The sequence below is a fragment of the Dipodomys ordii genome, unplaced genomic scaffold (genome assembly GCF_000151885.1).
Source record: "Dipodomys ordii isolate 6190 unplaced genomic scaffold, Dord_2.0 Scaffold48, whole genome shotgun sequence".
NCBI lineage: Eukaryota > Metazoa > Chordata > Mammalia > Rodentia > Heteromyidae > Dipodomys > Dipodomys ordii.
Genome location: NW_012267264.1, coordinates 5,995,091 through 6,067,179, shown reverse-complemented (window position 1 = coordinate 6,067,179; position 72,089 = coordinate 5,995,091). Strand labels below are relative to the sequence as shown.

At 39.2% G+C, this 72,089-nt stretch overlaps 2 protein-coding genes across 3 annotated transcripts; one reads left to right on the top strand and one right to left on the bottom strand.

Moving 5' to 3' along the window:
• Positions 1 to 14,022: 14,022 nt before the first annotated feature.
• On the top strand, positions 14,023 to 23,608 carry Wnt16 (wingless-type MMTV integration site family, member 16). Its single transcript, XM_013019970.1, has 4 exons — positions 14,023 to 14,156; positions 14,327 to 14,577; positions 16,414 to 16,700; positions 22,958 to 23,608. Exons 1-4 carry the CDS (start codon positions 14,062 to 14,064, stop codon positions 23,420 to 23,422), a joined length of 1,098 nt encoding a protein of 365 aa, XP_012875424.1. The 5' UTR covers positions 14,023 to 14,061; the 3' UTR covers positions 23,423 to 23,608.
• A 6,086-nt stretch (positions 23,609 to 29,694) lies between these two features.
• Positions 29,695 to 69,249, bottom strand: Fam3c (family with sequence similarity 3, member C). Of its 2 annotated transcripts, none has more exons than XM_013020032.1 (10): positions 69,092 to 69,249; positions 58,229 to 58,283; positions 53,659 to 53,763; positions 48,434 to 48,463; positions 47,397 to 47,520; positions 41,704 to 41,762; positions 40,420 to 40,470; positions 37,988 to 38,072; positions 32,753 to 32,879; positions 29,695 to 32,151 (listed from the first exon to the last, which is right to left on the bottom strand). In XM_013020032.1, exons 2-10 carry the CDS (start codon positions 58,239 to 58,241, stop codon positions 32,062 to 32,064), a joined length of 684 nt encoding a protein of 227 aa, XP_012875486.1. In that variant the 5' UTR covers positions 58,242 to 58,283; positions 69,092 to 69,249; the 3' UTR covers positions 29,695 to 32,061. The 2 variants fall into 2 exon arrangements, with proteins under 2 accessions (XP_012875486.1, XP_012875487.1); XM_013020033.1 differs by lacking the exon at positions 69,092 to 69,249 and adding an exon at positions 65,009 to 65,074.
• Positions 69,250 to 72,089: the final 2,840 nt, after the last annotated feature.

Genomic DNA, 72,089 nt, shown 5'->3' with positions numbered 1-72,089 from the left:
AATGCAATCTGGAAGAGATGCCCATTCTCAATGAGTGTCTGCTCTGGCAAGCCTTATAAAGGTCCTGCATTAATTCTCATGGTCCTGTGCTTTTTTCAACTAGAAAAAGAATTATTCAAACAATTATAAAGTAACAGCTGTTCTTTTACAAATGCTAAACATACTATGATACGTTATTTATATGAGATCAAGCTTCTAAGACATGATGGTTAGGAAAAATACAATTTAAAAAAACCTGCTTGAGCTGGGCACTGTGGCTCATGCCTGTAATCCTGGCCGGAGACTGAGATCTGAGCATCACGGTTCAAAACCAGTCTGGGTTGGAAAGTTTGTGAGTCTCTTATCTCTAACAAACTACCAGAAAACCTCAAGTGGTGCTGTGGCTCAAGTGGTAGAGCACTAGCCATGAGCTGAAGAACTGAGGGACAGCATGCTGGCCCAGAGTTCGAGTCCCATGACTCACACACACACACATACACACACACACACACACACACACACACACACAAACACACACAAGAAAACAACTTGCTTGAAGCCACTGAAAAACTAGGAATGCTGAAGAATACAATGTACAATGTTGACTATTTTTAAAAGTACTCCTTAGAAAATTTTAATTAGATATTCCGATTGTCTCCATCTTCCTGAAAGATAAGGTACTCAGTAACCCTAGGAGAGACCCAAAAATGTTATGTACTGCCTCTTTCATGCTGATAAAAAGAAGGTAATGTAAATAAAGTTTGTCCACCTTTGCCATGTTTATTTCTACATTTCAGAGCATGATAACTATTGTCCACCTGTCTCTTAGAGAACAGAAAGGACCCCAACACTTGAAGCACCAATTCTTATGGGTCCAGAAGAATCTGGGGAGTGGGCTTTGTTATTGATATTGTTTTGTAATTTGTTTATTCTCCTAGAACCCCAGTTGAGATGATATGCCCTTTTTGTCCATCAGGCTATAAGAAAAACAAAAGGGGCAGAACAGGAGAGGCAAAGACTGAAGAAAGCGGGGGGGGGGAGAACAAAATGAATTAAAGGGAAAATGAAAAAGGGGTGTCAGAACTCTACAGAAATGATGGTTGATGTCTTTTTGTGTCATAATTACAAGTCAGCGTCAAGTCTTAAAGGTTATGCAGAAACAGGCAATAAAGAATCCCAGTCTTTAGTTGAAAACTAGAACTGATTAACCAGATGTGTCTTCGGTTTTAGCCATGAAGTAACTGCTCTGCTGACAGAATATAAAGATGGTCTTAATCAGCGATCGGATAATGGTAGTCACAAAAGGAAAATAAATGTCTTGTGTTGTACAAACTAATCTGATTAGTGGTACTTTGTAAACTGATTTTTTAGAGGACTAAATCTTTTCTTAGCTTTGTCTTCAGAATAATGAAGTTTCTTGAATCAGAAATAAGCTTCAGCTACTGCAACTCTTCTGTTCATTGTGCTTCTTACATCTCCCAGTAAGGAAGTAGTTCTTTATTCTGACTTGTGTTCCCAGTGTATTAATTTGTGCATGTAAGTCTATTTCAATGAATCTGTTCAATTGTTGTTCAAAACTGATCATGGTTTAACATTCTTCCTTGCATACTGTCCTAGATGCTTTACTCTAAATTATCTGCCTGGGACCCTAAATAATATCTAAAACTTAATTTCCAGGTTTTTGAATTTCTAATACACATTTCAAATGGTATCTTTGTACAGTAACTATGATTTGAAACATTGCCACTACCACAGGAATTATAGTTAACATCACAATGCACCAAATAATACAGGTAGCTACTAGAATTACTCTAATTAAACACATACAAAAGAGCAACAACTATGGAGGAGAATTTCAGTACTTAACTCCAAGACACTCTCAAGTCTTGCTTGGTTATGATCTCGTGCTCTTGCCAAGATTCCATGTTTTCTCTTACCATGCTTCCTTGTCCATTGTTCCTATCTCACCGTCATCCTGGTTTCAAGCTATCATTCTATAATAAGCGATGATGGCTTAAGTACTATACAGCCCATCTGCCCAGATGGAGTCAGAACAAATGAACACACTTCAGCTTTAGCAAAGTACAAAAGGGAGAACTGTGGATGGGTACTCATGAATCAGACTAGATGGTGTTCTAAGAACTTTAAACTAAGGAAGTCATTCTCTTACAAGGTTTAAGAAAGATACAGTGACATGTTGCTTACCAATTAAGGATACATGAGAGATGTGTTGTTATACCATTGTGTCAACTGTGCATACAAGTATATTTTTATAATCTTGGATGGTAATAGCTGCTACATACCAAGGCTACCTGGAAGCATCAATCATATATGTGGTTCACTGTTGATTTTAACCTAATTATACTATGCAAGACTATATAAAGTTGCCAAAGAAATATATACAATCAAACAAAAAAAGAGTTTCAGCTGCTAAATTCTTGCTGAAACTTACATAGACTTAGTAAAGAAATAAAAAGTTCAAAAATAGCTCTGGTCAAAGTATTACATCAAGTGTTTACAAAGAATTATAGCCATCTGTTCATATCTTCACAAATTAAATAGAATCCTCATTTTAATTAAATTAAATAAAAATGATCTTATTTTTATATATTAAATGAAAAGCTAGACTGCTAAAACTGTATGTGTGATATGCTATTTTGTGTAAAACATACACAAAACCAGAACAAAAAACAAAAGCACATAAGTAAATTGTCTGCCACCAAGAACTATACTGATTGTAGTATCATAGTGACTTTTTGCCTATCAGAATATTCTAAACTTTCTAAACTGAGTATGTACTCTTGTGATTAAATATTTTCAGAGAATAATCAAATTACTTTAAAACCTAGGAAACAAAGAAAGTTACTAAAAATGAAAACAATAAAAAGATAAAACATTACCAAAGAATTCCTGGCATTGAAAGAACCTAATGAACAACAGGATTTGTCTGAGAAATAAGTCTGTTCTAGAGTTTCTAGCTAAAGGTTATGGATTAACTATGAATATTTTCCTTTGTTCTTTTCTAAAAGTCCACTATAACTGCAGTAAATTAATGTTTAAATAGGTCAAACCTAAGGCTAAAGAATAAGAAAATTTATGAAATGTGAAAACTGTAAGTCACCAAGATGATTGAGCGAAGACTGAATTATCTGTCCCAAGTAAGTAGAATCACAAGCCATTAGAGAAGACCAGGAGCCAACCTGCTTGATACACAGAATTTGCAAAAAAAAAAAAAAAAAAATCTCAGGAGCTGGGAGTTGCATAATCTCTACAAATCAATTTGGAAGTGTGGTTTAACACAAAGGGATAGGCTGAAAGTCTAGGAAGCAGTTAGATCCCAAATTGTTTTCCACACAGCAGAAAACTTATCAAATGTCAGCTCTGGGGTATTTGGACTGAGGGATACCAAAAGTGAGCATATAGATGTTACAAAAATTTAGGATAATAGAAGGTATGACCTACTAAAGTCCTCTTCCCCTACTGGACTGAAGAACATTAACCAATATATACTCAAAATAGGAGTTAGAATTTTTTTTTCTCTGTAGCAACTGACCAGCCTGAAAAACAAGACATAAATATAATCTTACTGGAGCTTTGTCAATAAAATGACTCATCAAGTTGCCATAAACTAACAACCCAAGTCAATAAGAACCACCCACTTTTGGAACTGCTAATTAGCTAAGGACTCCACTTGTAATCATGAACAACTACTAAGGATTACCAGTCACTGGTAGTAAGCTTCTTAACTGGTAGATGGAGACAAAACCAACAGCAAAAACAAAACTTGGAGTTCAGGGAAGAAAACTTCACAATGACTCACTGATATATTATGTGTGAGAGAGTAATGGTCCCTCCCCAAGTAGGTGCACCTCTGTGTTGGCTTCTTCATAGGGCTGCTGAAACCAGAAGCAAAGTGGCTTAAATCAACAGAAATGTATTCTCCACAAGTGTGGAATCAGGATGCCACTGGAGCTATGCTCTCTTGGAAGCTCTAAAAGAAATTCCTCACCTTTTCCTGTTCCTTCTGGCTCCATAATTGCCTTGTGCCATTACTCCAAGCTCTGCTTCCTGCGCCTCCACCATCTTCACATGGCCATCTCCTAATCTGTGTCCCTTCTGTGCAGCCTCTTCTGTCCCTCATGAAAACACGTGTATCATAGTTAGGGAGCACCCAGATGATCTAGGATGAGCTCATAATAAAATTCATAATGTAATTCCATCTGCAAGATGCAGGTGTCTTTTTACTGGTTATTATTAACAGCCTAATCTCAGAAACCCACACAAATATAACTTCACATGCCAAAAAAATACTTTGCAAATGTGATTAAGTTGAAGATCTGGAGATGAGGACATTTTTTTCTGGATTGCCTATGTGATCCTAAGATGACAAGAGTAAGGATCCTTGCAAGGAGGAAACATGGTCAGAGAAGATGTGATAACAGAAGCAGAGGTCAGAGTAGTGTGGAGATGAAACCACAGGCCAAGAAGTACAGATGATCTCCAGAAGCTCAGCAAGGCCAGGAAACAGACTTCATCTCTACAGCCTCCGTGCAGGTAGGCATTACAGCATCTTTTGTCAACTCCTGACCTCCAGCAAGGAAAAATGGGAAATAGATATTGTTATAAGCCATTAAAATTGTGGGAAATTTTTAGAGAGCAAACGGAAACTAAGAAATACATGACAGGTAGACAGATGACGACCGCTAAAATCAGAACAAAATATTTCATTTTTAAAAAGAAGATGTACAGAACTAGAAAAGAGCTCTTAGAAGTCATACATATATTCATGTCTACAATATATATACACATTTCTACACATTTATATATATATGCATGAAAATGTGAAACTTACTAGAAACTAATAAAAAACATAATCAAGAAAATCTTCACAAGATTCGGAAAGTGAGATTTCTACACAAACACAAGGAAAACGTCATCACAGGGATGAAGATGAAGAGGATTCCTGCAAAGCTGCATACCGGGTTTAGATACTGCCAAGTCTGGTTGAAACAGGTCCGTGGGACATTGTGAGACACTTTCAAAAAGAAGCTTCTAGCACTTCCAATTCAGTTGAGAGAATGTAGAAAACTGATGAGTGTGGGGGTGGATTTGTGGATGCACATTGAAGCTAAGCAAATGGAAATTCATAGAGGCAGAGGAAACAGTGGATCTCAGAGGCTGGGGTGGAGAAACTGGAAGATGTTAGTGGAAGGGTACATAGCAGGAGGAATATGTTTTCTTCGGTTTACCGCCTAGCATAATAACCAGAATTAATACCGATTTATTGTCTACTTCAAAATTGCTGAGTAGATTTCCAATGTTCTCACACACAAAAAAAAATGATGAAGATTTGAGCTGATGACTCTGCTAATCAGCTTTATGCGCTGGTTCTACATTGTATACATATATCATTACATCACTTAGGATCCCATATATGTGGAATCTAAATTCTGTAATTAGAATATGTCTATTTATGAGAAAACTAAGTAAATGGGAAAAAACCAAGGAGAAAAAGTAAAACAATTAAAATACATGGCTTATCATTCAGCTAAACATAATTTTTAAAATCCATATTGGACTAGAAAGGATCATTTAAACAACATGTGTTTAGGGCAGGAGTAGGGAGGAAATTGTATGTAATGCCTAAATGTTAAAAAATAAAAAGTTAAAAAGTCTAAGTGTTATATTTAATAAATTGAAGAAAAATATCAAAATAATCTGTTGAAGGAAGCAAAAATTGTTACTTCTGTCTATGGAAGAGTACTTTTAAATAAGAAATTATTTTTCATTAAGTAAATGCTTACTCTATATGATTTTTTAAAAATCTATCATGTTGTAATTTTCACAATAGAATCATTTTTCTTGAATTGTTTTGGAAAATCTCTTTTTATTCTCTCTTAGATGCTTTGATTAGCCTACCAAATAACACAGTTACAATATAAGAAAAAAGAGTTGCATAGATAGAATCCAAGTTACTAAAAGTTACTGCATAAAAACTAAGCCAGAAAGACAAGCAGCATGGCTGGGTTTAATCTTACTACGTGCTTCTTCTGTTTTCTCCAGCTGTGAAATATATCTATGACTCACAACTCTTTTATTTCTTCACTTTTGAATTCCAAGCAAGACACACCTTAAAGCAAACAACTACCAAAAATAACCCTCCTTTGCAAGTATTTTCAAGTGACTTACATTATTTCCCCTAAAATGAAGCATTTTCTTCACACGCATCCAGTCTTCGGCAACGAAAACATGTTTTATCTAGTCTAAGATCTATCAACAATTGTGAAGATTAATATTTTCATGATCATCAACATATATTAACAGTATGTTTAACATAGTGATTCTTACGACCTTTGTTGATCATCTGTTTGGGGATTTAATCTCTTCCAATTTTCCAATTCCATGTTAATTAGTTTCCCCATGTTTTTCTGGGCCACTTGCCTAAAATGACAAAGTATAAGGAATCAGGAATTGATTATAAAGGAAACTTCAAACAGAAAAACAAACTAAAGGATTTGTTCTAAGATTTAAAAAGGCAGACGTTGATATTATATAGGATCATCATAAGCTTTGATGGAATCATCTTTCCTCTGAGTTAACCTGTGTAGCAGAGAATTATTGATCATCACAGCATCAATGGGTAGTGCCATACTGGTTCTCTCTGGGAAGTCAGTACATCTGCTGCCAATTTTTACCATGCAACTTGCCTTTGGGTTCTTAATCTGCCTGCATGTGTATTTTGAGCACTGGAATCACTATACTTTGTAGTGGGTTAATATCTCTCTGCCCAAGAAACTGAAGGCTTCCTTTACACTTCCATATTCTTCTTTCTTCATTCTAGTTGAGGAATCTGAACTCGAATCTACTACCTCCTTCCCTTGGAAAAACAGCGGCCAATCAAGTTGTTATTGTTGTTGTTAATCATGATTGAGTGTCTCCAAAGTAAGATGGCTGCATGCTCCCTCTTCCTAGACTTCCTTATCATCCAATAGAATGATCTCTGCTCTTCACTTACTGTGGCCCCTTCCTAGTTTCTTCCCTCAGAATTAGTGCTTGTTAGAGTAATGTTTGGTCAGGAATTTTCATGATGGTTCCATTGACTTAAAGCTTCTCAGACTGGGACAAGGGGAGGACATACTGGCTCAGCTTTGACTTTTCAGCTTGTAGTTTGCAGTCCAGCAAGAAAGAATAAGAAACTTCTTTTCACAAAGACTAGCACCACTAGGAAGCTTTGTCCTTGATAAAGCTGATACTTTGCCCAAACCAGTGCAGTTCTCTAAGTACATGCTTTATTCATCAGAACTCCTGGGGCAAAGCTCCTGGAGTATGAGGGTAAGATTCCAGCTCTACGCCCCACCCTCAACTGCCAGCAATTACTAGAAGATTAAGATATGCAGAGGACCAAATCAATTCCTGAAGGGAAACTCTTTCCAGTCCCAGTCAGCTGTAACTCAGTTAACCTATAAGGCAAATATCATCACTCCCCCAAACAGCATTAAAACATGGCTCCACTGTGTTTGTCTGGTGCTGGTTTCATAGTGTGCCCTGGGGATTTCAGACAATGCGCTGGTGCTAAAGTAGCAACTGGAATCTTTTACTCAGTCAGCTGGACTCTGACTCTGTTCTGGCATCTGGCCCAGTATATCAAAATTGTGGTTTTCCAGCCCATTTTGGAAGCTGTTTTACTAAGCCATGTGACAGCCCCAAAAGTTGGTCTGGCACCAGGAGTCTTCATCAGATTGTGAACTCCAAGAGTCTGGGCTGTTTTGGTTATTGATGCCTCCTTTCTGATCATGAACAGAAGGTGATGGGTCTGTGGCAGGGACACACCTCACACCTATTCTGCAGTTGTGCTTATGTCTCTAAGCCCTCATAAATCTCCTGGTATCTGTGTGCTTGCCCACTCCAGTGAAAGCTCTCTCTAGGGACAACCTCCAGGAAGAGTTGGAGTTGTTAGCCTCCCTTCTCAAACTTACCTGGAAGGAGCACCTGGCATGGCCACAGATGTAAAGGATTAAAAGACTATCATCATACTTACTGATCTGGACACACTAACAAAAAGTGAAGCTGTAGAGACTGCAGACATAGCCATCTGGTGGTCTCACTAGAACTTGCTGGAATCATGTGCACATACTACACACGCAATAGATACAAGACACGACAGATTTCCCTTTGAAAAGCGGCAATTAGTAAATTATGTCAATACCGACAACTCTGGATTTAATGCTTAGTTAATTCCATTGTTCTTGTGAGAGACCCCTTGTCGAAAAAAATCACAACCACACAACTGTTACTGAAATCCTGCCATGTAATTGGTCATGTGACAGGCAAATAAGGTGATGGGGGTGGGGGGCACTGTAAAAAGTTACTCATACTCCTTGATTTAATACGCTCATAATCTAATTGATTGCAAATTACCAAAGCATATTAGGCCAAAAAAAGCAAAAATAAAATTAGGTACAAATTTTGTGGCACCTAAGGTACTATAGGAATTGGGAGGAGAACATAAACATGGTGGTATCCTAATGCAGAAGGACCTAGAATTAGCAAGATTGGATAAGCAGACAAGAAAAAGATCTAAGGTTGGAATCAGTGTTTGTCAAAAAGTTGAGATCGAATTCTTAAGTCCTGTTTGTGGAAAAGGAAAAAAGAAGTTGGGATGCTTAGAAAGAATGAGTTACAAAGATATGGAGTGAACTTAGTAAAAAATTGACACTGTGGGTAAATTCTGATTGAAAAAGTTTAGACATCAAACCAAAGGGTTGAAAGTAATGTAGGAAAAACAAAAGCAACATTTCAGTCAGGAAAATGAAAATATCAAGGCCAAATTTCTGTGTTTCATATAGTAACCATGAAAAATATAGAGATTGAGGGATAACTAATACCATTTAACAAGGCCTACCTTCACTTGCTCCTACCTTAATGAGGATTTAATTTATGAACAACCTTGTATACCAAAGTAATAGCAGGCTGTGCTGATTTTTGACTGGCCTATTTGGATAAATCTACTCTGAAAGTATGAATAATCCATTTTTGAAGTAGGTTTCTTGATAACTTGGTAAAAAAAAAAACTAGTCATAAGTCATTAGCTGTTAGAGTTGCATTGCTTTATTTGGAAAAATTCAAACATAATTAAAGTCTCCAGACTGTCTATGTACCTCAGGGTTATGAGTTGTGCTTACTTGTACCCACCGTGACTTTCCCTGTTTCTCAGGAACTGTTGTCATTCAAAAAAACAAAACAAAAACAAAAAAACAAAAACAAGCAACTGCAGACATTGCTAGAAGTGAGACACTTTGTTGTCAGATTGGAAGAGCTTTTATACTTTGTTTAAGCAAGGTGGCTAGAAAGGATAGAAAAGGGGCAAGTCACTTTGTATTAACAGTTTATGAGGCTTCTTCAACCTTGAATTGTAAGACCAAAAAAAAAAACCACACAAAAATTTTTAACTTCTGAAGTTGTAAATATTAAAAAAAACAAACAAACAAGGTATCATGCCTTTCCAATTCTTGCTCCATCCTTCTGGGACTATCACTAGTGTTGCCTCTTCTCTCCTACAGAGAGACTCATTTATTCCTACAGGACTTTCAGGTCAGCAAAGGACAGCAGGACATCCAAAATGTTTTGTCAGCCCCTTCCTAAGTGCCAGCGGTCATAGACTGTGCTCTCTCCCACACTTGCAGCATCCAGGTGGAATTTAAAATAGAATGGATGGAGACCCAGTTATGTAAAAAAGTCACCTCTCATCTTGTGTTCTATCATGGGAGCTAAGACCAGCTGGGATGCTGCTGGTGTCAGTTTCCAGTGCATAAGTCTCTGTGATCTGCAACAGAAATTCTTACAACAGGGCCCTTAGAAGTCTTGTCCTCTGATGGGCTGCCAGAGCCAGAGTCCAAGGCATATCTGTGCAGGCAGAGTTTTTACTGAGCTTCCCAGGGACGGAGAGAAAACTACCAGAAGGAACAGGCTCCCTTGATTTCTCTAGCTAATAATCTACACGTGCTTGGGTGAGAGAGAGGTGGTGTTTATGGCCAGCCACCTATTTATCTGGTTTAGCTGTGTCACCTGGTCAGAGATGCTTGCAGTCTACCTTCAGGACCTTGTAAAAGCTCCTTTGAGTGAAATGAATGTGCTTGAAACCTACCTTTTCCTTTTCTAAATCCTCTTCCCACAGGATAGTGCAAAACACCTTCCTCTCTGTGAGGAAAGTAAGTTGAAATATATGTCCTCCTTGTGAGGTCTAGATATTACATATGTTGCCTGTTCTTGTCCATCAAGAGTTTGAATGAGTATCATAAGGCCAATAGAAAGCAAAATGGTTGTTAGCTACCTAATTTTGTGGACTTTTCCTTAAAGTATAATATATTAGAACTTTTTGGGGCCAATTAATGAATGAGACTTTTATGTTTAGTTTTATACTGCTTCTCTATTCATGTTGTAATTCTGTATCTTATAGGGAGCGGAAACAGGGAAGGGTTCTACTGTTGCGGGGGGGATTGTTTAAGAACATCTGTCAGACTTTATACTTGTTTGTTATAATAAAATTATTTTTAAAGTATCTTTTAATAAAAAAAGAAATTACAAACTCCTTGATTATTATTTTCACATGCTACTGTTCTTAATGACAGTGATCAAATGTTGGGTGCTGAGCTCAAATCATAAGATGACTCCCAGTTCTTCAACACCTAATGCCATGGACTTTAAAACTTATAGAAATAGGCACCTGAAGACTTGGTGTTCTGTATGTAATACCACCTACTCAGGAAGCAAAGATTGGGAGAGTCTCAGACTACCAAAACTAGGGTCCTGGGTTTAAACCCTAATATCACTAAAAATAAATAAATAAATCAAGTAAGAAATGGATACCTCAACCTTTGAAAGCTTATATAAAATGCAAGCATCAAACCATATTTAACCAGTTAATGCTTTGTCTGCTGTGCAAATTATAAAATCAGCAATATTAAATAGGAAATGAAGCTTCTGCTCTAGCAAAAGAAATTTTTTTCAACAAGTTCTTTTAAATTAACTCATCCCAGAGAGCCCCTCAAGAGATGTCCCTGTTGTGTATTTTGTTTACCTCAAAATAAGTCAAATTTTAAATGATAGCTATGAATTCTGATGTAAGGAACCTTTGAACATAGATGACAAATCCAGTTCTGAGACCTAGGAATATGAGATTTGGTCAGAAAACACATACATACACACATACATATATATACATACATACATACTCACATATATACACACACATACATACATACATGCAAGCCTTGAATTAAATTATGCAGCAATGTATTATGGTGAACACAACAAGTGCTCTAGGATAAATTCATTGTTGATTCTACTATGCATTAGCTGAGTGATCTTAATAATTTTCTAATCCCCCTAATTAATATTCTTATCTTATAAATAAGCAGTAATGGCTAGGGGAATAGAACTTTTATATGAAGAGAAAAAATGAGGGAGAGAAGGAGGAAGAGAGGGAGAGAGAGAGAAATGCTGAGAACCAGTGACAGAGATAAGGAGGTAGTGCAGGGACATAGAATAGAGCAGGCTCGCGGCATATGAAAGTTCACAATACGTCACACAAAATAGGTACTCATATGAATAAAATCTTCAGCTAGAGCAGCTCTTAAAAATACATCTTTTTTGCTTTCCAAGTATAAACAAAACAAATCCTAAAACCCCAGACCCTATGAAAGAGAGATGCAGAACCCCTAAAGTTCTAAAATTGTGTGTGGTATTTGAAACTTTTAGACCTATCTGATTAAAGTATAGTATTCACACGTGTGAAATACCAAGTTGAAATCCCTTTTAACTATTAACACAGGCTTTTAAAATATGAATGAAGAGAAGGTAAAACAGGTGCTGTCTAAGGTGTAGGAGAGAAGAGGGAGAAGAGAAAGGAGAAAGGAAAGTGACTGTGATCAAAATGGTTTATGGATGTATGTGTAAATGGAACAATGAAGCTTGCTGAAATTGGTTCTGGAAGAGGGGAAAGAGGACAGGGTGATGGGGGGGGGGGGTGTGAGTCAGATCAAAGTACCTGTCATGCATGATGGATATGTCAATATGAAACCTTCTCCAAGAACTAAATAAGTAAAGAAATAGATTCATTTTTTAACAGGGGAACAAGGAAAGAAAATGCTGGGTTCAATGTTCTTATACTTAAAGAATAGTACATTTTTCCAAAGGCTCTATTTGGATGCCTGCACAGTGCTGGACCCCTGCAATGCTAAGGAAAGAAACATTCAGGACTCTTCTCTCTGGACTCTTACACTGGCTTTTCTTTCTTGATGTCCCCCTGGCATCCATCCTTCCACCATTTAATGCATTGGACTGCAGTTACCTGCTCACTCTTCTGTCTTGTCAAGTAAACTGTGAACTCCACTACTATGTGACTTGGTGCCATTCTTTTTAACCTATGATTGAATCTCCTCAATATGTGTTTTTAATGGGAAAATAAATCAGTCAACTTCTTTCAAACATTTACTACGGTTGGCCCTAAAATCAGGTTAAGGGATCGGTGTTCTGCATACTACCCCTGCAATGCCAAGTGCACCACTCCCCTCCCAATCACTGTGTGGTTCTTCCTCTTGTTCCAGCATTTAGGCCTTTTCAGTATCGTCTCAAGATCTTCCTCATCAAGTTAATCTACTCAGTAAACTGTGCTGGAACAAAAGTAAAACAACAACAACAAAAATAAAACCCACCAGAATCTCAAGTAGTGGGTGTAAAGGTAGGTCAACAACGAGTTGCTCCATGGTTCCTCTTAGTGACACAGAATACAGTGAGTTTCGATGAAGGCTCCGATTTTCGGAGAGCCCACTAACCGTTAGCCAAAATATTTCTGGATCAGTAACTATACCCTATCATCAACTTGACTGTCTAAAAATTACAATGTGGCTTTAGGACCTGGTACACAGTGTACAAAGCAATAAATATTTGTTGGATGCGGGAGTGTATGGGATAGGATGGGAATTCAGGGAAGTTTCATTGCTTTAGTTTGATACTGGGGCGAAGCAGCAAATGTCATTGTTCTTGCTAGTAAGTCTGACTAGAGGCGTCCAGTGAGATCGGCCTGCTCCTGAAGTACATTTGGCCCAAAAGAGTATCCTTCTAGCCTCTTCATTACTGTTATTTCCAAAGTATTTTGTTTACACTAGTGTGCTTGGCTGGCTTGTACACTTGGGGAAAGGGATCCTCTCTTAGATTTGATGCCAGGATGGAATCTTCCCTTTGGGGCAAAATAAATGCACACATAAATGACACAGAATGGAAGCCTAGCCGCATCCACACACAGAGCGTCTTCCGTACGTGAGATTTCAAACAGAGGTTTGGAAAACCAACTTGTTTGGGACTAACCTTGACTCACGAAGATTGGGGGGTAAAGGAGAAGCAAAGGGGGAATGGGACAGACATACTGTTCAGTCACTCAGAGTGTAATACAGATGCGCCTTGGGTGAAAGCAACTCCTATCTCTCATCAGAACCATGTTTTCATCCAGGATTGTGAAGACAGAAACACGCCTTATCAGTTCTGACTTGGATCCCTGCTCAGCCAGCTGTAGCAGGAGGAAAGATCCTGACACCCCACCCTGGTCTAGTAGCAGTAGGCAGGCGGGGCAAGGGTCTCAATTCCCCCCTGCAGAGTTCTCTCAGCCAATGGGAGCCTGGGGTTTCAGGAGGATGAGTTGCGGGTCTACTGCTGGGCCAATCAAGAGCCAAGCGCGGTCAAAGGGGAGGAGATGGGAGGGGGAGCTGCCGCAGGCGATGGCGTTGCAGAGACATCCACAGAAGTTTCTCACCTTGGAGTGGGAAGGGCGCTCCCGCCTCTCCCGCCTATCTATAACCCTGAGCAGGAGGAGGCCCCTGACCTACTTCCTCCATCCCCACATACTGCTGGAGGGGAGGGGGGTTGCGAGGAAGAACCCCTATCATTGTTGGTCTTCTTTTCATGTGGTCCGCACAGAGAACACAGACTAGGGACAACTCAGAACTAGGGAAGTGACCTCCGACCCTGCAGGGGGCCCCGGGGAAGGAGGGTAGTAGTGGCCGGGGTTGGGGACTCCATGCGGGGGCCATGGACACAGCGGCACTCCTGGCTCTGCCCCGCCTGTGCGCGCTCTGGGCAGCGGTGCTGGCGCTCTTCCCCTGCGGAGGCCAAGGAAACTGGATGTAAGTATGGGGGCTGCAGAAGCACCGCGGGAAAGGGGGTGATCCGCCCCGCATCTGAGCCCGGGGAAGGAGGGGCGGAGACACGACTAACCCGAGAGACTGGAGAACGACCGCGGCTGGGAAAGGGAGCCCGGGCAGCGGCTGACGCTAGTGGCGGTCGTGTCTTACAGGTGGTTGGGAATCGCCTCCTTCGGGGTTCCGGAGAAGCTGGGCTGCGCCAACTTGCCGCTGAACAGCCGCCAGAAGGAGCTGTGCAAGAGGAAGCCGTACCTGCTCCCCAGTATCCGCGAGGGCGCCCGGCTGGGCATTCAGGAGTGCAAGAGCCAATTCAGACACGAGAGATGGAACTGCACGGTCGCCACCGCCACCACCCCGGCCCAGCTGGGCACCAGCCCGCTCTTCGGCTATGAGCTCAGCAGCGGTGAGTCCTAGGATCCTAACCAATAAACCGTGCTAACCACTCGACGGCCTTAAATGCTCACAGGGGTCTTTTAGTGCCGGGAATTGGGAACGACCGAGGCCAGATCCCAGGGTGCAGGTGAGAGCTTGGGAAAGGTGATTCCCCAAGTCCAGATCCGAACGCTCTGGGGAGAGGGTGGGTTTGCAACTCTTCTTCCTTCCTGGGATGCTAGACTCAAGTACAACTTTGGAGCCGCCACCCCCACCCCGCCGACCCCAGCGGACCCCGAAGCGCCCCCCTATGTGAGTGGCCAGCTGGAGAAACATGAAGTTGGCCTTAGGGAATTCTGCTGCCCCATCTGCTTTGATTTAACCAGCTTCGTGCGCAGCGAGTCCAGGACCAGAGGCTAATGCACCGAAGCGCCCCGTTTATTGACTCGTGAGATCGTAAGGTTTACAGAACATAGTCATTTTTTAAAGGCCCTCTCCACGACAGTCCAACCTGCAGTTAACCTGATGAGCACACCTCTCTCTCTCTCTCTCTCTCTCTCTCTCTCTCTCTCTCTCTCTCTCTCTCTCTCCTTCTCTCCTTCCCCTTTCTTCTGTTTCCCTTTTATATCCCTCACTTTCTTCTCCATGCGCTCTCCGCAAGCGCGCGAAGGAGCGCAAAAACAAAAGTTCTCTTTTGGAGCACGTAGTGACTCAGTGAGACTAAAGGTATCGGGAGTCTGGATGGTTCTAGAAATAACAACAGAGTCTACGAATTGTAGGGCTCGATTGCTGAAAGGCACTTGGTCGTTTTTTTGTTGTTTTTTTTTTTTTAAGTTCATTTCCGTTCTTTCTCTGCCTTTGACCCTTTCCCATTCTGTTCCTAAGGACCCTGAGCTTCTCGCTGCCCAAAGATAGCATTTCCCCAGTGCGTTTTGGCTCACACTTGGGACCCCACAGAGTGTGAAAGGTGAGGGTAAAGAAGAAAAAGAAACTTGCATTCTAAAGAGTGCAGACGAAAAAGACTGGTTGGAGAAAGGGAGTGACACCTGGTGAAGTGCGAATCCCTGGAAGCAATCCTGCTTGTCCCTTTTATTACCAGTTTGATGCAACATTACCTCCCAAAGATTTGTAGTTCAAACTCCCCTTCAAAGGCATCTATTTCAGTTTAAAATATTTTTGTACAACAAATTTATTGTTGCTAATGAAATTTCAGTTATATTACTTCCATTAATTATCTTCCAGGAGGTGCAGCCAGCCCTGTTTAAAATGTTAAGTGTTTCATAGTAAAGAGCATGATTGTTATTCATGGTATCTCTCCCTTTCGCTCACTTAAAAGACATTTAGTGTTCAATTTGAAAGTAAATGCTAACATTCATCCACTAGTTTTCTTGGTCTTAATTGGCATTCCAGCATGTATTATTTCTTCAAACAAAACTTTCACCTTGTACTTTTTGGGTGCAGCACTTTCAGATTTTAAAAGATAACTAATCTATTTTCAAAGTTATTTTTTAACCATTTAGAGTATCCATAGGAAGAATTTTGAATTCAGTGTGTATTATTGAGCTGTTACTCTCCATTCAGCACTAAGCTAGGTGAAGAAGTCTATTTTTAAGTTTAAAAAACAAATATGATCTTTAAGGTACAAGGATAGTGTGTAACAATAAATAACAACTCTGATGATTAATCTTTTAATACCTTTTTAAAAGGCTATTCTAGTGGAAAATCCTCCTTTCTAAATATGTGTTCACTAAAGTATCCATTGTAAACAGTTGAAAAACTGCCTGGTAAGGATGAGTAGCAGGCTTTGTTCTGAGCATAAACAAAAGAGACAGAGCTCCTTAATTAATCTATCCATGTTTTATTCTAGGCACCAAGGAGACAGCCTTTATCTATGCTGTGATGGCTGCAGGCCTTGTGCACTCTGTGACCAGGTCCTGTAGTGCAGGCAACATGACAGAGTGTTCTTGTGACACCACCTTGCAGAGTGGTGGTTCAGCCAGTGAGGGCTGGCACTGGGGTGGCTGCTCCGATGATGTCCAGTATGGCATGTGGTTCAGCAAAAAGTTCCTGGATCTCCCCATCAGAAATGCCACAGGAAAAGAAAGTAAAATACTGCAAGCCATGAATCTCCATAATAACGAAGCTGGGAGACAGGTATGTAGTAGAAATGGAACCCAGTCAGTAAGGAAATAAGACTAGGGTTGTACTTCTAGGTGAATTAGTACAAATGGCTTAAAAACTGGCCACTCACAGCCTAAGAAACATAGGTATATAAATATAATAAGAAATGTAGATTCAGTGTGAATATATCATCACCTTGGTTTGGTTTAGGTAATGCATCTAATATGGGTTGAAGCTTTTTACAGAATAAATCAGTGGTTGTACATTTTTATACCTACAGCATGAACTATAAAATAATAGTATGTTAGTGCCTGCTCTGTTATCTTCTACCCTCCTCCCCCTTAACTGGTTATGAGCCATTTCAGGAGAGGATTTATAGTGTCTATCTTTCCAATGAGATTAACTCAAATGTTACTTCATCAAATTTTGATTTTGGTTATAGTTTTTAAAAGCAACTTTTTAGTAGGCAGTGGCTCCTGAACATGCTAGCTCTGTACTTATTTTCTCTAGTTTTATACTTTGTTAAGGAATTCACAACCACTATCTAATGTTTTCTTGTGCAGCAAAACTTTTTGGGAAACAGTTATTTTTGTGAAGTAATGTTGGTTCATGTGAAAAGTTCATAAAGTACCAACGAATGTAAAGAAGTAATAGTTACATTAAGTGTAAAGGGATTTTCTAATGTAGATATAATGAAGGTAGGTTGGCGGGAGGTAAACTTGACGACCTATCGCCTAATTAAGTTCTTTTTATAAGTTCTGATTTTTTACATTGTTTTCTTAAAATGGAGTATGTGTGTAGCTTAATTTAATTTCATATATTTACAATACTGAATGTTGAAGCAATAAAGTTTGAATTTTATAACATACTTGGATTAGTTGGCAATTCCCAGTGCCTTTCCTAGAAGGCTGAAACTTTTACGAATTTATATTTTTCTGTATCATAATAAACTTTTCAGGATAAGAATATCAGCATCTATTATATATTGTTGTAAATATCTAATAACCTGTAAAGGTCCCAGAGCAGTCATTGTGATCTGCGACATTCTCCTGAAGTAAATTAAAACAAATTACAGCATCTCTTAGGAATATTAAAGTATACGTTACATTTGTTTTACTTTTTTGGCAAGTCACTAGCGGGGGTTCACACAGAAGAGCTGCAGCGTCAGCCAGTGTTCAGTGTTCTTTCCTTCACTGGCTTGATTTAAAGCACAGAAATCGAAACGCCAGGAAAGGGGTCATCATAACTCTCCAAAGTTCCAGATAAATTTTCAATTCAACTTGAATATCCAACTCAAAATAGCAAAATAGAAAATAATAGCTCTATAAACTTTCCATGTTTTTCTTTAGAAAACTTTAAATTGTTTTGTGTTATTAAAATAACTCTTGCTTAATACTCTAGCTATGCATATGTCTTCTTCCCCTAAAGTTTTACCTCAAAAAAATTAATGAACAAGGTATTGGATTGATTTAAATATTATCCAGTAAAAGAATAATTTTTTATCAAATTAGAGATTAAAGGTAAACAACGTATTTTCTTTAGTTTGTGAAAAACTATAAGCTATGGCAAATGAACATATTTCAAAAACAAGAAAACAACTAAATGAATATTTTGTATTGACATGGAACATGTCTTCTGTAGCCATTCTTTAACTAATTTGATGGTTTTAATCAAAAAGCCAAAATTCAGGAGCTTACGGTGTGGTTAAATTTTTTATGCAATACTGTCTCCAAATTTAGGGAAAGCACTAAAGTATTTTAAAATGTATTTTTATCAGTAACTTTAGGCAGTAACTTTCACTTTATCTTGTGTGTTTTCCTAAATTACATGGCCAATCTGTCTTTTTAACTGTTAATATAGATCTTAAGCTATTAATTTTAATCTGACTTTATTAAAATGTTTCAAAAATTAGCATCAGATATAATCCACTATTTGTTAATGAAACCCAATCTCCTCACATTGTGTTGATTTTTGCTATTTTTCTATCTAGGTAGAAAATATTTAAGCCTGCACACACACACACACACACACACACACACACACATTTTTGCTATTTTTCTATCTAGGTAGAAAATATTTAAGCCTGCACACACACACACACACACACACACACACACACACACACACACACACCACATTGCAAATTTCAAAATTTTCCCTATTGAATCCTTTTTGTTTTTATAGATACTGTTTGAATAGAGACTTGAAATATTACAAAATATTTACCTGGTTATTTTGAGTGAACTACACGGTGTTTTCATTGGTCTTTTCTCATGAGGTATTATAACTCAAAACATTTTTGTTTTCTTTTCCATTAGTGGCCAACACCCTGTCTCCCCCTCTACTCCCCCCACGCACAAGGGATGGAAAAAACCAAGTTTCCAAGTTATTATCTAACAAGGAAGCAATCTATTCAATTTTCAATATCGGCAATTAAGATTTTAATCTATCTGGCATATTGGTCTGAGTCATGCTCAAAGTCTGCATTCAATTGAGCTGTTTTTTAGTCTCCAAATCCCAAACTCAAAATGTAGGAAAGTGTTCAGAAAAATGTGGGTACTGGCGCTTAGTAGTGCTCTGAGCAGGATAGATGGTTTTCTTAACCGCTGACCTTAAATACTCTGATTCCAACTTGGTTTCTGACACCATTCCTAAAGTTATGACTCCAAGAATAATGTTGCTGGATGATGATTGGCCAGCAGGATGATGTGATGTCTTCCAGGGGCAGAACTTCTGGGAATAATGTGACTTGGAATATTTATGGGTATTGCTTTTGGTGTGCTTAAAATATTTCCATTCTTACCATGTCCACCTCATAAACTTTTAAGTTTCACTACCCCATAATTTGTTTTATGATGAGTAACTCAACAAAGTGGAAAGGGCCAACCCCAAATTTTCATTGACCTGCTTCAAGAATATTTATAAGTAGTTGAACAACACATACATGTTTTGCTTTTCAGCAGGTTCAAATATATTTTTGGAAAGAAAGGGACAAAATGAGTCAGAGGAATTGGAATCCTCTATCCATATATGCAACTGTATGTTGCAGTTTTCATAATTAAGATGGATCATCTGATAGTTGACAAAATGAAATGTTAGTCATGAAACACTCCAAAACAATTTTCTGCCCATTCCTGGTAAAGTTTGGGTAAAGTAATCGCGGGCAAATTGTCTCTACCCACTGCATTACCTCGGAGTCCAGTTTTGAGACCAATCCGTCCTTAAACCACTTCTAAAGCAGTTTTTATTTTCACATAAAGTATTGATGATATGCCTTTCCTATTTCACCTCATTAAAAATTGATCAAAGAAAAACTTACAGGAGAAGTCGGCTAGATTAAATGCCACCTTCCAAATTACTCTCCCATAGTTTAAGAATATCCCATCAAAATGTGCACATCTGTTTGTAATAGTTAACAAAACATTCCTCTGTTAATATCGTTATAAACCTTAACAACTCAACAACTAGAGAAAGGAATTTTCTCATAACCACACACAACTCATTCGGTTACTATTCTCTTAACTTTTCCTATTATCAGAAAGTGACAGAGCCATCACTACAGATCAGAATGACTATTTAATGTAAATTAAAAATCATAGGGGGAGAAAAATCCAGAATATGCTTTTCAATGAACGTTCGTGTGTTTTCTTTAAATATACTTCCATTTTCTACTTTCATTTTTCTCTGTTCTACTAACTTTATCTTGCTGCATATGAAGACCTTGTGTGATGTATCTCCAACTTACAAAACAGTGTCTTAATCACCCTGTTAATATTTCTGTGATTGAATCATAGTTCGGTATGTTTATTAACTGACTACAAGGTCCAAAGTATTTCTTCCCTAAAAACTGACAATAACTTATGAAAGTATTCAAGAAACACTGTATTCTATAGGTTAAGTGCTCTCTGTCTCTGCCCCCAATCCCCCCACCTCCGCTGCTCTTTAATTTCTGTTTGGCCAAGTTCCATTCTTGGGAGTTTAATCATTTAAAATTCAGGTCAAATTTCTGAGATTCTTCTCCTTGAAGTTCATTTATATATGCAGGTTCTAAAATAGTAAAAAGAATATTTGTGCAACATACACGATAAAAATGCTATCTTATCTTACTGCATCACAATTCACATTCAAGAGAATGATTTTTAAATGTGTATCACTGAAAATTTAGAAACTCCAAGTTTTTAAAGGGCTTTTTATCTGGGATAGGGAAATCCACCCAAACTCTGAGTACAAATTCAGCAGGTGGTGAAATGAATTTGAAAGTCTCTTTGTATCTTGCACCCTGTGAAGCAGTGTATCATTTAGTGGACTAGATTAAAGGGGATGGCTTGGAGGTGAGCCTGTGGGCTCAAGTTCTCCCAGCACCATGAGCAATGGGTCATTTCTTCATGAGAGTAATTTTTATTACTTGCAACATGCAAGTTACCCACTGAGAATAAGTTAAGATTGCTTGAGTGAGCAGAACTAATTATTTAATAAGTATTCGAAGGTATCTAATCTACCTTCTTGCTTTGCAAATTGACAACTTTACATAGTGTCTGACCTGGTTATTAAAGGGAAAGTTAGCTCCCTGCCATCATCCAAAACAAATGACAGTGACCATACAGAGTGATGATTGGGTTTGAGCACACACACACACATACACACACACACAACACACACACACACACACACAAATATATATGTTCCTTCATTTGGTGCTTTTCTTAGACAATTTATTTTATTACCTAGCTCTTTATCAGCTAAAACCAACTCTTTATTATTCTAATTCTTCAGCACTTAAAAATTTGAATAAAAGTAGGCAGATTGCATAACTTTCAACATTAATTTGCCCATAGACTTAAAGAATCAAGGGCTTTGGGAATATCATATGTCAAAAATAAACCAAATAAGCCTGTTCACCATGCATTATAAATTTCTCTTACATCACTGTAATGTATTTTCCCCCCTCTCTGGGTCACTAAGAAATGCATTCATTAGCATCTCTGTTTTCTGAATTTAAAAAGAGCAAATGTGTTATATTCTATAAAGCACTGGGCTCATTACATTGTTTATTATTCAAACACTAATAAAAAATGCCAAACATTGTGAAAACCAAAGCCACCTTCTCTCATTTAAGGTTACAAATAAATCTCCATTGCTAAATCTCTGTGTTGCTATTCAGTTTGGGGAATTTTGTTAAATTGTCAGAAAAGGTCATTTTGAAATCATGTCCAAAGTAAGTTTGGTACAAAGTTGCCAAATGTGGCCCCTTATTATTTCACAGTTTTGATAAGTGCTGTGAGCAGAATTTAAACTGTGTTTTTTTTCTCCTTTCTTTGGTAAGATTGCATACATAATTTTCCAGTCACTGAGTATACAGATCCATCTTTCATTTTGCCCAGCAGGTCAACTCTGCAGCTGGTCATAGTGGCTCACTAATCTTCTCTGCCCTCATCTGGAAGGAAGTGCTACTGGCTTATATGAGCCCTACAACTTTTGACCTGTATTGGGTTTGCAGCATTTTGACCATTGCAACATTTTATCTTAACTCTTACTGCAACTGTTTCTTTACAGAGGGAGTCATTTAGCTCTTGCCCTGCACAAAGCAGTGGGATTTTACAACTATACATAATCTAATAAATTCATATAAACTGAGCTCAATGCTTACAAACAAAAATTATAGAAACATCACCTTCTATTTTCTAGGCTGGAGGATAGTGCTGGTAATCCACTAAAAATAAGACATATATTTTAAATTGATTTTCAATAAAAGATGAAGAATCTGCTGGGAGCAGTCATACTCTACAGTCCTTTCTCCATTTGTACAAATTTAAATTGGTCATTCGGGGGTTCTCATGTGATGAAAAGGGGCTTTTCTGTGATGAGGAGATGATCCCAGGAATCAAAGTGACTTTTACAGTGATGGCACCAAAGAATGAGTAGCTGTCATCACTGACCATCTCATCCCCATCATTTAAACCAGAATCTCAAGGGTTTCAGCATTAATTACTAAAGTCCTGGGATGTTTCCATGCATTATGAGAGTTGAGGACAACCGCTCTCTCTCAGTTCTCAAATTTTAATGCACACATACTCTTCAAAGGCACTCATTAAAACTGCAGTTTTTGAAGGTCTAGAGTAGGGTCTGAGTGTCACAGTGTCACATGGACCAGTGTTGCTCTCCCTGAACCATACCATCCTTTCTACACAGGTGGGAAGGGATCCATTAGGTGAGTAGGCGAGCCGAGATTTTTGTGGTCAGATCCAAAACTTCACGAATAGACACTTAAACAGAATTCCTGTTGGTTTCAGGCTGTGGCCAAATTGCTGTCAGTCGACTGTCGCTGCCACGGAGTTTCTGGCTCCTGCGCCGTGAAAACATGTTGGAAAACTATGTCTTCTTTTGAGAAGATTGGTCATTTGTTAAAGGATAAATACGAAAACAGTATCCAAATATCAGACAGAACAAGGAGGAAAATGCGCAGGAGAGAAAAAGACCAGAGAAAAATCCCAATTCACGACGATGACCTGCTCTATGTTCACAAGTCTCCCAACTACTGTGTGGAGGATAAAAAACTGGGAATTCCAGGCACACAAGGCAGAGAATGCAATCGCACCTCGGAAGGGGCCGATGGCTGTAACCTCCTCTGCTGTGGCCGAGGCTACAACACCCACGTGGTCAGGCACGTGGAGAGGTGCGAGTGTAAGTTTATCTGGTGCTGCTATGTCCGCTGCCGGAAGTGTGAAAGCATGACTGATGTGCACACTTGCAAATGACCCTGCCTCCAGCCGCAAGAAGAGTCCTCAGCCACATCCTACAGGCTTGCAAGCAGGAGACTGACTGGATGGGCAAAGGGACCACCTGCCTGGGAAATTCTCAGAGCTTTGAGCCTCTCTAGGGTTTCTTTTACCTGATTGTCATCCAACCCATGGACTTGCAGATTTCTTGGGATTCTGAAGTTGAAAAGGTTTGCACTCATCTTTGGGTGGTTTGGGGGGTGGGGGAGATATATTTTGACATGCAAGGAAGAGGAATCTATTTCCTCAACTAGAAAGAAAGAGAAACAGAGCCCTGGAGATCTGGTCCTTTCTCAACCTAAGATTCTCCAGTAGAGAATGAAATCCCTGTCCCTGGGACTTAACCATGCTGGGGCAACATTAGTCATGTATTAAATAATGATACCTTATAGCAGTGAGGAACACTATGAATCACACTTATTCTTTCAGTATTTTAATGGAAGAAATGCTACTGTTTGTACATATAGAAAAGTCAAAAGGCTAATTAAGTGATGGGTGCTTATGTACCCAATCAAGCACTTCAAAAGATGGACACTTGGGAAGAATCTTCATTAAGTGTTAATGCGATCCCTAAATAGTATTGGTTAGAGATGTTTAATCACTGACAAAATATCAAAATGTAAAAAAAATAAAACATTTAATTGGAATTTAAGTGCCTCCATAAAGTGTAGAGCAATCTTTCATAGTTGGATTCATAACTCAATTATAGACAAAGCTAGACTCTGGGATACTCAAATTATGAAAATGTGGGGAAAGTAGAGATAAAAATATAAATGGTTCTCATACATTGTAAGAGAAAGCATTCTTTACAATGTGTAAAGACAGTATTTTTATAGTATTTGGCTAAAAAAAGTCTTATATTTTGTACATACAGTATTTAAGTTATATGATATGTATTCAGACTTATGATATTTATTGCCAAAGCCCAAGAGCTCAGGCAATGATAATATCTCAGAAATAAGACCTGGCTCTGTTTCTATTCAGACCTTTAACTCTGACTTTTCTTGAACATTGAAAAAAGAAAGTAAGTGAGCAAGTAGTGACATCGATGTGAATTTCTTGACAAAATAACAGCTTTATCTACTACAGAGTAAAATAGGTTGCAAAAGAATGAGAATTTCTTTTGTTAGTAGCCAGATTAAGTAAATTCTCTTTCTGCATAGTTATGCTTAATTTGTGAGTTTATAATAAATTATATAGGTGAAGTCTTAACTGGAAAAAAGAATCTAAACCAGAGTGAGGATCAATTTGGGGATTTGATATCCTGGCTATTTATTATATTGTATGTAGTGCTGCATTGGCATTTGAATGTTGAGTGGTCTTTCTTGTTTTAATATTCATGCATGTATATTTATCATGTTTTACAAAGTCCCTGATGAAAAAAATATCCCTGGATGGTATTTATAGTTGCATTTAATGAAAATACTTATATTTTTAGATGTTGTTAAAGATTTCAGTATTATGTAGAAAAAATCGATTTTTTTAAAAGTTCATAATATCCAAAGAAAGAATTCTTTTCCTTATTAAAAAGATAAAGAAATGATTCCCTGCCCCAAAGTCTCATTCTCTTTCCAATAAATTTTACCAATTCAAAGTAGTAACTTGTGAAAAAGAAAAAATAACATAGAGATTGTTTCAGTTCCAGTATTAAAATTAAGGCTCACTACCTATGATGCTTTATGCTATTATTTACTAAATGAAGGCTTCAGTAGAGAAACCTGAAAACTTCTTTTCATGTCCTTTTTATGAAGTAAATGTAATTTTATTGAAAATAAGCATCTTTCCTGAAAGAGGAAGATTGTTGTGTCTATTAATAACCAATGCTTCTATTAGCTAGGAAACTTTCCTGTATGAAAAGCAAGCAAGCAAACAAATGAAAACAGAACCTGCTGCTAACTCCAGTTCCCCTTTCTTGTATGCTATGTACCAGCACCTCCTGGTTCCTAAGATGTTTCTGTTGGTTCTTCTTGTCCTTCTTATCCAGTCACGAAAGCCACCCTTGAGATACTTGTCTACTGGTCTTACTGGCTGACAGTCAGGCATTAGGCCACGGTCTTCCTTGTCTCTGTAGGTATAGTACCAAGGTAATCCTAGTAACCCAGTTCTGAAGCCTAGGGGCGTAGGCAGTCTAGGCTATTTTGTCTGGATATGTGAGTGCTGTCTAAATTGCAAGTAGCAGAAAACTCTACCCAGATTGATTTAAAGATGAAAGCAAATGTATTGATTGGCTAAGTCATTGCAAAGTTAAAAACTGTAACTGGATCAGGTGAAGTTTGATCCATAAACTCCTACCATGTCCTTAGACCAAAGTCAAAGTCAAAGGCTGTTAACGGTAAAGATACCTGACTGTGGAGGAACACAACATTATGTGCCCTAGTGTGAACAGGGGAGATTATCAAGAGGGGTGATAGTGTCTGGCATCACATAGAAGTCACAGCTGGATGAGCAACCTCAAAGCACCATGGATTATACACATAGGTCAAAGTTGATTTGTTTAAATGCCCTTTATTGTATAAGAAAAGGAAGGGAGTTGCTCTAGTGTATTGCTTTCTCGTTTAGAATTCAACTTGCTTGAGGTGTGGTTTAATTTGTAGATCATAAGGGCCTAAGTTCATGAAATAATAAATAAACAATTCCATTTATCTGAAAATTTTAAACTACATAGTAGAGACCATGGTAGAGAAACTGGTGCACCACCAAGTATAACTAAGCAAAATATTAAGTGGCATTATGTGTAATTGGCTAAGTTCTCTGATAGCAGCATTTTACATAATATTAATAACAACTTAGTTGCTTGAAATATAAACAGCTGCACTATTTCCTTACTCTTAATGGCATGTTTTCAGGGACTCTGATAGCTAAGATGGGATAGAATAAGAAAGAATTTTTCATCATGTATGCTTAGCTTTCATCATGTATGTAACCTCATATGATTGGCAACCTTCAAATTATACACAGTGAATATTGAAATACATTTGAATATTCTGAAGTACTGTCAGTACTGTTTTCCCTTAGTTTAAAATGTGGAAGTAGAAAAGCTTCTTGTCAAATGTTGCTCTCTTGGCCACTGGTGAGTTGTGTGGATCCTTTCTGCATCACCTCTCAAAGGCTATCAGAGATTGAGACATTAATCCAACCACTTGGAGCCAGTTAGTTATACTATTATGAGTTACACTTGGTGGATGTGAGGGAAGGAGCAATCAGATCCTTTCTTCAGGAACCAGTCATACACACCAAGAAAAGTCCTTCCTAAGGAAAGTTGGCTAAGGAGCTTTGAGTCTTCCTTTTCTTTCCAGTTGTACTATAGACCAGGTGCGATGCATTATTTCTTGGAGGAGGTCAGCCTGTGGCAAGCATGAAAGGGGATTATAATGGCCACCAGGGAGGGACTCACTTCCTATGAAAGAAAGCAGAGCCCTAGCAAACACTATGAGCCGAGCAATGGTCTCAGGAAATTATATGTACATATTTAATCTCACAACAACCCCACCATAGTGGCCCTCATTTCATGAATGAGAGAACTAGACACAGTAACTGTAAACTCAATAAATAATCAGCTGAGATGACTCAGAATGGACCCAGTATGCAAATTGTCAGTAGACTGCTTTGACAGTACACAAGAGCTCAGAGAATTTGCTAATAAAAACTAGAGAACGTGTCTTCACATGTGGTTATATAAACTTGGTTAAGGAGCCGGGAGTGATGGGACAAACAAGAACAGAGATTTGCCATGAAATATAATTAAAATATGCTGCTTCTTGATTTCTAAGTTCTAAGTGATTTAAGCTGACTTGTAGTTTAGATTCCCAATGGACCTGAGGTTGGATTTGGGTTTAACGTGTTTTTTTTTTTTTTTCTCCAAAAGGAAATGACTCTGGGTAAAGATCATCATAATTTAGTTAGACATAAAATAAATACTTACATCCTTTTTATTATTGTGCTTACAGCCAGTTATTACATAAGGTATTTTCAATAGATGGATAAAAATTTACCATTTGTAATGGTTTATATTCACATTCAAAGAAAAACCACCAGAGGTTTGCCCGAGACTAAAATCTTTTGAAACAAATTTGCTGTAGAAAAAGCAAGCTTTCTCCATGTGGGGGCAAAGAGAAAAAGACATTAAAAAATGTAGACCAAGTCAACACAAGCAAGTTTCATATGTGACTTATTAACCGGCAGAGTAAGTGGGTAGGTATGGGGGATAAAGGTCTGCCTGTTCTCTGTCAAATGGCCATTCTGAGCCCTCAGGGTGGCTCACCTCTCCAAGAATTCAAGAAGTCTTCTTATGTACATTTTAGTAATAACCTAGCTCTCATAGTTTATAGCCACCACCGCCACCACCCCTAGCCTCCAAAAAGGAAACTCACTGTCCCTAGGCTATTTGATAAGACAATTTGGTTTTTTTCAGTGGTACTAAGTAGGGTTTGAACTTGGGGTCTTTCATTCTTACCACTGGAGCCCTCATCTGCTTTAGTTTAGGGTAGACTCTTGTGTTTCCCCCCCCCCCATTTTCCCAGGCTGGTCTCACATTGGGATCCTCCTACCTCTGCTTCTAGAATAACACTAGAGCCACTACACCTAGTCTGATCTTTAAAAACTCAGACCCTATGTCAATCCCCTGTCTCTACCTCTCAAATAGGTGAGGATTACAAGTGTGAACCCCCTTTCCCAGCATTAATTGCACATTTAACATTGCTGAACATACTGGCACAGGCCAATTAATCCCAGTGGCTCAGGAGACAGAGGCTGGACTGTGATTTTAAGTTAGTGAGACCCTGCTATATAGTTTTCAGAGCTGACACTGAAGGTGATTCAAAAGGATGTCAGTATAAGCATCTATAAATGATAAAATTTTTAAAAACTGACATGAGATCTGGGATGAGAGAACTTCTCAGGCTCACATTATTGCCATTAGTAAAGACCTGAGACCTTAGGGTCAGCCATATACCCTTCTGTGCTTGGAAGATACAACAGAAATAGCATTTCTGTTTAATGGATGACTCCCACATTGATCATTTGGTGGACCTGGGCAGGGATTCTCCAGTCCCAGGATGGAGTTGGTTCATCCCAACACACCATAGCCACCATAGCAGCAGCAGTACTGTTTGAATGCACACTGCCATCATGGACAACGAAGCCCAGATGTATGCACTTCAAATGGATTTACCAGCTTCGGCAATGTTTTGATTACAGAAAGAAAAAATAATGTTTCCAAATTCCTATTGAACATGTTTCTCCTGATGATGAGCAGGATCCTTCTAAGCAAGAGGCAAGCACTGTGTGAGGGTAGAACTGAGCTCCGGCATCGCTCCTACCCTGCCGGCTCTGCAGCACTGGGTGGAGAGTTGGGTTTTAGTAGTAAGAACCTAGGTCTGTGCTCTTCTGGGGAGCTCTTTGTATTTCCTCAAAAGCTAGGTCAGCAAGGGGAATTCTCACGTGACCGTGACCATCGGAAATGCTGACTCCCTGGGGAGACAAAAAAAACAAACTTTACATCTGTGTATGAAGGGGCTTTTGGTGTCTGCATGTCCTGAATGAAAAGGTGGATAGCATGGGCAAGTCAGAGGTCAAGGGCAGCAGCCTCAGGTGACAGCACCATCGTCTCCCAAGATCTTACTGCCCAACCCATGGAATGGTTGCCGTCTGATCTGGAGTCTTAAGGGATTGCAATCAGGAACAAGTGATAAGGAGGGAAGCAAGACCTGCTTAATTGAGGGAGTTTAACTATCAACCATCAAAACCAAGTGCGTGGCAGAAAAGTCATCCTGCCAAGATACAAGAAAAGAATCCTTCTTAGAAATGCTTTAGAAGAGGAAATCTCCTGGGCATGGTGGTACACACCTGAAGTCCCTGTTAGTATGCAGAAGTAGGAAGTTAGTTCAGTAACAACAACAAAAGATGGGAGAATTGTGTGAGAGATGTGGCTCAAGTGACAGCACAGCTGCCCAGCAAGCCAAGAGCCTGGAATTCAATCCCATCACAGAAGGTTCAACCAGTTCCTTTACTCTACAGCTGTTTGTAGGTAATCTTGCTAAGAGGCTAAGATAATTGAACGGTAGGTACCAAATTTTACCTGATCAACAAGCAAGTTTTCTCTTTCATATTCTACCCGTTTTAGCCTCTCTCACAGCACATTTCTCATCTTTAAAAAGGAATGAGGAGTAGGGATAAACCAAATAGAATGAAATTAAAACAGTTTTGGGTCAATTTGTGTAAACATTTGAAGTATAAAGTAAAATACAGGCAAAGGGATTTAACTTCCATTTAATGCATTCACTTACACATAAACACAGCATAAAAAATTGTTACGTTGCACTTTAAACAAATTGAAATCAGAAATACTAAGTCTGGATCAATTTTGCTTTAATTTCTCAAATATCATTTATTTTGTTTCATTTTGCAGTCAGAACATTTATATAACACACTTGCTTTAGGACAGCATCTGTAATTACAAACAAAAATGTGCATTCACAAGCCCTTAAAACACCACTTAAAACTAAATGTCAATGTCAAAGTTCTAACTTTAATAGTGAAACTTCTCAAACATTCAATGAGAATGATTTCACTTCTACGGCTGACTTTACGAAGATCTGAAAATAAAATATAGTAAAATTATTGCTTCTAGAGTTAAGTTGGCACAATCTGTACAAGACAGAATTCATATGAAAACAAGCTGTACCAAAGTAGTTACATAACCAATCTTTATCCCTAGTTTTCTGACATTTTATTCACCTGTAAAAGCTGAGTTTTAGTCTTTAAAACCAAAAGGATGGCCTTCAATGAAGATACTCAGATTTTATACATGTCGAGATATATACAGAGGATACTACTGTGTTTAACCACAGGAATGAATTTTTTTTTCACGTTAAGCAGTAAAATGTTTTTTGTAAAAAAAAAAAAAAGATCCTTAGTGTGAAGTTCCGTAGGAATATTACTTTCCTAGTAATAAAAAAATTCAAAATGTAAAACCAAGAGTATTTTCAATACTAAAAAAAAAAGCAACATTTATTTTACAATCCCTAGAACTGTAAAACAGGTATTTTGTGAGTTTACAGAATCAAGGGAAGTATTCTGAATGTCAAAATATACACAGTGAATGTGATTTAGTGTATAAGCACCAAAAATCTGAGGAGTTTACAAAAATGGGTGAAACATAGGTGGTGAATTTACTTATGAATTACATTCACTCAGAGGGAAGAAACAGTCCCCAACGTTCTTTAGTATTTAAGAAAGAGCTGAATAATTTCCAACTTACAGCCAAATAATGAACATTGCTTTTCATTTTTATTATACATACAAACCATCTAAAACGTAGGTTCAGAATTTAAGCACTGCCTTCTTCTGGAAAAGGTAGTTTAATCAGGTTGATCAGTCTATACTCTGGGATACTTCATAGACAAGAGCTGTGTAATACTCACACACAACAGGATGATTTAATGCCCCAAAGAAATTTATAAAGAAGTGGAAATGTAGTCTTGTAGTAAACTTGTAACAGGAAAAGTTAGATCTCCTTTTTTTTTTTAATATATATAGAATTAAGCATACAGCCATTTGGGAACAAATACAATTACTTTTTAAATATGACTCTACTTGAATTTTCTAAACATGACACTATCGCTTCAGTTAATAATAACAATTACATAGTCAGATGACATAAATACAGAATTTGTTGGTTGACAAATTAAAATTAATATGACACTAGAGAATGTCCCTGTTCAAACAACCTGGCCAGTGCTGGTAACAATGACATAAGGGAAATGAGCTTGTGGGGCTGAACATACATTCACTGCCTTCATTCTCCTGAATGGCCTCCTAGGGTTGAGGAGGGGATATGGTCTGGCTCCCGTGTTGCCATGTTGCAACATATCCCACCTGAAGCCTTGCTCTGTAAAGCTTATATGAAGCTACCATCACTGCTAACACAAAGTCCAGGGCTACCATCCTGAATGCCATCACCTTTATATATTGACTTTGACTGTGTGCATTAAAAAAAAAAATTGGTTGTGCTTCTCACAAATCTGATATAAGTCTTCATATCAAACATTTTATTTCTTGGTTCTTAAGAAAGAAAAATAAAAGAAAGACATCAGAAGTCAGATTGTAAGGTTGGTAAGGTAACAGTACATATACTACTAGTCAAATATCTTTAACTTAAAAGATATTATCATCACAAAACAGATATTTATATATATATTTATACAGACACATACACGCATGTGTGTATCTATATCTCCTCCCTAAAAGCCTATTGTTCCATGATAAGTTTTTCACAGCTATTAGTACATATATATATGCATACCTATGTATATATATATGTAGACACATAATTTTGACAATCTGCTCAGTAATCCACTGAGTGTATTATTACCATAACAATCTAAACATTGTACTTCTAGGGAAATGTGCTTAAAAATGGTTCAGTGATTTGTTCCAGATGAGGACTATTTACAAAGATAACTTTTTATGTCAGCAATAAATAATCCCAATATCAACAGAGACAATGCTCATGCACACACCAAGATGGCTGCATGCTATTAAAATATGTACATGTAGTTTCTTCTTTACAGCTCTCCCATTAACAGTGAAAGTGCATTTCTGTCAGTTTTCTCCAGTCTTCAGTCCTGCTTCTGCGGGATGCATCCTTCCATTTCTACAACTTCAGGCCACCCTTCATATTTATTTGTATCCTTGTTATTCTTAATATGCTATCGGAATACAATAACAGTGTATAGTTAAAAAAAAAAAACACCAACAACTTTCCAAGTTGCTCATTTGCCATAACATGACTCACTCTCACTTCAGTAACATTCATGTCAACAATGAGGTCATATAAATTATCGCTCAAGAAATCAAATGAGTGACGCTGGAGGCCTGGCACCTATGTGACAAACTTGCAAAAAAACAGGTGAGAAACAAAGCCCTGTAGATATTTTTAAATGCTTATTTATTAGTCAGAAAGTCAAGTTTATATTCTGTGAAGGCTGCAAGTATTTTCAAATGGATTCTAAAATCCAAAGCTTAACTGAAATCCTTAATAACCAGTATGTTCCCTTCAAGTCTTAAAAGGAACCCTATCTCAACACACTGGGGGGCGTGGGGACAAATGTGTAATTTAATTTTAAATTGTGAAGTTTGAGAAGTGTTCTGGTACTTTCAAATAAATGACTACCAAGCACTGATGAAAAGTAAATGAATATATTCAATATCTGCCTAACTTAATTTTCAAATAACCAGTGTGGGCGTATGTCCCACAGTTTCACACATTATTTTTGTCCGTGAGTTATCAAAGTGCTTCAGGACACTCACCTGTTCGAAAGGGCTTTTTGTTTTAATGCCCTTCCCACCACAGAAGACCCAGTTGTCCCTAAAACCAAGGTTAGTAATCGATGTGCTCCCCAGTTCTGCAATTAGCTTTCGTGCCTCTTCATTGAGTCTTAAAACAATAAAGAAAGAACAGAACAATGATTAGAGGGTACTTTATGTAATTTAGCTAACACTGATTCATTCATCTAGGATATTCAGATCAACAGCAAAATGGGATCTCACTAGCTTACATAAGAGAATATAAACTAACCAAGAGAATTTTCCTATTTGAATTCTTTAGAGATGAACGACACAAAGTACAGCAACTAATTTTAAAGTTATTCAATTAGGAAGTATTTTCTAGATGTGTCTTTTACCTTCATTTAACTATTTTCCTTATATTTAATCAAATAATTAAGGAGTGGTACTGTTTTCATAGATGTCTACCTGGGCTACACCAAGGTCTTCAGTAACCAAGACCTTTGTAAAACCATTCATTTGAATCTCCATTAAGTCCTTTGTACGATTTACTTACATGTGGGTAAACTAAAAGTAAATGAAGGGGCTGGGAATGTGGATTAGTAGAGTGTTTGCCTAGGATGCCTGAGACCCTGCGTTTGATTCCTTAGTACCACATAAACAAGAAATAATATTTTAAAAAAAGGAAATGAGGATAGAAATATGGATATTTCTAGCACAATGTTTTAATACAAAACAATTTTTGAGAGTAGAGATATAACATTGTACTTTAGTTATTTGAAAAATGAAAATATAAATTACAACTGTGTACACTAAGGAGGAGTGTGGTGACTCCATCAGCACAGGAAATTGCCACCGCACTGATACCATCCAGAATTGTGTGTGGATTATCATTCTAACCATTGAGGGATTCCCTTCCCCCTCCTTTCTCTCAGAGGGGAAAGGAAACTCGATAGGAATGCTAACTGTAGAGCTACAAAAATAACAGAGATAGCAAAAGTAGGATCACCTGGACAGGTTATTGATATGCACTGCTATAGTACATCCCTCAAACAGCAGTTCCTCTGAACACAGGCTTGTTCTGCTAAGGGAGTATTATGTTCGCAAAGAGCAGAAAAGTTAGTAAAGTAGGTATGGATTTATGCTTCTGTTCTGTTAACAATCCAAGCTAGTATCTCTCAACTTCTTCAGTACCTTAATCAAAGAAATACTGGGTATAGTCTCTAAAGACAAATGGCATGCTTTATTTATTTGCATTTTTTAAACAATTCCAGTAATGAGGGGACTTGCTGATAGGATGTGCAAGGCAAGTGTTGGTTATTTTAGAAAAATGCACAGTGGACTGAACTGGGCCACTAGTGGTTCGCACTTGTAATCCTTGCTACTCAGGAGGCTGAGATATGAGGATGAAGGTTTGAAGCAAACCCTGGCAGATAAGTTCATGAAACTCTTATCTCCAATTAAGCAGCAAAAAGCCAGAAACGGAGCTGTGGATCAAATGGCAGAGTGCCAGCTTTGAGTGAAAAAGCTAAGCAAATGTACAAGATCTTGAGTCCAAACGCCCGTGTTGGCATCAAACAAAGGGGGAGGGGGAGGAGAGTAATGAGGAACCAAAGACATGAAAAGTCAAATATTTCCAGTTTCTAAGACAAAGAAGATTTTAGCAATAATGGTCCAATAAAACCAATCTTAATTCCTACCCACAGTCTAGAACAGAAGACAAGGAAGATTGTGCAGAGACCCTACAGATCCTGAAAGCACAGAAGTGCAAAGAGGAAGGAAGGGGTACCATGGGAGAGGAGGCAAGAGCAGTCCGTGAATGGCATCTCAGCTGTCTGCGGCAGCGCGGGGCGCCTCCACTGGTGTCCTCTGTGGATTGTACGTGGGCAACTGAGAAGCTCAGAGAGTAGCTGCTGTGCATAAAATAATTAAATGGCAGATGGATGGCACCCCCTTGGCCCTGTTCGGTCAGTCATTTCTGCAGGTAATTACTAGATGAATCTCTTGTATGAGGTTGACTCTAGCAGGGTGGCCCGATGCCCTTGGTAAATGTTTTCATCGAGGACTTCTATTTAGACATGGGGAAACTTTGGAGGGAGTACAAAGACAGACTCTCGAAACCTCCGAGGACAAACATGAGATCCAAGACCAACCAGGTCCACATCCGCAAAGTTGAATTTAACACGAATAAACGAATACAAATTCCTTCATCGAAATTAAACAAAAACTCAAGTTCTAAATGGAGAGAAAGACCTGGCTTGGCATTTTTTTTTTAAGAAAAAGTCTGAGATCAAATGAAAAGATCTAAAAAATCTAACTTGACCAAAAACTCACATGAGCCAAAAATGTGATGTGATTGTTTAAAGAAAACTAATGCTAAGCTACATGAATATTCAAGGAAATGTAATCTCTAAAACATGGCAAGTTATGGTCTCTCCATTGGACCATGTACTGGCCAGGCCACATCTGGAACACTGTGTTTAATTTGCGACATTCACTTTAACAGAGACAATAATCAACTAAAGAATGCCTAAGAAATATAGCCAGGAGGGTAAAACAAACTAGAAACATAATATGATAAACGATGAAAAGAGCCTAGAAAAGAGAAAACTAAAAGAGACACGTCAATTACCTTCAAATACTTGCTGTATCAAGTGACTAGGGGAACATTTTTATTGTTTGGTTAATGACTATTGGGAAGAATTCAGAGCCAGCCCACCCTGAGAACAGAAAGTTTATGGATCTTTTTTTTTTTTTTTTGCCTCTTGTTGGTTTCAGATAGAGAGGCAAGGCAGCAAGGGGCCTGGCACCTTTAGTAAGTGAGGGGTCCTAGAGATATAATTAGAGAGGCATTCCAAACAAGACTGAACAGGTGGATCAGCAGGAGTCAGGTAGCCTGGAAGGTCTTTGCTAGTCAAAAGTATCCACCATGAAATCTGTCACTTAGGGTAACTTGGAATCAGCATATTAGGACTCTCAAGAAGAACAGTTCTGATTGTCTTAAAGAATAATGAAGACAGTGAAGAAAAAGGTATGTGTCTTCAGAAAGGGGGGCTTTTCAAAAATGTTAAAAGCATCACATTACACAGGTAACACCTTATTCTCTCAGTTAAAACAAAAGAGCAAGTCAAACACTTGTGCTTTTGAAAAAGAAAACCTAATTACATCCTCTTTGGCTCTCCACTGCTACATAGAGAATTTGCCATTAACACATGAACCTTCAATTTACAGATTTAGTAAGTCCTTAAATAAGGTAAGATATGCAAACTGGGCATTGGTGACTCACGCCATCAATCCTAGCTACTCAGGAGGCTGAGATCTGAGGATCGCAGTTCAAAGCCAGACTGGGCAGGAAAGTCTGTGAGATTCTTATCTCCAATAAACCACCAAAAGGCTGAAGTAGAGCTCTGGTTCAAATGATAGAGCACTAGCCTTAATCACAAAAGCTCAGGGACAGTGCCTAAGCCTCAAGCCCCAGGATCAGCACGCATACACATGCATGCATACGTGCACGCATGCACGCACCCACATGCACGCACACACACGCGCACACACACACATACACAGATAAAAATGAACAAAGTCAACAAAACATTTGAAGACCTTCAAAAAAACAGCATCATTTTCCTAATATAAACTCACAATTGATAATAGTCTAAATGATGCTTACAAATCAATACATGTCAACTTTAAAGTTCAGAAGACAATTTAAAAAAGAAAATACAAAAAAATTTTAATCCAGCAATCTCACATCAAAAAAATCTGTATTTAGGAAATGATATCGTTTACTCACTTTTCTGACAATGCATTTGGTTAAGTATAAAAGACAATAAGCCTACTGTCCAACAATAGACCTCCTGATGAAATAATCAATCATGATACAAGGTTAAAACTGGACTAGGCACCCATGGACAAGTCCGTTATGGGGAACTTCTATGTGCAAAGACACTCATCGCATGAGTGGAAAGGTTCGCCATACTATGTCCACATATTTAAAAGAAGAAAACAGGCATATACAATCATCTGGCATGGAAAATGAAACATTGAGGTTATTCCTGCAGGGGAGATGAACTATAACTCATTTTTTATGCTTTTCTGCATCTTGCAAATCTCTATAATTTATAGCTTTCAGAAAAAAAACCATAAAATTAATTTTACTTCCAGAAATTCCTGAAGCCAGGTGTTGGTAGATCAGTCCTATAATCCTAGTTACTCAGATGGCTGAGATCAGAGGGTCACAGATTGAAGCCAGCACAGGCAGAAAAGTTTGTAGAGATTCTCATCTCCATCTAACCATCAAAAAGCTGTACTGGAAGCATGGCTCAAGTGGTAAAGTACTAGAAAGGAGCAAAAAAACTGAGCAGAAGCTCAAGGTTCTGAGTTTAAGCCCTAGTATAAGCACAAGCGCGTGTGCACATACACACACACACAAACACACACACACAAAGCCAAAAAGATATTTTCTATACGAAAGTGCTATCACAATATTATTGGATTAAAAAAATCTGGCAATAGAGGAACTTTTAAATACAGGTGATACCATGTGACAAATTTGGTGAGGCAGAAAAACATGCTACTGAAGAATCTTAAAGCCAGAAAAAGCTAGAATATAAATAAAGATATTTAAAAGATGACACACAATATGCTAGATGCAGTGTTTCATGCCTATAATCCCAGCTACTTGGGAGGCAGAGATTGTGAAGTTCAGGGTTTTAGGCCAGCCCAGACAAAATGTTATATTGTATATCACACAACTAAGCTGGCAGGGTAGCACATGCCTACAATCCTGGAGACTACTCAGATAGGAGGATCAGAGTCTAAAGCTGGCCCCCAGCAAAAGTACAAAATCCTATACAAAAGAACACAAGCAAGCAAACAAACAAAACTAAAGCAAAAAGGCCTCGGGCTATGACTCAAGTAGCAGAACACGCTGGGTAGGCCTGAGGCCCGATTTCGAACAAGAACCTTTAGGGATGGAGAAGGGCCCTAGAGAAAGAGAGAAGGGAAGGAAGACGTGGGATGAAGAGATGGGTGGACAAGTCAATGTGTCATCTATGTATGCAAGTACCTCAGTCAACCCGTCCATTTGTACATTCAGTATGCGCTTACAATGTAAATTAAGCAAAAGGATAAAGAAAGGAAAGCCACTTTACAAATGCAGCTGGAGTTCGTGTTAGCCAGATTACTTGCTCCAGTTCACAAACTGTATTTGTGTTCTACTGCTGAAGGACAAGCTGGAGGAAGTGTCCGGTGCCTTACTTGGTAGCGCCATCGTCGTATGTGCCCATTAAGACTATTGTCCCATCCTGGATGGCCTTCAGAAACTCAATAAAGGGAGCCACATCTGGCAGGGGAAAAAAAGAAAACAAACTGAATAGCCATCACAAGAGTCCGTAACATACAAAGCACTCAGAAGACTTGACGCCTAAAGGAAAGTAATCCCACAGGACTGCTGTAATCCAATGGTCAGACCTATTATGTCTTTAGCCCGGACATCCCTAAGGTTGGTAGATATTGGTAGCAAAGTCTGACTAGAGGGCAACTAAAGAAAGAACCTGAGAGTTCTCTATAATCTAGAGATCAGGAAAGCCTGATTCTGATATCCAGGGTAAGTATCAGGGAATAGAAGATGGGCTCGTGGAATCTGTGAATACATCAAACTACCTGTATAAAAACTGTTGTGTGGTTTGAGTTCAGGGCTTCATGGTTGCTAGGCAGAGACTCCACAACTGAGCCACACCTCTAACCCTTTGTCTACACTGATTATTTCTGTGACAGAATCTCACTTCCTGCTCAAGCATGCACCTGAAATCTTACCCTTCCTAGCACAGGTGAGATGACAGGAATGGGCCATCATGACTAGCTCCTGGGTTGAGAGGGCTCTTTTGTGTATGCCTGGGCTGGCCTCAAACCACAATCCTCTCAATCTCAGCCTCCCAACTAGCTAGGATGGTAGGCACGAACCACTGATGCCCAGCTGCATAAGAACTCTGCTCAAAAGAAGGGACAGGGCTTTTATCCTATTTCTCAAAGAGATGTGTAATTTTAAAAATGAAAGTTTATAAATGCATACACACAAATTTAGAGACTTTTCCAACTCTATCTATTTGCAATGAATAGTGAGAGGGGAGGGGAAAGAGGAATGGAGCAAGTCACTAAATGTCAATCTGACAGTGACAAATATTATCATCATCTTATGCAACAGAACCACAGAGACTTCGAAATAAACCTCTTCAGTGACTAGAAACTGCTAAAAATGCCAGGCCAGACATCAGAAATCATTTTCCATCTTGAATGTTGCAGCGTCAAGTTTCTTGATAGCCCTCCAGTCTAGCTCTACTTCAAAACTAAGTTACTTCAAATTTACTCCAGTTTTTCTTTCCCCATAGCAAAGATTCCAAAGGCTTTCTCTCATTTCTCAGAAAACATGTCCCAAAGCAAGCAGCTAACATTTAAATGCAAAGAAGATCGCAATGTAATGCAGCTGCAATGCCGTCTTCACTTGGCAAGGGTTTTCACGGGGGGTGGGGGGTGTCCATCTGTCTTTAATGGGAGAGAAGAAGGGGCTACCAGAGCTTCCAGTTACATGGCTGATTAACCGCTTTGGGAATGAGTTTCTGTTTTATAAACTTTGTAAGAACAATCATGCCACTGCAATCTAAAACTCAGGGTAATATTTTGGGTTAATGCAAACTTTTGACAGCCCTAAGTGTTCTGGATGAGTATTCTTCCTTACTTAAGAAATACACGTAGCATCTTATTATAAGCTGCATAGTAGACGAGCAGAATTGGGTGAGAACTGGTAACATAAATTTCAGGAAGCCTAATAGTTGGTGACTTAACAATAGCTGTTGATAGGAAGGAAGAAAATAGTCCAGGAGGGAAAAGGTGCTGGCCAGTGCACGCTGTCCATCACGTGTGAAGACAAGGGTGGCCTTCTCCCTTGGGGGCCAACTCCTTTGCTGGCAAGGCCACCTCCTGCTTTCCACTCCTTCAAAGATTCCAAATACAGAGAGACAAAACACTAAGTCCAGTGAATTACAAACAGCATTCTATTCCTTCTCTCATCTCATTAACAGTTAGCCACAGTACTGAGGTTAGCAAGGAGTCGGCAGGATTATTACACTTTATTTGGAGTGCCCGAGGCTCCTCTATCAGGTTATTTTTGAGACGGAAAGAAATCAAATGTGGACAAATGAATCCAGTTAAAAATGCTGACATTGTTTATGATGGTCTTCAAATTTATTCCTTCTACATTACAGACAGCCCTAAAGCACCTTCAGGTTTTGAATTTGTTGTCCTGTCGAAAACAAGACTCAGATTGCTTTTTCATTGTTTTCCTGAAATATTTGTACAAAAGTTTCAACTGCACATGTCACTGTATGCATGTAATGCATCTTGATTAGTCATGACTTATCATTCATCATTCTCCCTCCATCTATCCCATATTCTCCAGACTCAGACTTGCTGAAGCGCATTTTTTAAGAGTGGTCTTATACTCAGTTGCATACTGCAAAACAAACTACAAGCAATATGACTGATCGCTTGACTACAACTGTACACTAAGTCAAGAAAGCAGGAGACTCAAAGTGAACACCCGCACGCCACTGCACGCTACCATGACCTCTGTCACACCTGACGTGATCACCACACCGCCCCAAGCACAACAGAGCCATCAGGAACGCACGTACCTCCTCCCCACATGTCAAAATATTTTGTGTCCAGTACTTCCCCCGTTTTACCTGAAAGATAAAGCATTTGGGTGAGTCATGCAACTGAGATCCACCCCACACTGCAGAAGACCAATGATCTGATTTACCTAAGGATCACCATGAATTCAGTAGCAGGGTGGGAACTACTTTAGGAACTTAAAATCCAAATTGCACACATCACAAATATATTTTTGAAGGGTAACTTTTGGAAAGGACTTATTCATTCATCTTTGATGCCAATGAGAGGCACAAAAAAATTCTCTATAGACTGCAGACCATTTCTATTCAACGCTAGAACATACTTTAGTCATCGTTTTATACCAATTTAAGAAAGGAAAAAAGAAAAAGAAAAAAATCCTCTTTACAAAAACAAAAGAAATATCTATCAGAATCATATTTTGTTCTATAATAAAGGTATTTAAAAATTATGCTTATTTCCCCTTTAATATCAATTAAGTAGATGACTAGATATTGAACATTTTGGAGTAGAAAATGCAGAAGCTACGAGCTGAAAATTGACTGCTTGGGAAAAGAAGTACAAACTTCTTTTTCTCTGCTGTGCTGTAGGTAAGGGGCTGGCTGGTGGTTTCTAGTCAGTCCATCCACCTTCACATGGCACTTATCTATGAACCAAAACAAAGTGAACTCTCACTCGTGGCTTGGATTTTCCAATTTAATTTCACAACACTCAGCAAACTCAGGATTCAATGAACTTTGTATGAATGAGCCTATAGGAATATGGACTGGGAAGTGGCCTTGTGGCTCAAGTAGTAGAGCGCCAGCCTTGAGCTGAAGAGCTGAGGGACAGCGCCCAGGCCCAGAGTTCAAGCCCCACAACCGATTTTTTAAAAAAATGAGACCATATGGACCATAGCAAAATTTTATAATAAATTTTATCTTCATTCCTCCTTTTACCTAGTCCCTCACCCTTTACCACGTGACACACCCCATTCCTGCCTACCTTGTCTTCATGCTGCGCTAGAATTCCTAACAGTGAAGCAACATTTCATAATTTCCCAATTTGGCCGCTTGCTGACAACCTCTGGGAAGCTCTCCAGACAAGGCACCAGGCAAGGATGCATGCTGGGAATATTTAGATACCAAGTCTCCATCTATGTTGCTCTGGAAGAAGGTGAGGGAAAGCCTTCACCATCCCTAATGGTGCTTCCTAATTCTACCTCTTCACAGCATTTTCCTTTAGCACACATGTATTAAGAAAAAAATCCACTGATGATTTTCATGAATTACAAAAATCACTCTTACCATTTGCCAAGGCAACATTGATGCCTCTTCCAACATTATTCTTAACACCACTCATCAAACTGAAAGGAGAAAAAGAAATCAAGAGACATTTATTAGTATTAGATATTGCATAGGAACATATCACAGGAAGTCATGTAAAACGAAGGATTAGATACACGTATCAATTGATTATATATACATATCAGCTGCACTGTAGATAAAAATAAAAGGCCTTGCTGGGCACTGGTGGCTCATGACTGTAATCCTAGCTATTTGGGAGACTGAGATCCTAACGTTGTGGTTCAAAGCCAACCTGGGCAGGAAACACCATGAGACTCTTATCTCCAATACACATACAAACAAAAAGATAGGCCAGAAGTAAAGTTGTGCTGAATTAAAGCCTCAGGACCAGTACCAAAAAGAAAAAGGAAAAAAGCCTCTAAGTAAGAAGACAGTCTAGTAGTGTTGCAATGTCTTTAAATAACACTTCACAAATAACAACCTATATCTTAATACTATATATATGGTTCAAGTGGTAGAGTGCTTGCCTAGAAATCACAAGGCTGAGTTCAAACCTCAGAACTACTGAAAACAGGTACTGGGGGTCAAAATACCACATTAGTGCTTGCAGCTCTGCTCTCAACTAGGAGATACCATTTTAGAAACTTCATTCTGCATGAAGACAGTGTGCCTGTGCTCTCCATCATTCTCAAGGGTCAAACGACAGATGAGCTCTTTTCTATTTTCTGCAGCATAGAGACCTGGCCAATACTCCTTAAGTGCTTTATAAGCTGAGAGCAAGAGAAGGGCAGCATCATATTTCATGAATGTCTGCTTGTGATGGCTCCCTCAGTCATATCAATGTAAACCTGCTCTACCCTAGAAGGAGTACCACTTCGCCACACTCACTCATTACGGCATCTGACCACAGCCATGCTCCTGAGATAAGCAACATCCATTAGAGCTCACAGACTGCAATGAGATGCTACTCAGACCTGCTAGGATGACTAGAATCAGTGAGTTAGATGGTAACCAATACTGACAAGGATATGGACAAACTGAAGCCCTCCATTCACTGATGGGAGAAATGTAGACTGGTGCAACCATTTGGAAATAAGTTCTAACATTGTGAACAGTGACAGTCTGAACCAAAATGTATCCTGTACGTACATATGAAAAATAAAGTTGTTTCTATCTCAAAACTTGTAAACAAATGCTTACAGAAACATTACTCCTTTTAGCCAAAAAGTGTAAATAGTCCCAATATCTATCAATCAATAAGATGAGTGATAAAATGATGAATATCTATACAATGGGATATTACATAAGTATAAAGGGAAGTAAGTCCTGGTACACACTCCAGCGTGGATGAACCTTGAAAGAGACTAAAATGAAGCATTCAAAATAAGCCAACCTACGGATAAAGATACCAAAGTTGGTATCTTAGGTGCCAAGCAGGACGAAATAGCAGGAGGACAGCAACAACTGAAGGGCTCAGAGTATAAAAATGTTCTAACACTGCACCTTCCTACAACTGCACACTTCATCTGAGTGAATTCAATAGGAAAGCCATGTAAACAAAAGATCTGTGTCTTGATTATACACAGAGGAAGGGTGGATTTTGGAACATATTAGTTCAACTGCACCAAAGAGGAACATCTCAAAATGCTTCTTTCTGCTCTCCACCTTTCAGAAATATGCTAGAAAAGTAAACTCCATTAAAATTAAGAAGCAAAAGTTCTAGGTAACTAAGAAACGCAATGACACACGATTCCCACAAGAGGGCAGCAGCTGATCAATTTTTAAACACTGAAACTCAAACGAAATCCATAACTAAATGAAAAACCACTGAAGACATAAAATGTCTAAGGGTTAGACATCCTGCTAACAGTGATTAACACATTTTCCTTAATCTATACACAGGTGGAATGTGAAGGCCCTGCCCCATCCATACCTCTGACCAAAACCATGAAGAAAATGGTAAGTATGTTCCAAATACAGACTATGTTTTAGCTACTGCTTCTTGAAATGATTAAAGCAAGATCTGGTAGATGAATTTCCAAGCCAAATAAATTCATTTGTTGGTTTTGATTTGACTTACTCCTCCTTCATGTATAATGTGTCTAAGGTTACATTCATACCTCAACTACATGCTTCATTTTACTTCTGAACCTCATGAACATAACAGCAATCTTATTTTTATTCTTATTTTTTTTGCTGTGGTTGTTCATGGGGCTTGAAGTCAGTGCCTCAGAGTTGTCCCTGAGCTCTTTCACTCAAGGCTAGAACTCTATCACTTCAAGTCACAACTCCACTTCGTTTTCTGGTGGTTAATTGGAGATAAGAGTCTCACAGACTTTCCTGTGTGGGCTGAATTAGAAGGGAATCCTCAGATCTCAGCCTCCTGAGTATTTAGGATTACAAGATTTACAGGTGTAAGCCACTAGTGCCCACTTCTGGGATTTTGTTGTTGTTGTTGTTTTTATTTATTCCTCAAAATAATCTAAAAATTCTTGTACCAAACTTTAAGAATATACTATAAATGAAATCACTAATATTAACTTCAGACAAACTGAAAGCCAAGACTTGTATCTTAAACAAAAGCAGTACCTTGGACCTATAAGAGTTCACAGGGTCTCTAATCAAGGGAGGAAAGCTGTAATTGCTGCTATGTGTGGGAACTGGATTTACACCTCGCGTCTTCATTTCTCACTAATAGGATGTTGGAAATGCATCTTAAATGTGATGACACATGGAGAACTAACTCCTAGGCTTCACAACAATCTTTGTATCTGTTTCTCAAACCTGGCTTAGAGTGACAGCATTGCTGTAGACAGCTCCCCCGCAGCTGTGACAAACGACAATTACCCATAGGGAGCAAAATCACCCCATGGAGACACTGGTCTAGAATATTCCTCTCCAGAGGGAGCTGCATGTACTCAGAGCAGGTGCAAGAAACAGTTAAATTTCTACTCATGCATTTGTACTATTGACCTACGTATTTTACAAAGTATAAAAACAGAATTGTGCTGGTGGCTCACGCCTGTAATCCTCGGCACTCAGGAGGCTGAGATCTGAGGATCCAGGTTTGAAGTTAGCTGGGACAGAAAAATCTGAAAGACTCATATTTCCAATTAATCAGTGGAGCTGTGGCTCAAGTGTAGAGCACCAGTCATAAATGGTAACACAAAAGCTAAGACCTGGGTTCAGTACCACCATGAAAATAAAAACACAAATCTGTCTGTTGTGGATAGAGAAGTATTACTAAAGAGCTGGATGGCAGAGGCTATGACCCTCCTATTATTATTTCTAGTCCACTGGATTTTACGCAGCAGTCAGATGATAATTTTCTACATAGCTGAAATGAACCTTTCCACAGTCTCAGGAAAAGTCAACCCCTTACCTGCACTACCCAAAAGTTCCTACATGGCCCCGTGGCGTTACCCACTTCTCCCCAGAGCTCCCAGACTGCAGGACCTTTTAGAACACTCCTGTGTAGGGGTCTCTGCCCATTCCCTACCAGCTGCTTTCCTTCTAATCTCTCAGTTCTCAGACTACATGATAGACTCTGACCCTTGAATCTGAGTTCAGACATTGCGTCTCCATTTCCCTCACTTCTACACACCTTGCTGTGCCTGCACAGCTGGGCCAAGAGTTACAGCCACTCATTGGCATTTGCTTTCTAACTACCTGTTACCCCTCCTAGATCCTAAGTTTTCCACAGAGGAACTCTGTTCAATAAATACTTATTGAATAGGACAATGAAAGATGCTTGGGAAATTCAGACTCAACCTTTTCTTTCTTTGATTTAGTAAACAATGACAACAATACAACTATTTGTACTATGTGTTAGGCTTTCAATATAGAAATAGAATATTCTGGAAAAAGCACTGGATTAGAAATTGGTCCCTGCAGTATCTCTACTGGATATCCCTGGCCAATTATGCAGCACTCCTATGGGGACTAGCTTCAGGACCTGAGGCCTATCTAAGAAAATCACATCAATTATTTAATCTTAAATGACAATGGCAGAGTGATGTTTGAAAGGCAGCTAGATCAGTGGCCAGCCTCAATTTTATGGTTAAAGAAATTGAAATACGTTTTAAATTCTACACGGCATGCCCACCATGCCAGACTTCCAGCCCAGTATTATTTTACCACGTCCTGCTGTCTGCCTGCTTTCTCTTTCTCTTTCTGACCCATGCAATGTGTAAGAACCATACCTGCCACTGAAAAAGCTTGATTGCTTTTTTGCATTAAATGCACATGTTTTAAGGGGACAGAGTAGGTCTAAGGACATCTGTGGCACCGTGTTACCCAGAACTATAGTCCTGGTCCTTATTATTTACAATCAAACTTGGGGTCTCTGAAGTCAATCACGGTGAAAATAGAGGAGAATGTTTCTAAAAACTACCAAGTTCTAAAGCCTAAGTGCTTTGTTACACACCAGTAAAACAGGACTAGTACAAGAAGGAATCAGAAGACAATGGATTAATATGGAAGGAATTAGCATGAGGGAAGACAAAGGATCAAGAGATCTACAAGAAAAGTGTTATCCTGCAAGGCTGACTAACCTTCCATAGCTAACACAATGCAAGAGGGGCTGGATAGCAATCTAAAAGCTTCTACATCAAAGAGACACACAGCACTGGGAAACCCATCTAGCTTCTCTGTTCTGTCCTGTTGCCTCATTCTCTGTTTTACATAATTAAATGCCAATGTATTATTTTACACAAAGGTAGGTGAATTCATGGATCTACTTTTCCAGGCAGAGAGTAAACTGGACAATGTGAAGTGGTGTTTGCAATTTTAGGGGCAATACCTTAATTACAAGTGAAGGTGGGTATGGAGGTAGGTCATTGAAAAACCTGCAAACCTGCAGAGTACCTCAACTGAGAAACCACCCAGCTCGATTCCAAGGCAAGCACTTTATAAGCCATCATCAGAGGACCATTTCACCCTGAGCAAATGATATTCAAATATGGAAAATGGAAAAGCTACCAGCAACACAGTCCTGAAATGAATGCATTCTCTCTTTGGGCTCTCCAATTCGCAAGCCATGAGCCACAGGTGGCCATTAGATACTTGAACAGTGCCGGCAGTTACTGAAGAATTGAGCTTTTGCATATGTATGTATGTATGTATGTATGTATGTAATTTACTTATTTATAATCGGTTGTGGGGCTTGAACTCAGGGATTGGGCACTGTCTTTGAGCTTTTGTGCTCAAAGACTAGTACTCTACCACTCTGAGCCACAGCTCCACTTCTGGTTTTCTGGGGGTTAAATGGAGGTAAGAGTCTCAAAGGCTTTTCTGTCTGGCTTTGAACCATGATCCTCAGATATCAACCTCCTGAGTAGTTAGGATTATAGGCATGAGCCACCAGCACCCAGTGAACTGAGCTTCTAATTTTAATCAAGTTAAATGAATTAACTTTCTCCTTCGTATTTCAGAATCAAAAGAGCTACTTGAGTCTTGGCAACTTCCAAATGGGGCAGTACTTACCTACATAATTCACCAGAAGCAAATATCTTATCTCCATGGAAAGCTAGATTGATTGTGTGCTTAGCCACTCGCTGAAAAACTTAATAACTTAAAGTCTTCTTAAATAAATCGGGAAAAAGCATAGAATGATAACAGAAATCACTGCTCTTAGGTCCCACTAGCTGTAACTTAATAATCTACCTCAGCGTTCCAAACCAGCCAATACTTACACATTGTCTTCCAGGCAGATCTTGGGGCCCACCACATTGGCTGCACCACTTGCCATTTTAAAGGCAAAATGCTTCTCAGGGCAAGCTTTGGAGATCCCGCATTTATATCTGGGAGGCTTTGTAGCTTTGAGGAGAACAGATGAGATTTGTTTCTTTAGAATACAAGTTAACAGACTATAATCAATTTGCTTTGCATTTATTTCAAAGCACAAAAGGAACATTAGAGCAAACACACAGTTTTAGACACATGCCAGAGAATTTTTCCTGAAGGTTTCAAAGAGCCTCAAAACAACAAGGACACAAAAACAAAAGCCAGAACCTCTTGGGGAATGAACTAACAACTGACATAAATAGATCAAGTTATCTAAGCTCGATGATCACATGTGTATCTAATCTAATTATTCTGGAGTGTATCTTTAGATTTTTGGATGCCCATCTACAGCTAAGCACCAACTGGTTAGGTCAGAGATCACTAAAAAATCCTAAGACCCCCACTGACCCACTGACTCTCTGCCCACAGACAGTTCTAATTAAGAAATCTTTTAATCTCCATTACTGGCAACACTTAAAATACTGGAACTAGACAGTACCCAAAGAACAAAGTACCATTTCTGAGGCAGTGTCAAGAATCCTGGGCTGTCAAATCATAGCCTCCACATAAATCTAAAATGTAATTTCCAAATCAAGTTTCAGTCATATTCAACTGTCAGCACTGCTTAAAATATAGGCTTGCTGGGCGCCAGTGGCTCACGCCTGTAATCCTAGTTACTCAGGAGGCTGAGATCTGAGGATCTCCGTTCAAAGCCAGCCCGGGCAGGAAAGTCTGTGAAACTCTTATCTCCAATCAACACTTAGAAAACCAGAAGTGGCGCTGTAGCTCAGGTGGTAGAGTGCTCACCTTGAGCTGAAGAGTTGAGGGACAGTGCTCAGGCCCAGAGTTTAAGCCCCACAACCGACAAAAAAAAAAAAAAAGGCTCTCATAGGCCTACAGTAGGACAGAATAAACCATTAATAGAATATTGAGATGGAATACTTACAGCGAGCAGCTGTGTCCAGTGCTGATCTTGCTAAGAAAAGAAAATGTACCTGTGTTAGAATGAGCATATTGGCAAATATCTACTTCTTAAATAGCTTTAGAGATTCAAACAGGCTGATAAAAATAGGTTTGAATGACTGCTTAGTGTACAATTTTAAAATATAAATATCACTTCAGAGAAAGAGTAACTTAAGAGTAACTTTACAGTCTATAGTTTATTATAAACAATTATGTATAGGAATCACGGGAGCAGTGTTGTTTTTTATTTTTAACTGATACTTTACCTTTTGCTTTGTTTAGTTTCTACAACTTTAAATCCCAATCATAAAGTTATTCTATAAATAGGTACTTGATGAGTATTTCTTAAGTTGTTACTGATAATGGTGGTTTCATACACATAAGCATGCAGTTCCACAGAAACTTTTCTTGGTGGTTAGGTAACCAGTTTGGGGATAGAAAAGAAACTGATGAATGGTGTACAGCTTTCATTTCTCCAAAACAGACATGTACTAGGTATACTAAAAATAGTTAATGTCTTAATATTAAATGAGTGTTATAATTCTCTAGGTCACAGAGATCAGAAAGTCAAGTCTTACTAATAGCAGGAGATCATAACCTGGTCATGAATTGCAATCACACTTAAGAGCTTTCTAAAACAATATCTGATCCCAACCCAGGAAATAATACTTACATCATCAACGTTTTGTGGACAGTTGTTTCCTGATTTGGCTAGTAAGTATGCAGTGTGATAAATGTTAGCTAGCTGTCTGACTATAAATAGTCATTTTGTTTTTTAACTTTTGTACTATTTTTGATAACTGAATTTCCTGTAAGTTCAGTATTCAAACTGGTTAGTAAAAAGTGAAAGCTGAAAGTATCTAAGTGTTTTAAAAGAAGAAAATGGCCAAATGAAGCCTCATGTACTCTATAGAACACGCAGCTGAATATTATACATTATGAATATTATACATTAAAGTCACAGAGGTAACGTAATAAGTAAGGCATAAAAAGGTTAATGTATGAGATAAAGCAGAAAACAAACTTCATCTATACTCTAGCATTAGTACTAAAATGAAAGGAGATTTGAAGGCAAAAAAAGGAAAAAAGGACGAGTTTGTAATTCAGGTGGTTAAAATTACTGGACTTCATTATCTGAATTCTATCATTTTTCTTTGATTACACGATAAAAGGGGGAAAATTAATTCCAGAGATGTGTCCCAAGACTCTTCTTTCTCTAAATGACAAAATTAAAGCTTAGAGCAATCAGTCTGCAGCCCAAAGATTAGAAATGTGCAACTTCACTATGTCCTGAACAACTGTATCATCAGACATCCAAGAAGACAGAGATGTGAACAGGCTCACAGGATACCTCATTCACACTGGCTGCACACTCTGCCAAATATCTTTGTACACCTTCACTTCAGTACCATGACTGTTTCAGAGGCAAGGAAACTGAAGACACCGAGGTTTACTGGTTTGACTTGTTCCAGGTCATAATTATGAATTGGTAAGCATTAGCATTGAAGGTCATCTCGAATGTAACCTCCAAACTCACATTTTCCCATCTTTTAAAACGGCAATGTCTGAGCTCTGCTCTGACTCTGCTCTGAGCTCTGAAACACTGCTGATCTTGGCAGGAGTCAGAGGCTCTTCTCACCAGAGGAAGTGAAGACTAGAGATGACAAGTCAACACAAATCCTGAAGTCATCCATATAAAATGGGCAGTTTGTTGGGGGAAAATGCAAAAGGTGGTAACTGGGTTGGAAAAAAAATGGACTGATTCAAAGCAACTAAAAACATAGCATGTGTAAAACTTAGGAATGGACCAGACAGAGGGATGATGGAGTCAAGGATGCTGACTGATCAGGGAGCTGACTACAGCGCATTCATGTACTCATTCTCAAGAGCCACTGAACAAAAATACTTTCTCTGCACCAAGATCTTTGTAATTGAGATGGGGTAGGAATAAGTGATAAGTTCTGTTGTGGGACTTCAGCGAAGTTCAAGAGGAGCAGTATAGAGAGGCCAGCTATCCACAGACCCTGTGATTACACACAGGAAAATACCGTTTACTGAACTTAAGTTAGATGCTAAACAAATGTCAAGGATAACTAAAGTAGTCTGAAATGAACATTAAAAATTAAGATTAATTTTTCACCAAGAGATAGGAGTCCAATGAAGTTTTTTTTTTTTTGGGGGGGGGGTGGTTCCAGTCGTGTGGCCTGAACTCTGGGCCTGGGCGCTGTCCCCTCAGCTCTTCAGCTCAAGGCTAGCACTCTACCACTTGAGCCACAGCGCCACTTCTGGCTTTTTTTTCTTTCTTGTTTTTTGCATATGTGGTGCTGAGGAATTGAACGCAGGGCCTCAGGCATGCAAGGCAAGCGCTCTACAACTGAGCCACCTTCCCAGCCCCCAATAAAGTTTTATAGATGCAGCATTTTAGTTCCAACATCAAAATAAACATCTTTCCTATGACTGCAGAAACCATGGTAGCTACAACGCATATACTAAAACCTTGCAGGTAAATGACGGGAAATGTCAAAATGAAAGGAGACAACTACTCTAAAGTACACGATATTGGTGAATAGCTGACTTCAGTTATTTCCAACTAATACAACGCTCTATGAATCCCACTTTGAAATGCTGTTCCTTCCCACATGAGAATCCAACCCATCAATTATCCACATTTGCTTTCACTCAAGCAGAACACAGTATCCAGAGCCCAGCACTAGATAAAGTTGGGTAAAGAAATACGACACCACTGCCTTCAAAGATTCATTCTCTGATGCTAGGGAGGCAGAGAAGCAGACACATGAAAAGAAAAAGTTATCTGTATGGCAGAATAAAATCACTGATCTAGGTGCTATGTAATTAGAGCAAACAGTTCAAAAATAGGAGCAACACAATGAGATGATACCAAGGCAGCACCATAGAAAGCAGATGGCCTGGGGAGATACCACAGGGTGGGTGCCACATCCACATGAGCCCAGGTGAAGGTGTGAAGGAACGGGGGGGGGGGGGGCTTTGTGGTGTGCACGGCGAGGGTAAGATGTGGTAGTGTGCTGGGGAGATCTATCAGAAGGGCAGGAGAATCGGTGTCATCCTAAGCAGACACTGTATTTGATTCTCCAGGATTGACAAATACTAAAGGTTCATGAGTTTACAGAAAATGGCTCTTACAGTGGTGAAACACGAAGGTAGTAAAAATGAAAAATTGTTGTAGGGTCATTATGTGGTGTTTATAAAAACACTCTGGACTAGGATGAAGTTCTAAACCAAAGAGACAGAGACAAAGGGAGGGGACAGAATACAGACATGAACAGATTACTTCAGGAGTCTCTACCAGCTACTTGTGTATATATAGAGTGCCACACTGACTTTACCCTGTCTCCTCTTCACCCCTTTCTGAAAGAAGTAGGCTTTCCCCAAATACTGTAACTTTCCTATTTGTATCGTGGCCACACTCATTTCTCTCAGGAACCCAATTTTTTTTCTTTCCTTTTCAATCTTTTTTTGTTGATCTGCTACTCAAAAATTTTCCCACAAGCCTGACAGCCAAGTAAGTGTTTTACTTTAAAAGAAGAAAAGCATGTGACTTGCTGGAGTCATGATCTATAATCTTAGATGAACTACTTATACCCTTGCTTCTGGGGCAATACAGAGTAAGCCCTGGAAGTCTTCGGTGTGGTTTCTGGCCCACTGTTCAGTGAGAAACTAGCTGTATTCTCTGAGGCCACCAGGCTGCCGAGTGCAGACCAGAACAAGTCAAATCACATCTCACCGTACTTGGCAAAACTACTTTAACCGGAATCCTGCATATTTCATTTTATGAGGAGTGCTGAAAACAGACAGGTTCTGGAGCAAAGTGATCAGTGATTACTTTGAAAGAATGGAGACTTGCAAGGAGACCAGAAGAACCAGGAGTACTATTTAATTATCTGAGAGAGCACCGATGTAGAAGCTCCTACGCAGAAACAAGATCAGTGAGATGAAATTGCTTAGAGCACAAAAGGCAGATTCAGTGCAATACAAAGGAGCACTTGTAAATAGTTACTGTTAGAAAAACCTGCCTCAAAATGCTTCTACCAACCTTGAGTACTGCATATTGGAATGGTCTATAGCCTCAATGCTCAGCATAGGACGGTCCAGCTTACCTGGTTACCTGGGAGCTCCTGAGAAATGCAGGCTCTCAGGCCACATCCCAGACATAAGGGAGAACTTGCACCTGCCAAGAATCTCTGTATACTATGAAGGTTTGGGAAACACTGTATAATGGTCTTGAGAGTATATGCAGGAAATAAATTAACCTTGGGGATCCCTTCTAGACATTCATAAATTTATGGAATTCAAAAAACTCAATGCAGAGACCTCAAAGTTCTTTCATTTGATTCTGCCTGTTAGTTCAAAATGCTGTTCCTGTGTTTCAGTCTCACTTTTTTATGTCTTAACAGCCAAAGCTTATTCCATGTACGGCAAGGATCTAAGAAGACTATTTATAGCTTCTCTAACTTCAAGCAATGAAGGCCTGTAGTAGCTAGAAGAGATTCTAAATTGCATCTCTAGACTTATTATTTCTCATTTGAATATGTCAACATTAAGTTCTACTCCTTATTCTCTAATGCAGTTTCAAAGATAATTGGTTCTATTTACCAATTTAAAGATGCTTGTTAAAAACTGAGTTTAGAGCTAGGGATGTGTAGTTCAAAGGTAATTACTACCTTAGCAGATGCAAGGCACTGGGTTTGATCCTTGACAAAAGAACAAACAAACAAAATCCATTAAAAATTCCCGAATACCTTGTAATGGTACATTTATAATACAGAAATATATTATATAAATGGAATAAAAGGAGAATTCACAGAAAGAAAATAAGATGAGTGGTGATGATCATTATTAAAATTCATCATTATGACTCCCTGAAAACTGAGGGATATGGGTGGCAAACAGAAATGATTTAAAATTATGGGTGCTGTGATTTATCTTTCAGAATGTTGCCCAGCATGTATGAAACAGAATCATTAAATGTTTCAAATGTTAAATAGAAGGTTTCTTGCTTTAACTGCCTTAATTCTAATAACCTATGCATTTTAGTATATTCAAATGAACCACATTTACTGATAATTCTTTTTCTAAATGACTAAACAGCAGAAAATAAATGAAACTGAAAAAAAATTAAAAAGCTACATTAGAAATAAGTTCTAAAAAGGGAAAAACCATAGAACTTACCAAATAGATTTCCTAAACTTGCATCCATTTTTATTTCAAATACTTGAGAAATAACATAAAATGTCAGTAAAAATACTGCCACAGCTACCACCAACTTTGCAGCTCCTGGGTAAAAGGAAGAAATAATTCAGCATGAGTTTATGAGCCTTTGGCAATAAATATCAAAGGTTACATGTCAAAACTCCTATTAATCTACTGGATCTTAATTTTATTTGGCTTACAACAAAAACTGAACCAAGAGGGATTTTTCCTGATCCTCAAGGTAACCACACACAAGTCTGCTAGAGACATCATTCTAGCTTAACACTCAAAATAATCATCTAGTGTCAGTCCATCAGCCACTGGCTGATTACGCCAAGGTATCTCAGCCAATGGAGGAGAAATTCCAGGAAAGTGATGAAAAATACTGGACCTTATGGAGGTATCAAGATCAGGAAATCCATCAACTAAAGTTCTCAAGTGAAAGGTAAGATGCTTATTGTCCTATCACCATCTCTGAAGTACTTAATTCCTCACAAAACAGTAAACAACAACAACAACAACAAACAGTCTTCCCCTACTTATTTTCTTGTTAAAAATAGGCTCCCCAAATTCCGAAGGATATAATTTGGCATCTATACAGGGTAAGCACTACAGGTTATATTCCTTATCTTTAAAAAAAAAAAGGCTTATTTTTATAGATTTTTTTGTTATACTCGTATTATATTTTAGTTGTTGCACAAAGTTAGTTACCATTTAAAAATCAGTTTCTATAATTTGTGGAGGGGAAGGGAAAGAACAAATTGTTTAAATAGGGATACAGATGGACCCATTAAAACAATGAGATGTACAAGACGTTATGTTGAAAAACGAACTTTTCAACTTTGGCTTGGGTGGGGGAGGGGATGGCAGGGATAGGAAGGGATGGGAAGGGGAAACAAAAGGAGGCAACAATGCTTGATAAGAAATGTACTCATTACCTTGCTCATGTAATTGTAACCCCTCTGTATGGTATTTTCACAAAAAAAAAAAAAAAAAAAGATCTCATCCTGATTGAAGTTCATCTTTTCATCATTCTCCCTCATCCCTCCTAACCCAGTCCCTCCTCTCAATTTTTCTTGGTTTCATAGGATATGTATGCAATATTATGATTGTATTTTCTAATGTATTCTTATATAATATTATATTCTTATTCTTTTCTATCTTTAGTCATGTTTGAGTGCCTTGTAAATCATTGTTACTATTACATTGTTACTGTTTAATATGAATTATCTCATCTTTTTCTTCACAGCTAACCAATCTAGGAGAGAAAACAACAAACTACAAAATTGGAAAAGAAATGGGAAACAATAGCCAAGAAATACTGCCCGCTTAACCTTTGAACTTCCAAGATGTGTTATCACCTTATTTGGGAAAAATATAAAATGTGTCTATACTAGCTCTATCTCCTCTCCCAGTAATGCCTTGGGTTAATTTGTGCTGACATAAAAGAGATGGAATCAGCAGTCACCTCACTATCGTTACTCCGAGGTGAGATAGCAGCCAAATAAATTAGTAGCAGCACAGACTCCAGAATCCAGGTTCTCTAATAAAGTCTGGTGGTTTGTACAGTACTTGGCCCTAAAACCAAATTATACATTCTTCAAAAAAAGAATACCAGGCTCACTTTATTAGACAAGGAGAAATTTTTTTTTAAAAAAGTTTGTTTTAATTTCAAAAACCTAAAGAGAAAAGATTGTATCTTTAAATGGAAAGAGGATCTTTACAAGGAGCTGATGATGCTCAGAAAGGCTGAGAATGCTGAGAAGAGAAAACCTACTCATTGCTATTTCAAAACACTCAATGGCTGCATAGTAAGGGGCTGGGTATTAACAGAAAAAGAAAAAAAACAAACATTCCATCAATGTAACAACGACGTGGCAATGAAGAAGTATTACTACTAATCCATTTCTGCCTCTCTCCTACATTTCCTAATTTCTTCACCACGCTTTCTGTTTTAAGAGCAATTCCTATGTCTATGATTTCAGTAAACAAGACAGGAAAATTCCATTAGGCTTTGAGTTCTTCCCCTCAGGTACTAGCTGAGTACCTAACACAAATAATCTGAACAACTGCTTGTTAAACAGGTAGGTGGAATATTCTTTCTTGATCATTTAAGCCCACTCACTTGAAGACTGTACCTTACATGACAGTTTATAGATTACTTTCTAGCAACCACAGGTACGTACAGAGACAATCTTTTCATGTATATCCTATGAAACAGTTATTAATACTAAAGTTATTAAAATATCAAGAAACCTGAGGGTTCTAAATTTTACTCAGAGCTAAACCTAAGCCTTCACTAAAAAAGCTGTGTGCGTATATACATAAACACACACAGAATATGAGTATATATATGTGTATGTTTGTAAGACATACATACTATTTTCTGAATGCTTACTAGAGAGCTGAATGCTTTATAACTACAATCTTATTTGCACCAACATTATACTATTTTCACTTGAAAAATGAGGAATATGAGGCACAAATTTTAAGTCACTTGCTAGTTCATAGAACTAGGCAGGCAAAGGTCATGACAGTCATTTATACAAGACTAACAAGAAAGGAAAAATTAACAAGAAAGAAAAATTGACAAGGAAAAGCTCTAAGGAAAAGAAAAGTTGGCAGAGAATCTATATTCAGTGTGGTCTCCATAGTGTTAATAATTCTGGGACTTCCATTGCAAAAGGTCTTCAGAACTGGTTTGCCTATTCAGTTCCAAAATGAAGATGATTCCCATTCTTAATTTCCCATGAGATTGTCTCTTGGTTCTAGCCAGGGTCTGTATTACTTTGAGTGTATTCCTGTTTTTCATAAAGCCAAAAAGTATCAACTTGAGATATAAGTATGATGGCTCAATGGGTATTCAAGTAACAGGAACTTCTTAAAACATAGAAGAGACTAATTAGTTAAAAGCAATAGCTAATCTTTCTTATTTGTTCACTAAGGGCAATTCTCCCAAGACTTACTTTAGGAATTGGGCCAAACATAAAATTAGCACTCTGTGAACAATTACTCATCAATTAACCTGGGTATTAATTGTCAGAGTCAGAAAAATGGATGAGATGACAAAGGTAATTTCAACTAGAATGAGTTTAGAATTATGTACAAAGAGAATATTGCTTTCATTCAAGCTGCTATGCCTAATTAGGCAACATATTTTCAAATCTTCTGGATACAGAATCATAAACAGTCCTTGCGTTATTAAAATGGAAAAAAATGATATTGCAATAGTTTAAAAAAAACCACAGACACTCTCACTTGGTTTCTGGTAATATTTTCCTTCAACAATTATGTAACTCCTTAAAAAAAAAAAAAGGATGTTTTGTAATTTCATAGCAGACATCCAGTTTTTCAAATTCCTACAAAAACACTTCTAACAACATTCAGTGTGGTTTAATAACTTTGATTCGCTATGCCTCATCCTATATAATCATACCCAAGTATGAAGACATCTTTGCTCATCTGCCTTGACTTTAGGCAATTTCTAAGACATGCTTTTGTAGGAAAATATTTAGTTTACTTTGAGAGGTGATAATTAAAAGACCAAGTACACTGATTTCGAATTACAAGCTATTTCCTATGTTGGGCACACAAGAGAAATCCCTTGGTGAAAATGTGCACTGCTGTGGTTGTCAAAGGAGGAAGAGTGTTTTGGGGAAGCCAAGTTATTTTTGTTTCAGGTGGGAAGAGGCCACCAGGTATTTATGAATTTGTCCTAATGTAGTGCTTGAAGATAACTACATGAGCACCATGATTACCCAGTGATGTTCTTCTCACTTTCCCATGCGGATTTGATTATTTACACTAAATCCTATGATGTACATGCATCACTTTTAGTTTCACATAGGAGAGATTTCAACTTTTAAAATTTAGAAACTAGTTGTCTCGATAGTCTAAAACTTAGTAAAATAAACATTAGCTTCCTTACAGTGTCAAAATCATTTGTTCTATGGCTATTTTGTCATCCTTTAAGTTTAATGTATGAGAAATAAACATTAAAACCATAATTTCAAAGATTTAGTATCATTTCAACAAAAGACAACTACAAACTATAAAAACTTACATAAAACTCATTAAATGTCCAGTTTATGGTTTGATGACTATTTAAAAAGACAAATAAAAAAGGCTAAGGAATGTTTAAATGTAGTGTAGTTTGGCAATTGGCATGAAGGAACACTGAGCTAGAGAATAGATGGGGTTGAGAGAGGTAACGGGAGAATGAGGGAACTGGTGACACTGATCAAAGATGTACTAATAAACTGATACCTTGAATCGAAACCCCATTATACAGCGATTTAAAGGTCATTTAAAACCCATTCAGCTGAGCACGATGGTACAAACCTATCATCGTAGTTATTCAGGAGACTGAGGGAGGAGGATCAAAAGTTGGAGGCCAGCAAAGACAACATAGTTAGACCCCCTCCCCCCCATCTCAAAATACACAATCATTATTTAGTCTCTCTTTTCATCATTACTAAAATTAAAAAAAAATAAAAATAAATCAAGTTACATAAAAGACAAAATTACTTTTCTGGATTAAATATCTTACCTGCTACCCTCATGTTTGGTTTCTTAGTTTATTGCACTTTTCATTAAAGAATCTCCTAAAAATCAAAAGAAAAAGACAAATACTTTTAGTTGCTTTTTGTTGTTGTTGTTTTGTTTTTGGTCAGTCACAGGGCTCGATCTCTGGGCCTGGGTGCTGTCCCTTAGCTCTTCAGCTCAAGGCTTGCCTTACAGCACCACTTCCGGTTTTCTGGTGGTTTATTGGTGATAAGAGCTTCACGGACTTTCCTGCCCGGGCTGGCTTTGAACCATGATCCTCAGATCTCAGCCTCCTGAGTAATTAGGATTATAGGTATGAATATTCCACATCAGATTGGGTTTGGAGTGTATATGTAAAATTAATTAAGCAAATGTCATGACATTTCTAAGTATTTTGCCAATATGACATTTAATTTAAAAAAACAAACAGGGCTGGGAATGTGTCTTAGCAGTAGAGTGCTTGCCTAGCATGTATGAAGCCCTGGGTTTGACTCCTCAGTACCACATAAACAGAAAAAGCAGGAAGTGGCCCTGTGGCTCAAGTGGTATAGTACTAGCCTTGTGCAAAAGAAGCTCAGGGACAGTGTCCAGGTCCTGAGTTCAAGCCCCAAAACTGTCAACCCCCCCAAAAACAAACAAACAAACAACAACAACAAAAACCAAGCATCACAGACCATCTCCTTCCACTAGGCCTCAAAACCTCAAAAGAGAAGTATGGATCTTACTCCACAGTTCCCAAGTGGGAAAAGAAATGAGAAAACTTGCTATCGAGCCAATAGCTAAAAGATACACAGATTTTTCTCGGTGATTATAAGGCATTGTGGACACTTAGTAAATCTGAGAATTATATCGTTGAATATAACTATTTCCCAGTAAATTATATCGTTGAATATGACTATTTCCCACCCAGAGAAACTGAATAGTGAGGTCAGATCCGAAGAGATTACTCTTTATCTAGTCATGGAAGGGATTATCTGTAGAAATGGCCCCCAAAAGTTTAGCTTGGCAGGCTCTTGAAATTATGTGGCACCACTTCATTTTTTTTTTTTTTTTAGTCAGTCATGGGGCTTGAATTCTGGGCTTGAGCGTTGTCCCTGCACTCTTCAGCTCAAGGAGAGTGCGCTACCACTTGAACCACAGCGCCACTTCCGGTTTGCTAGTGGTTTATTGGAGATAAGAGTCTCAAGGAGTTTCCTGCCTGGGCTGGCTATGAATCATGATCCTCAGATCTCAGGCTCCTGAGTAGCAAGGATTACAGGCATGAGCCACCAGCACCTGGCACCACTTAATTTTTTATAACATACTTCAGTGATCACTACAATAAACACCCATAGTCTTATTTTGTACCAATTTTCTCTCATGTTTTTCAATATGCATTTGCAAAATAATATATCCACAAGTACAGAATTGCAATTTTAAATATTTCAGCAAATAACTTATTGATTGAATGATGCCAAAGATCAAAAGAAGAAAATGTTCTTTGATATTATTTTATCCCACACAATGGGGAAAACACCTATATGTATAGGAGCATTTCCCTCTTAAGAAATAACTCAAGATCGGTGACTTTTTATCATATAATGGTAAGTCCATGCGTCTGGTAGTAACTCCACATCCAAGGTTAGCTAGACATCTTCCACATCAACTCAGCCTCCTTCAAAGGAACAGAACTCAAAGGGAGGTGCTGTTTAATGGCTACATTAATCAGAAGAATGTTATCCCTCTACTTCAAATGCTGATATCCAACCTCATTAAGTTTTAAAAAGCTGCAAAGCAAAAACAATGGTTCATACTCAAAGAACAATGAAAAAGAAATAAAATGTTCAGTTTTCTTCTTCACTGAAAAAAGCCCGGGCAAAGAGGAGCAGTGTAGACAGCACTCAAAGGTGCAATGCTCATATTCTGGCTCTTTTTCTTCTACACAATCTTTTTTTTTTTTTTCCCTTCACAATCTACCCTGAAGGAAAAAAAAAATCAACACTTAACTGAATCATTCTTTACTGATTTCTTTCCCTTTCATAGCTATCTGAACATCTTTCACATAATAGCAAAAGTCAATGTCATATATCTATCTAAACTACTTAGCCACAGGCTAGGAAAATACTGAAAGGAAACAAGAGATACTCAAGTCTCCCCAAACCATCACATAAAAACAGAAGTGGAGGGAAAAAAAACTCTTGGCTTTCAAATGAAAACCCCACCAGGTTATATAAATCCTTCTTTGACTCCCAGTAAAATTGAACTCTGCTTTTACCATACACACGTCTCTCCTCCCAGCTGATATTCTACAATAACTTCATGTGTTATCTGAGTGTGGCCTAGGAAAATTTCTTTGAAAATGTGGAAGCAGCTGGCCACCAGCCACCTGCTGATCTACTTCAGTCTCCGTGGAGAATGTACCTGTGCGATTACACACTGCCTCCCCACCCACCTGCCATCTCTTTGTACCGCCCAACAAGTTGATTTCTATATTCATCACTAAGGCCACAGTGCAAGCCAACGGATTCGTGTGGCTACGTCTGACTCCCACTAATATTTCTTAGGCGATTAAGAGAATTAATATTTTATAATTTCCAAAGTGAAATCTTACCAAATGAAAATAGAAGAGACCCAGAGTAATGAATATAAATAGTAACAAGACAGAAGGCTTTTTGCTAAAAATTCAAAATCTTCATCTGGTATCAGTAGCACATGACTGTTATCCCAGCTATTCTAAAGGCTGCATTCTGAGGATTGAGATTCAAAGCCAGCCAGGGCAGGAAAGTCCATGAGACACTTATCACCAATTAATCACCAGAAAGCTGGAGGTGTAGCTTTGGTTCAAATCGTAAGGTACCAACCTTGAGCAAAAAAACAAAACAAAAAACTTAGGGACAGAGCCCAGGCCCCGAGTACAAGCCCCAGTACCAGAACAGAGCATGGAGATTAGAGCCAGTTACCTCCAACCCTCCTTAACGATTCTAAATTACACCAGCATCCTTTATCAGCAAATACACCCTAAAACAATTAGATGGGAGAGACCTGTCTCACCAGAACAGACACAATGCACATGCACACATGTGCACATATGTATGTGTATGTAATACACACAGTTATTTTATGTAATCTTCCAGCCAGCCCTCTAGGTATAGTAGGTATTAGGGGTAGCATTATGGCTGAGGTCAGGGGATTTGTCTAAGGTCCCAAGAAGGGGGAGGGAAGGCCCACAAATCCACCTCTTTTTCAGCCTGGCTGCTCACTGACATACTAATATTAAAGGGATGTGCTGACAAAATGCCATGTTTGGCTTTTGCAAATTGTACTGGGAAGTGCTAATCTCTGCTGTAACTAGCCACTCCAAAGGTTTGACAGTCTGTCAGAATAACTAAGCTTGTATATCTGAATCCTCCAACCTCAAGACAAAAATTATACAAGATGCAGCAAATACTCATTGATATAGTTAATTAAAAAAAAAACCTAAACTAGAAGAAAATGGAGTATACAAGTTATATTCCACAAATAGGGAGAAATTATCATTTAACTCCACTCAAATTTAATTCCGTGTTGGCAAATTACAACTTTAAAATAAAACAGACTAAATTCAGATAATATAAAAGTCAATTGATGGGGCTTTTCAAGGCAATACAAAAACACCAAACAGGTCAACATGAAGACCCATACATAGAGTATATTTAGGCCCAATGATGGTAACTTTAATGTAACTGGGCCACAGGTTGTCCACCATATATTTAAACACTTTTCCAGTGTGTCTGGAAGAGCATTTCTGGATAATAAGCATCTGAATTGCCTTCCTCAATCCATGGGACACACACACACACACACACACACACACACGTACACTTGTGGTTCTGGCTGACAACTCCACTGCCAAGGCAGATCACAAAATGTAAAAATGCCCATTCTCACTGCAAGTCGCAGAAACCTTCATCTTTTCTTGTCTTATAGCTTGCCATTAAAAAAATCATTTACAAAAAACTTGCCAGCCTTGATTGACATTAGGCATTAAGACCTTCCTCAGCCCAAGGGCTCCTGACCTATGTACAGGACTGCTACAGGACAAGACTGGCGAGTCTGCCCACTAGCTCCAGTATCATTCAAATCATCCCCCTCCTGTTCAAGCACAACGTCACAGGGCTGTGGATACCTAAATCATGCCTATGCAATGAAGTCTCCATAAAAACACCAGAGGACAAGGGTTGGATGACCAGAGTTCGTGGAGAGGACATGGAAGCTCTCCACAACTCTTCCCACCCCCCCAGCCCTATGCATCTCTTCACCTGTGCCTTTGTGATGCCATTTCTAACACACGTGGAACCTGTGAGCCACTGAAATTAGCTGAGCCAGTGGAGAGGGTTTTAGACTCTACACCCAGCTCAGCCTAAGTAGAGGTAAAACAACCTGGAGCAATTAAGAATGGGGGCCATCAAAATCGATGCTATCTCTAGGTAGGTAGAGTCAGAGGTGAACGGGATTAGAGGACACCCTGCAGGTGCCTGCTGCAGAACTGATTTTTTTGTTTTCTGGTGGAAAGTACTTCCCACACATTTGGAGGTCAGTCTTTTGTACAGATGGTGGTGTGAGGACAGAAGGCAAAACAGTAGTGCAAGGGGGAAGGGGGGGTGGGGAAGGTTCCCATAACAACACCCACAACAACAGAGGGAGGATGCAGGAGGCCAGTCAGCTGGGAGGATGCCTTCAGGCATTCCAGGAACCACATTGACAGCAGCTCCTAAAACTTCTCAGCCTCCAAGACCATGAAGCAACTCCTTGTAATAATTAAACTATACACAGTATGTTAAAAGTCCATAGACATGTACAGTGTATTATAAGGAACATATACCTCTATACATGTATCTGTTATGTGTAGACAAAGATACTGACTGTTTGCATGGAGAATCCAGATTAACACAGACCTCCCCAAGATCAGAAGGGAAACAAACTTCATCCCTGGAGCACTGAAAAGTGCAAGAGGATAAGCTAATAGTGAAAAAAAAGTTCCTAACTAGAAGAGGCACTAGAACCATGGTAAATGGTTAAAACTGTTTAAAAAGGGCTGGGAAGGTGGCTCAGTGGTAGAGCGCTTGCCTTGCATGCCTGAGGCCCTGGGTTCGATTCCTCAGCACCACATAAGCAAAAAGAAAAAAGCTGGAAGTGGTGCTGTGGCTCAAGTGGTAGAGCACTAGCCTTGAGCTGAAGAGCTGAGGGACAGTGCCCAGGCCCAGAGTTCAGGTCCCACGACCGGACCACACCCCCCAACCGGGCCACACCCCCCTCCCAAAATGCTTAAAAACAACCTATTTGTGATAGAGAAGTACATTCGTGTGAAATAAATAGAAGAGTGGTGGGAACTTTCTGTGAAGGGAACAAACACCTGTTGCACAGCTTTAAACATAAGAAATAATGATTAAGAGGAAATTTGGTCAGTCACAAACTATTTTAAAAGTATCTGTTTCAAAGGAGATGAGAACGGGAAGAAAAAGTTCCAAGTCCTGAAAAGTCAGCCCTCAAAAGGTAAGAATACAGAGCACCAGTCCAAAACATAATAAATAGGCAACAGAACCATTAACAGCCTTTCAGAATATATGTGTAATGTTCTACTGAAACTCTTAGGAAGAGAGAGCGAGACAGGAAGAATTCTGTTTTCATTTTGCTGTTTTGTTTTGGTGGGGCTTTTTGAGTCATCTCAGAAGCTTATGCAGCCCAGGCTGGCCTTAAATTTCCTCTCTGCCTGCTTCTGCCTGTCTCAAGTGCTAGGATTTAGGGCATGTGCCACCATACCTGGCTATGTGTAGATCTGTGACAGTTATCTGAATCAATGTCTTATGGCTTTCCTTAGCTTCTCAAGTAACAAAACAGTATTGTTATTATTGTTGTTGCTGCTGCTGTTGTTTCTGGGCTAGAAGAACTGGGCCTTGAATTCAGGTCTGAGCACTGTCCTTTAGGTTTTCCACTCAAGAGGGCATGTTATCACCAATTGAGACACAATTCCATTTCTATCTTTTTGGTAGTTAAGTACAAGAGACAAAAGTTTCATGTACTTATGGGCCCAGGTGCTGGCTTTTGAACTTCAGTCCTCACATCTCAGCCTCCTGGGTAGTCAGGATTACAGGTCTGAGCCACTGATATCTAGGTTGATAGTATATATACACATACACAAAAATATATACATGTATATGTATGTGTATATATGTATATAGATATACATATATTCACACAGATATATACGCATATATATATATATACATACATATATGTATGTATGTTGAGGGAGGTAGTACTGCAGTCTAAGGCCAGCCTCAGAAAGTGTGAGAACCTGGTGGCTCAGTGGTAGAGCGCTTGCCTTGCATGCAAGAGGCCCTGGGTTCAATTCCTCAGCACCACATAAGCAGAAAAAAACGGAAGTGGCGCTGTGGCTCAAGTGGTAGAGCACTAGCCTTGAGCTGAAGAGGTCAGGGACAGCACCCAGGCCCAGAGTTCAGGCCTCACAACAGACAAAAAAAAAAAACCTTTATGTAAAAGGGGATATGGCTTATGTGGTAGAAAGCTTGCTTAGCACAGGGGTCTGAGTCTAATCACTAGAACATGAATGTATCTAAATGTGGCTAAGACACCAAAACACAACTAAAAACATACTGTGGAAAGTATAAATGAGCAGAAAGTGTTTCTAACCTCCCCCATCCCTCCCCCACCATGGAGTCTTGTTAACCAACAATAGATGTGAGACAGATTGCAATTACACTGGAAAAATTTTGCTTTTCTCCATACAGAATGAAAATTGTTTTACCTAACATCATCTGCTTCTTCTTAGAAGAGACTAATCCTCCAGAAAGCTGCTCTCTGCTCTCCAATAGGTCAGGGAAAATGGACAATTGCAGCCACTGTCCCTCCATCTCTAAACAGGTTAGGGAATACCACTCAGTCCAGGAAGTCGCTAGGTAAGACCAACTTTGTTACAAAGGCCTAGTGGAGAAGTGGCCAGGCCTGACAGACCACACACATCTAACACCAGTCACCCCGGGTCAAAAATTCCACAGTACAATTTCTCCACTCCACATGAATTGGTCCCTCTTCCCACTGTCCCCCCACCCCCACAAACAGTGAGATATCCAATATCTAAAAGATTCCAGATGATCAACAATCATTCAACCATGTTTCCCAAAAACAGCTTAAGGGATTAAAAAGAGAAATGTACCCGTGTTCTGCTCCTTCCTGGGAAATCTAAACCAGCTAAGCAACTTTCTCCACAATGGAAGGACACAGCACAGCACAAGCAGCTAAGGTTGCTTCTTACTGAAGTTTCACCAAGGGGGAAAGATTTGTTCTAAGTTATAGATACTCTTACAGAACACACCAAATGCCACCAAAGCTTTTGAGTTGGCAAAGAGAGCACTTTGTGTACTCTGACACAGATTAATTCTTACCTTTGTTACTGCTATATCCTAAAACTACTTATCAATCAAGGAAGGATGTGTGTAGTTGGTGTAAATGTGTATAATCAGCTAGCTGGCCATATAATGGCTATCAATGCTCTGACTGAACAAAGGTGAAAAGAAAACCAGAAATCAAATGATCATGCCTCACCTGATTGGTCACCCGATGTCACAATGTGGCATTAACTAAGACACTTCGGTGGACTCAAGACTTCTAAACTTCTGAACAATGTGTCAATGACTAGAAATGAGTTTGAAGGTCATGAGGCCAGATAGGAGTGTCTGAGCTGTACCTTAAAGTCAGATCATCAGAACATTATTTATACATACATGTCCAGTGAGGACACCTTATAAACTGTTTTAGAGGGTTTTAAATAATAATTTTTAAAAGCCCTGAAGAAATGCTGATATAATTTATTATCTTATATCCTGTTTCTTAAAATAATCCTTTAATATAACTGAGGAGTCATTTTGGCTCACAGACAGCTAAAACCATGCACTATTGATTTCAGGGCACACTACTTCCCCTAGCAACACCTCTAAACTGAAGTGAGGCTTGCAGTACAATATAAACTAATGGTGTACTTTACAAACGATGGCTTCCCAGATTCAGTGAAAACAACACTCCAAAAAGCCCAACTGCAGAAATGCCCACATCATGGCAACCAGAATTTCCAAAGTGCTCTTTAAAATGCAAATTCTCAGACTTGGAGAGAGAGAAATCACAAGGAATGGAGATGAAAACTCTAGCAAAGTTAAAAAGCTTCCCAGGTTATACTCATTCAGGCTCAGATGTAAGAATTTCAGAGCTACATCAAGCCAATTCAAATATACTGAAAATTTTAAGGGGAACCAAAGGGAGGAAGAAGAGGAGGAAGAGGAAGAAAAAGAAGAGGAAAAGGAGGAAGAAGAAGAGGAGGAAGAGGAGGAGGAGGAGGAGGAGGAGGAAGAGGAAGAGGAGGAAGAGGAAAAGAAAATTCATATGACAAGAATTTTCCTTCTTTTCACCCTGTCTCCAGGCCAGGTCCCCTCTGAGATGAGTAAGCCTGGAGACAATGTGGTGAGGAATGGGGGAAAAGAACTCTTGTGTGCAATGGTAAAACAGACTACTAGATTTTAAATTATCCAGCTATTTTCTTGAAGTTCTTTTACTCTACCAAAGCAGAAGTTTGCTTATAAAGTCATAAGCCAGTTTAAGAAATTAAATGGTGATTAGATTCCTATAACCCAGAGCATAAACATAAGCTAAACCATAAATCAAGACAGAAACCTACAAAAATGACAGGTTTTGCCTGCTCTTTCAGAATTCTACAGTTGTTTCGAAACTACCTTAATCCTGTAGTAAATCCTTTGGAGCAGGGGTAGATCTGTGGGCAGATAGGAAGACAGAAATAAATATTGTCAAGAATAATGACAGAAAGAAAAACAAATTTTTAATTATAGGGCAATGCAGTATCTTGTAAACTTTACAAAAAGATTAGAGAAGGCTAATCTCATTACCTATAACTACTTTACATTATACCAGTTTCCTATTCTATGTTTTAAGAATTCTCCAACAAAGCTACTCCTTACATGGTCTTTAATCTGCAAAACTGAATTGCACCAAGATAGACACGATTCTCTCAGTGAAACCTTCGGCAGAAAAAAAAGAGAAATTGAGTGGTTTCCGCTGCATAAGGGCCCTGAGTGAAACACAGTATTAATATGGTATTTCTTTTTTCTTTTTTTTTTTTTGGGGGGGGGTCCAGTCGTGGGGCCCGAACTCTGGGCCTGGGCACTGTCCCTCAGCTCTTCAACTTAAGGCTAGCACTCTACCACTTGAGCCACAGCGCCACTTCCGGCTTTTTTTTTTCTGCTTATGTGGTGCTGAGGAATTGAACCCAGGGCCTCATGAATGCTAGGCAAGTGCTCTACCACTGAGCCATCTTCCCAGCCCTTAATATGGTATTTCTAAAACACACACACACACACACACGTTAGCAGACATTTGCACAGAAAAGAGGTTTCTAAGATAAAGTTTCTGAAAACACACCAACTGCAACAATTAAGCTCATTTCAACTGACCAGCTAATGACAATTAACTACAGGTAACAATATCCTTAAGTTAGCACACCTGATAGTATACTACTTCCTTATGATTTTATGAAAATCACTAAAAACTCATTGCTTGAGATATTCATATAACTCTCCCATAGCAAACAAGTCTACTAAGGAATAAACACATCAAAAATCAAACTGTGGTCTTGTAATCATTGGGGAGGGGGGGAGGATTGATTCTGGACTAAGACATCTGACCTTTTGAGTGGTGGTTCTGTATCCATCACCAGTCAAGATACTTTATTGCCACAAGGAAACTTTCCTGTTGCCTTTCTACACCTTTTATTTCTTCCCATCAAGAAATACTTGTCTTTCAAGAGTTGAGAGACTGTAAAAATCTATGAAACAAAGCTCCTAATAATACCTGTATAAACCTAAATCAACTGACTTTAACTCGTGAGCAGATGGAAAATTCAGACTGGCAATCTCCAGAAAGGGGCAGGTCAGCGCTATCACCAAAGCCAGATGCTGCTTTGCCAATTCTGCTCATTTCCTGTTAAATGGCATTCGGTGAGTTATTAACTTCTATTTTATTAGTTAAATGGCCGTGTCTGAATTCTGGAAGGCACTGGATCACTCAATACAATCATTGTGGAAAATTTTAACCGCGTCACACAAGTCCCGCAAAGTGTTCACAAGCGCTTGAGAGTTCATATTTGCAAGTGCAAGAGAAGTAGACAGAGAGCCTAATCCAATGTGTTATGAGAAATACACTTATATAGGAAAGCCTGTGCCCAGGATATAGTAAACAAGTGGTAGTGACATCCTATCTATATTCTAAAAAGAAAAAAACAAAAAACAAAAAACTAAGAACAGATCCCATGATCTTATGAACTAAGAGTGGAGTCCTATAATTTAGTGGGGGGTAAAGAATCCCCCACCCCCAAACAAGTCATAGCTGGCGATGTCAATTTCAAATCATCAACACTACTCAGGGAGACGGGCGGGAATCACCACGCACACCCGGAGGTGTGGATACAGTAGCAAAAACAAAATGCCAAGAAATAAGAGAATAATGACACGAACAACAGCAGCAGCAGCAGCCAGCAGGACCGGCGCACGCACGGATCGGCCAGGGCCACTCTGTTAGAAGGAAAAGCAACCTCCAAACTTTACAAGCGGAGTCCAGACTCGTCCAAACCCAGCGCCCAGGTGCATCCCCGCCTCCCTCCCGCCCCAGATCACAAGAACGCCGGCCCGGATCTGCATCTGCAGCGCCGGGCTGACAAAGGGCGCCCGCCCGGGAGCCCGGCGCGGAGGCGGAAGGTGGGGGTCCGGGTGGCCCTGCCTCCCTCCGTCCCCCCCCCACCCTCGGCCACCGCTCTCCCCGCGCGTCTCACCGGCCTCCCGCCCGCCTATCCGCCTCCCCGCGATCAGTCTTGCCGGGGGCTGACGGGCGCCACGGCCACCTCCAGCTCGCGCCTCGGCGGCTCCCCTTCACCCCGCTACCGGCCCGGAGGAAGCCAGCTCGCCCTGCGGGCCTCCTCCCACGCTTGCCCGGCCGCGACCAATGGGGCCCCGACCACCGGGAAGCCGCGCCCGCCCCCTGGCGGTGGAGGACCGAGCGGACGGGCTGGCAGGCGGGAGGCAAGCGGGAGAGGCCTGAGGGCCGAGGGGGGCGGGGCTGTGAACCCACGCCCAGACCACGCCCACGCCGCACGCCCCGCCCACGCCGCACGCCCCGCGTCGCTGTCGCTGCACTTGCCACGTGGGAGCTGCCACGTTGGCAGTGGGTGGCCGGGTGGTCCGGTGGCCCCCGGGGGAGGGGAAGATGATGACCCGGCTTCCCGCTTTCCCAGTCACACGAGCCCACCTTAAAGGCAGAGACTTTAAAACGACCAGCAAATACTAGAAACCCATCAGCCAGGGCATGCCACCAACCTAGCACCTGAGGAAATGTCTCCTAGCCTCCAAAACCCAGGTAACTAATCACGGAAATCCTGCGAGTCCCGGACGTTACAATCACTTCTGATAACCTTGCATGTGTAACCCCAGAAGGCGTTTTATGTCTGACTAATCAAACAAGTGCCCCTCCCCTCCCCCTTAGGACATTGTTCCAAGACTGTGTTGATTTACTGGGAAATTAATTCAACTTTTACTGTACAAAACCTGAGAACACAAAATTATTCATAACTCACAACCACTTTTCAGAATAATAACCATTAACTGCAGATACGGTTACATTATTCTACCAAATTTCACCTTTACTCCAAAAGCTGTATGATTCACAACCTACATAATAACACTGATGAAATTTGGAGTTTGTGATCCCTAACTGGGGACGAAGCCAAAGTCCCCTCTGTGTGCCACTTGGTGCTGCCTTAGTGCAAGTGTTCTCGCCTTACGCCCTTAATGCAAGTGTTCATACTCGGAACTTAGTGTTAGTTTTGTATTACTTTACCAAATCAAAAGTCCCAAACTGCAGTTAAGTTATTTGCTCAAAGTATAAAGTAGTAAGTAATGAAGTTGGGCTATCTCCAGGTAACTCCAAACAAGAAAGTGCTTTATTTATCGTGGTAAACAAAAACAAAACACAGTGATGGGTTGGGGGAGTGGGTAGGTGCATTACCCAGCATGTGTGAGGCCCTGTGTTCCAACTCCAGAACTAGCAAAACAACAACAAACAAAAAACAAAACCCTCAATGCTTATTGCACACATGATTCCTGAAGTCTCTACATTTCACTGAAATAATTTATGAAGCATAATTGAATAGTGAGGTCAGTCTGACCATGACCACAAGAGAGAGAGCTTTCTGCTCTATAACCCACTAGGATTGTGTGGAAATTGAACTTGTGGTGATCTGACAGCCCCATACCTGAAATTCTTTTTGCTCCTAGCATAGTTTATTTGATATTGTTTCCTGTGGACAATAAGGTTTAATTTAGAGTCTTTTCTTTGGTAAGTAATGGAGAGCCTGATATAAAACTTTAATCTGTACTATTTTCCATTGAAGAATTATACAATAATGTTAAATATAAAATGTATTTTTAAAAGCTCTGAATTTTATTTGGCTTCTGTTGGAATCATTTTTTGGTATCTGGAGTCATACATAGTATATAAATATGGCCAACAACAATTCCTCCCAATTGTACATGTTTATGTTACTTTTCCCAACAGTAAGTGATTCCTTTATACCTACCCTCTTGAGTCTTAGCTGATCCGAGGATTTGTTTTAAGCCATAGGATGTTGTGGAGTTGGAACCCTGTGGCTTCTCAAACTTTATTGTACTCATTTTCACTGTTAGGATCTACTAATCACATAAGGCAACTCAGATGTTATGGGATTGGATGATGAGACACTACATACAGAAAGTGTAGGTGCTGGGGGAAGGCTGAGGGGATTACAGTCCTCAAGCCCTTCTAATCACACGTGTCTGCGGAGACACCAGATGTGAGAAAAGTCATCTTGCACCTTCCAGCTTGTTACAGTTTGGATAAATAACTTCCACACATTATAGTCTTACTTGCCATCCCGAGGCATTGTTGAAAAGTGTTGGACTTCTTAAGTGGTAAGCCCTAGGGGGGTGGAGGTTAGGTTAGGAGGCACATGTTCTCGAAGGGTTATTGAGACCCCAGCTGCATCCGGTCCTCTGTTGTTTCCTTCTCTATGGAATGTGCAGTTTCTTCCACCATGTGCTCCCACCACAATGCAGTGTCATGTCATAGCCAACAGATTATAGACGTCAACCTCAAGAACACATTGCTAAAATCAGATTTATTATTATTATTGTTGTGAAAATACCATACAGAGGGGTTACAATTACATGGGCAAGGTAATGAGTGCATTTCTTATCAAGCATTGTTGCCTCCTCCTTTGTTTCCCCTTCCCATCCCTTCCCCTCTCCACCCCCCCACACCCTGCTACCATCCTCCCCCCTCCCCCAACCTTCCCTCCCTTCCCCCCCCACCCCCCCCACCCCCCGCCAAAGTTGTAAAGTTCGTTTTTCGACATCTTATACATCTCATTGTTGTAATGGGTCCACCTGTATCCCTATTTAAACAGTTTGTTCTTTCCCTTCCCCTCCACAAATTATATCATCATCAAATACAGTGAAAGCAGGGCTTATTTTTTTATTACTAGATTATCTACAGTATTTTTGTATAAGGACTGAAAGCTGACACAATCCCAGATAAGCTTCTAAATGAATGTATTGCAAAAGTCACCCTAGCTACTATCAGAACTTCCCATCTGAACAGCTAACCCACAGAATCTTGAGATGTTGTTTGTTACATAGCAATAAGTAACTGAACCATGGAAAAATAGCTTTATATGTATGTTGAAAAGCTGCCCAGCTCTGGAGTAGGCTTACCCTTCAATGTTAATACATAGCCTGACA

Coding starts and splice junctions, on each gene's coding strand:
- Wnt16 (XM_013019970.1), top strand. CDS start 14,062: ATGGACACAGCGGCACTCCTGGCTCTGCCCCGCCTGTGCGCGCTCTGG. Junction 14,578..16,413: donor CGGCTATGAGCTCAGCAGCG/GTGAGTCCTAGG, acceptor GTTTTATTCTAG/GCACCAAGGAGACAGCCTTT. Junction 16,701..22,957: donor ATAACGAAGCTGGGAGACAG/GTATGTAGTAGA, acceptor TGTTGGTTTCAG/GCTGTGGCCAAATTGCTGTC.
- Fam3c (XM_013020032.1), bottom strand. Junction 47,521..48,433: donor ACTGGACACAGCTGCTCGCT/GTAAGTATTCCA, acceptor TTCTCCTCAAAG/CTACAAAGCCTCCCAGATAT. Junction 41,763..47,396: donor ATCTGCCTGGAAGACAATGT/GTAAGTATTGGC, acceptor TTCTCCTTTCAG/TTTGATGAGTGGTGTTAAGA.